At 44.0% G+C, this 69,868-nt stretch overlaps 1 protein-coding gene across 3 annotated transcripts; it reads left to right on the top strand.

The window, feature by feature from the left end:
- Positions 1-11,945: 11,945 nt before the first annotated feature.
- Positions 11,946-36,372, top strand: LOC127003501 (zinc finger protein 157-like). 3 transcript variants are annotated; one of them, XM_050870306.1, is made up of 4 exons: positions 11,946-12,109; positions 16,153-16,388; positions 23,258-23,402; positions 34,872-36,372. In XM_050870306.1, the coding sequence occupies exon 4, from the start codon at positions 35,295-35,297 to the stop codon at positions 36,228-36,230; it is 936 nt and encodes a 311-aa protein (XP_050726263.1). In that variant the 5' UTR covers positions 11,946-12,109; positions 16,153-16,388; positions 23,258-23,402; positions 34,872-35,294; the 3' UTR covers positions 36,231-36,372. The 3 variants fall into 3 exon arrangements, with proteins under 3 accessions (XP_050726263.1, XP_050726253.1, XP_050726267.1); XM_050870296.1 differs by lacking the exon at positions 11,946-12,109 and adding an exon at positions 15,036-15,408; XM_050870310.1 differs by lacking the exon at positions 11,946-12,109 and having other exon boundaries at positions 15,828-16,388; positions 35,097-36,372.
- The last annotated feature ends 33,496 nt before the right edge of the window (positions 36,373-69,868 follow it).

Genomic DNA, 69,868 nt, shown 5'->3' with positions numbered 1-69,868 from the left:
GGCTGGGATGCCGTCTTTAAGATGATGAAGTTTATTAGAATAATATGACTTTTTGGCCGCTGAAATCTCCCTGATTACATTGTTTCTCAATGAACGTAATGTTGAAAGGCAACATTACGTAACTGAATGAGACGTTTGATTCTGTTGGTAAGTCTTGGGCATCAGATGATTGAATTTTGAGAGATTTGTTGGGAAATGAGTGGTGATAGGCCTGTGTTAAGCTAGTGTGGTAATTAGTCAATTTCGTGTCAACATCCTGTACCGAGGTGACTTCTATCCAGGGGTAATGCACAATCCATCTCTCAAAATATCGTATTGCAGAGTCTGTTAATGGTCTGTAAGTCAATGTAGTTGGCTTGCGTTTGAGGGAAACAGTGGTTTTGGGAGAACAGATGATCGATGTATGGTTGCTGCGTCCGAAGGGTGTAAAAGGTTTGGGGGTTTATAAAATTCCGCCATATCGGTTAGAATTAGGTATAATGCGTTGTTACCATGTGTTAGGAAGTTCACCAGTTGTGTCAAATGTAGCTGTGCCTGGATATCTGAAGTGTTAATTTCATTGAAATCACCGCGTACTAAAAGTTTAAATGAATGATACCTGGTTCAAAATCTGTAGTTTGAGTAAGCTGCTGAAGGAATTAGGCACGCGTGGGTGCCCGTGGTGGGTGGTAAGGTACTCAGCAGGTGATGGAGGCCACATGTCGGGGATGAGAGGTAGGGGACAGCCGCACCCACCGCGCCTCTACGCCTTCCGAAACGTTGACTGTCACAGTAGGCGGGCGAAGCACATCCCGGCACGTAGACCGACTCTGCCGCCTCGTCTCTCGGTGAGCAGGTGACGGAGGAGGGTGTAATTTCTAATGTTGACTGTTTCGGGGAGAACTTACCAGGCTCCAGTGATGGCGATAATTCCAGGTGAAGTGGAGTTTATTGCTGCAATGACTTACAGTTCGCGCGGATAATCATTGCGCGCCTCCGAAAAAAATAGACATGCATGACGCACTATTTATATAACATAAATTAAAGAATATCAACACTTACATTTGTTGTTAGTACTTTGTTGGGTATCCTGTCTTCTTGATGACCATCTGAAGGCGACGTGGTACACTGTCAGCAAGATTTTGCAGCAGTTCAGGCTTAAAATCTTCCCAACACTTTCGCAGTTCCGCTTCAAGCTTGGGGAGTGTAGAGGTGTCATGTGAGCGTAGCTTTCCTTTAATGATGGCCCAAAGATTTTCTATGGGTGAGATGTCCGGAGAATTACCCGGCCAGTCATTAATCCACTCAATCCCGCAGTCATCAAGCCACTGTGTTACATCTCGAACTGTGTGGCAGGAGGCTCCATCCTGCTGGAAGATCTGAGCCTGTGTCTTGTGAAAGCTGTTCTCCAGATGGTCATTTAAAAGTTCAAAATAAAACACTTTGTTCAGTTGTATTCTTCGGTAACACTACCAAGTCCCCAACACCATGATAAGAAAAACAACCCCACACCATTAAGCTGGAAGGGTGTTTTGTGGTCTTCTGTGTGTAGCGCGGGTCGGTGGGGTCTGAGCCGGGGCGACGGTACACTTTTGCAAGGCCTCCTTCACTCACACAGATGGTCTCGTCACTCCACAGCACTTTCCGCCAATTGTCGAGAGGCCAATCTCTATACTTCTTGGCAAAAAGAAGCCTCCTCTTCCTCTGCCGATCATTTATGAGAGGCTTCTTCCGCCACGTAACTTTTGTTGTCAACAGGTTGCTAAGAGAAGATTTCTAAGTACTCTAGATGTAAGTGGTGCGAAGCAATGATGAGTGAACAACTGTGACAAGCTAAGTGACGACCAACAGGCTGGTCCAGGCTGTCCAAGGAGCGCCAGCAACCACGTCCGACTCCAACAGAAGTCAGCGTGTGTGTGTGTGTGTATTTCACTCGACCTGATCACGACATGGACTCACAATCACCAGCAATTACCCTCCCGATTATAGCAAGGCTCATTAGTCGATCTCTGAGTACAGCCAGGACCTCACACACCACACACCCCATCTCCCTTAGTCAAGGGGGTACAGTAACCACTCCAAGTCAGCGGAAAAAAAACTGCCTGAGCGGGGCTTCAACTTCTGCCTGCCAAGCCGCGAAGCCTGGCAGCGCAGCGCTTCAACCGACTTAGCTATCGGAATAGTGTGTGTGTGTGTGTGTGTGTGTGTGTGTGTGTGTGTGTGTGTGTGTGTGTGTGTGTTCAAATTCAAGTTAGAATATTTCATTACCATAATTTTCATACATATATACATACACACCCTGACACCCTGCCTGGTCAAACTCTTTCATTTCTGTCTGTCAACATCTACCTTTCGTTCCTGCTGAAATTACGTCTAAATACAGGCTGTGCCGAAGAAGGGTGACCGTTCCAATCCCTCAAACTGTCGCCCTATATCTTTACTTTATTGTTTATCTAAAACTTTTGAATCAATCCTTAACAGCAAGATTCTTCGGCATCTAACCACACTTTCAGAAATGGAAGGTATATAAAGTTTTTTTTTGCAATGCGAGGTGATATTTTTTATACAAAAACCCTTTTTCTGCCTTAGCCTTCTGAAAAAGGGTACAAGTGAGTGCAACATATCCTTTTTAGGGGTAGGGAAAGGGTTTATTCGTTCCCAATAAGAAACTTTTATAATCCAAATGGCAATTCAAGGAAAAACATTTCTTTATTTATTGTTCAGGGTATTTTTCTGAGTATAAAACAACTTTAAATAAGACAATAACACAATCTATGTTGATGTTATCGAATAAAAATGAACATTATTACTCAGCTGATATCTGGCAATGATTCACTTGCGAGTTGGCACTTCTCATGTTTTCCGCGTCCGTCGCAGCCTCTTCCTCGTTCTCCCACTTGTAAAATACGTCGCAGAGAGGTTTAACTAGCTGCCATTTTCAATATTTAATTCACCGCTGTCGTTTACTTATCCTGCTTCGGATCCGATACGTGTCACAAACGTTTTCTTGTTGTGCATTCGCCTGTGAACATGCTTAGTGTATAACACAGCGACTTATTCCTGCAAGGAGATCTTTCTCGCAAGCCCTTGGTCTTGGCCTTCGTCTCACTCCAGCCACAGCGCGCGGGCGCGGCTCCTCAGTGTCAGTGTTAGCTGTTGGCTCTCGCCGAGTATGGACGTGCTTTCCCTCTCTCCTTCCCTCCCTTCCTCACCCGTCCTAGCACAAAGATAAGTGAATCTACACATACATAACACTGTTTTTATCTACACACATTGTTTTAACTTGTTTTTAGGTTTTTAATATTCTTTATCTAGGTTTTATCCTTTATTTTACGTTATTTTTATTTTCATTGATTGAAATGGCAACTACTTTAAACTGCCGGACGAGGCTGTTCCAGCTCACGAAGCTGCCCAGTAACACTAGATGGCTGACAACACAACAACACCGTACACGCTCACGGAAGGTAAAACAAGAAAAACGTAATACTAGCATACACAGTGCCTTCCTTATCACCACAGACACACTCATAGCACTTATACATGCATTAACACATTCGAGGACACAAACAACACAACTTGCCTTCAGTTCATTGGGAAAGGGATTTGGTTTCATTTGGGTTATCATTCAGGGATCGCCAATTCTATGATTGTTTTAATATTCTTGGGCTTACTCAGTGGGTTACTGAGCTCACATTTCTCCCTTCTGGCAACACACTAGACCTTATTCTAACTAGTGAGAGCGACAGAGTTGGTGAAATACGGGTGCTTCCTCCCTTCCCTAATTGTAGTCACAGCCCAACACTTTGTAGTTACATTTTTCAGGATATTTCGGGATCCCAAATGTCATGTAGTCATAGACTTTGGCATAAGGGTAAATACCAACAGGTAAGTAGCCACTTGTCTGTTGTTGATTGGGACTTGGAATTTCTACACCTTAATGTCGAACAGATGTTTTCACGTTTCCTTAATATTTTGATGCCTTTAATTGATAGATACATTCCCTCCTCTGCCATCAAGGCAGGTGCTCATTCCCCTAAATGGCAGGTTCGCCCGCCTCAACCTTTGAAGAGGAGACGCCATATGCTGTGGATACAATACAAGACAATACGTTCTCGTTTAGGAAGGAATTCTAGTGAGGCCACTGATGCATTAAGTATTTTTCACGCGGCTAACCTCCAGTATCGGAATTTTACCTTAGCAAAGCAGGCGGAGTATGAAGCGTCAATTGTAGACAAATCTTTACACAACTCAAAGGTTTTTCATTCATATATACGCCAGAAGAAGGTGGGCAAATCTCGAGTTGGTCCACTAATGTCAGACAATGGTAATGTCATCAACCAGGCTGAGGGCATGGCTAATATTTTCGCTGCGGCATTTTCCTCAGTTTATGTGCAGGAAATTCCTGATCATCCTGAGCCTCACCAGGTCTTTGATGGGAGCATTGGACACACTGATATCTCATTGGATTCTGTCATTGCTGTACTTTCAGATCTCGATGTGTCATTGTCAATGGGACCAGACGAGCTCCATCCTTGTTTGCTTAACTCTTGTAAAGATGAACTTTCTTACCCTTTATGGCTCATTTTCAGATCTTCTCTGGACACATGCACTCTACCATCCATATGGAAGAGGTACTTGATTGTGCCAGTCTTTAAGAAGGGGATTAGACAAGATCCTTTAAATTATAGACCAGTATCGCTGACATCAGTCTGTGTGAAATCTCTTGAGCGTATATTATGTAAATTTATTTTTGATTATGCCACAAGTAAGAACATTTTGTGTAATGAGCAGTTTGGCTTTCGTCCAGGCAGATCCACAGAGGACCAGCTGCTGCGGACATACAATGATGTTACTTGTGTCATGGACCGGGGTAAAAATGTTGATCTCATTCGTTTTGACTTCTCTAAGGCCTTCGACACTGTATGTCATGACATTTTGTTAGATAAGCTTAGGAAATTGGGCATTACAGGCAAGCTTTTGGGCTGGATAAGGGAGTTTTTAAAATCTCGGGTTATGAATGTTGTAGTCGATCGTCAGTTGAGTCGTCCTTACGATGTGGTCAGTGGAGTGCCCCAGGGTTCAGTTCTTGGTCCACTTCTATTTCATCTATATATTAACTTTCTTACTCATGACATTAGTTCCCATACAAAAGTTTTTGCTGATGACCTTAAATTGTATATTTCAATGGAGACTAACTGTGTGCATACTGCTCACCAAAACATGGCTTCTTGTCAAAGAGATATTGATAATCTTTACAAAGTTGCATTGTCTTGGGGTTTATCCATGAACATTAATAAATGTGTAGTTGTCAAATTCCAGAGGCGGACCGTGGACTTGTCGGGTTTACCAGCCTCTGGTATGTATTATCTAAATGGCATTCCTATTCCAGTTAAAGATTCTGCAATGGACCTTGGGGTTAATGTCGATTCTTCCTTGAAATTTCACCAACACATACAGAACGTCGTCCAGAAAGCAGGTGGCATGGCTCAAAACCTACTTAAATCTACAGTTAATCGGGATGCTTCCTTTCTTGTCCCTATTCATGTGACGCACATTCGGCCTTTACTTGAATATTGTTCAGCTGTGTGGAATCTGGGATATATTACTGATCTCAACTCACTTGAGTCAGTGTAGAGACGTTGGACCAGGAACATTAGAGGTATGGAGCATCTAAGTTATTCCCAGAGACTGAAGGCTTTGGACTTGTACTCTGTCCATGGTCGGCTGCTACAAAATGACATGGTAAAGTATTGGCAAATATTTCACGGTTTTTGTGCTATTGCCCCCGAGGATAAGTTTGTCAGTCCACCTCTAGGCACCACAAGAGGCCATCAGTATAAGGTTGCACACATAAGAACTGAATTAGAGATCCGCAAGAGGTTCTTCAACGTCAGAGGTATTTCGCTGTGGAACTCTCTTCCCCAGCATGTTGTTTCAGCTAATTCACTCTCGGCATTCAAAGCATCCCTTGCTGCTCATCTCGGTGACAGACTTTTTACATTTTAGTTTGTTCATTTACATATTATTAATTGATTATTTACTTTGCTGCACATGATGCACAATTCCAGCTCTGTCTATAGCACATGTATTTGTATGTATGGAGGTTACTGAACTAGTCGGGCTGGCGCATCAGCAGAGTGCGGCTTCCTTTTGGGCCCTGTGTCTACCGGGTTCTGGGAAGCCCACCAGGTGAGAGACCACTTTTGAAACCGTTCGAAAGATAAATGCCTCCTACAGTGATTACAAATAGGTATTACTATCAGGCCTGTTAGGATTATCATTGTAACGCTGGGAGGTGCTTGTAGGGGAAAGCCCGGCACCCCTGCTGTATTAGTGGTAAGTGGTTTGTGTGTCTTTTTGTGGAGTTGTCCTGGTGTGGTTCAAGTGTCTTGCGAGAAACACAACCGTTGGGTACGGTAAATTCACTCTATCACAACAGTGGGTGGGTGTGTTAGTGTCCATCTATTACTGTGTGGGTGTGGGTGTTAGTGTCCATCTATTACTGTGTGAGTGTGTGTTAGTGTTCATCTCTTACTGTGTGGGTGGGTGTGTTAGTGTCCATCTATTAATGTGTGGGTGTGCGTGTTTGTGGCCATTTATTACTGTGTGGGTGTGGGTGTTAGTGTCCATCTATTACTGTGTGGATGTTGGTGTTAGTGTCCATCTATTATTGTGTGTGTGTGTTAGTGTTCATCTATTACTGTGTGATTTACCATCTATTACTGTTACTGATAGGTGCTACACTGCCACTCGCGGTAGGTAGACAGGGGCTGCCAAGTATAGGTCAGTGGACTTTTTGCAACCCATTACTTTCTTATGTTCTTACTAAACACCGCCCGGGGATGCCCGGGGTTAAATTACTCATATATTCATTGTTCTTATCAAATATATCTTGAAGTTTGATAATATATGTATATACCATAGCTGGGCACGATAACAGAAAACCTTATTCCCGATAACCGATAACTGATAATGGAAAACCTTATCAGTGATAACCGATATTCGTTAACTGGAAACACAAATATAGGCAATAACCGATAACCGATACCCGATATTAATCCACAATTCCGATACTAGCTAGCGATAAGTCCGATAGGCGAAAACAATACTATATTGATATTTCAAATAAAAAACATAGATGAACTAAAATTTTCATTATCTGTATTTTAGAAAACTTACAAATCCTGAAAACCACACGTTGACACGTACGTACATATGGATGGTAATACTAGAAACGCCTGAACCGGTGTTGTGTTATTTGGCGTCCCCACCGTCAGAAGCTGGCGCTTTTGTTTACAAACACTGGTCTCTCGTGAACTGCGCATGCTCAGACCAGCAAGCGTAGACCTGTACAGTCTCACAAAGCTTTTTAACCGTAATTAAGAGTTGCTGGAAGGCTGAATGAGACATACAGTACCAATTATCTCATCGCTGTTTCTAGACCGACACTCTGTACGAGTTGTATTTATATGTACAGAGTGTCGTTCTAGAAACAGCGAGGATGGTGGTACTGTATGTCTGATTCAGCCTTCCAGCAACTACTCTTAATGTGTTAAAAAGCTTTGTGAGACTGTACAAGGCTACGCTTACTGGTCTGAACATGCGTAGTCACGAGAGACCAGTGTTTGTAAACAAAAGCGCCAGCTTTTGACGATGGGACACCAAATAACACAACACCGGGTGCCTTCAATAACATGGCATGCTCACAAACGAATATGGAATATCAAATTTGAGGCAGTGAATAATTATTTTGGGGGCAAAGTTAAATTATTTTTCTCTTTGATATATTTGATATATTTGAGTCTAACAACAACAACAAAAAAATAACCTAGTGTTTTAATGTTGATGATCTAAGTATGAAATCTCTTCACCGAAGATATTTCATACCCCGAAGTTTTTTCATACAACACCGGGCGCCCGGGCCACGCATGCGCAATAGGGAGGAGACAACGTTTGTTTTCTGAGAGTCGGAAAAAAGTAGCGATTATCGCTAGTTTGGTTACAAAAGTAACGAAGATACCGATACATATTTAAATAAGTAGCGGATGGCCGATAACCCGATTTTGTAATCAGCGATAAAGTATCGCGATAACTTATCGCGATAACGTCCAGCTATGGTATATACTGTATGTCCATCATCATTTGGCAGCCTAATGGATAGTTATATAACGAAGCCTAGCCTCACTGTCCAGATTATTTGCATATTCTCTTAGATTGTGTCATGAAGACGGGAGGCACGGGCCAGCCATCATCAGGGGGCAGGGGCTCAGCTGATCGCTCTTTCTTCCCAAAATGGCCGACAGTTATTTTTCCTAAAACAAAAGCGAAGCGGTGTGACGTCAGTGCAACCCCACTATATGACTAGAATCCCTTTATAGAGAGAGTCCCGACATAGGCGGCCCTGTGTAAAAGGCTGCTGGGCGCCATTTTTGGCCCTTCGAGCACCGCGCCGACTTTGAACTGAGGTAATAAAAACATAATTTTACCTATTTTGGAAGCGGATTCGGCTGCTTTTTAATGTAACAATACCTTGCTGCCTAGCCTTCGGTTGTAGCAACATGCCACAGAGGGGATACAAAGTGTATAATTTAACTGCAAGGCCGCTGAGAAGAGGTGTGCTAACAGTCAGTCGTCTTGGGAGGAAACCATCGGTTATGACAGCAAGACACACACACTGCCATTGTGTGTGTCTTGCTGTTATAACCGCCCTCCCTTTGTACTGTCTATGGAAAATTGGAAATCATTGTGAGCGAGGCACAGCTACAAGGACTGAAACAATCGTTCACATCAGATCCAGCCATCGATCGAAGCTGATGAGGGAAGCTGTGGCCCTTATGACCAAAATTATTGGGTGTGATCTCTCCCACAGGGCTCTAGCTGTTATTATACAGACTCGCAATGGATATTTCACACTCATCAAGGCCACAGTCTAATAGACTGGACGTGTTACAAGAGTTTAATGAACAGAAGTTATAATTATATATAGCTTTTGGTGAGCCATACCTGTGTTGGTAAAACTCTAGAATCACACCCAACTCACTCTAAAAGTTAACACATTATTTGTTTATATTGTATTTGCTAATCATCACTCTGGTAACCGTTTCCATTATTATTACTCGTTTTTGAGATTTTAAAATGCGGGGATATATTACTATTTCAGCGGTGACAGGTTAGGTTACTATTTGCTCATGGGAAGGGTCTTCAGCTAGAAACTCCTCTAGGTTGGGTTATAAGTGCATCTTTATTCAATAGCCTAATATATAAGGCTGCACAGTCTTCATTTTCATGGGTACCAATGTCATTATAAAATGTTGAAGACATTTTCCTACAGTATTCTCTAAACCTAGCTATTTTGACCCTCAAGCAAAATGAAACTCGTTTACATGGCCTTAGTATTTTACTGTATTTTTTTTTTTAATTAACAGTAAGTATTTGAATTAAATTAAATGTTATTGAATTATAACAATTGATGACTTATCTTCACAATACCTTGGAATCGCACAGAACATTTATTGCAGCAATAGTGTGTGTGTGTGTGTGTGTGTGTGTGTTAACACAAAAAAGTGAGCAGCACGGCGAGTAATGGCATCAGGCCCCCTCCACCCGCAGATAATTAGTTTACACTAATTTTCTCTCCATATGCTAAAGTTTACCGCAAGCAGGTAATGGAAAGGAAGCAAAGTGCCTTTGCACTGATGGAGCTTGGGTAGTGTGTCAGCCACGTGACCCATGACAAGTATATCAAGGCTCATGACGTTCAGGAAGCAGCGTCCCTCCCTGCAGGCAAGGGTCAGGCGATGAAGGGATATGTAGGTAATAGAAAGACTTCCCCAACTGCTGCCGATAATGTTTTACAGCGATAAGCATTGTTAAATCCATCCATCACTGCAGCAACACTCAAAGAGAAGCACCCAGACTTGTGTTAAGTCTCTCAGTACCCTCTGAGCGCTGCCGCCTCTCCAGGTCGTCAGCAGCCCGCCGTGACACGCATATATCTCAGGCTACGTGGGTTACTGAGTGCCTATACTGAGACAGTGGCTGATCGTAAGGCTAATAATAATCTCCTGTCACCTTACGGCACATTACAACGGCTGGTGACCAAATTATGGTAAAGTATAAGGGCGTAATGGTGGGATGGCGATACCTGTTGATGTAGACATAAACTGTCTCTTATTTACTTTCCCAGAGCTCGTTGGCTGCTGGCTCCTTGCTGGCTGTTAGAGGAAGGTGTGCAGGTCTGACACAAGTGTGCTCAGTTTCAGTGGACGACCCGTATGGCTGTGAAACAGAAATACAAGAGAGAGCGTGTGCTAGCGTTTGAAAAGCGCGGCGAAAACAGGGCCAATAATGGCGTCCAAATCTTAGGGACTCTATATATGACTATACAGAGAGCATTGAAGTCAACGACTGTGATCTCATGTAGCCCAGTTATTTTAAAGATTGTGGAACGATCAGGCTGCCTTGCTGAAAATAACAGTCTGACGAAAATGTACGCGGCTTAAAAAATTTTTTTTTTTTTTTTTTTTTCGTTGGGGATATACCCCAGTGGAGGAAGGCGGTGCATGCCGCGCAACCCCCCAGACGGCTGGTAGAGAGATACCCAATTATTTCAAGGAGGAGGCCCAACAACGGGGCTGAGGGTGTCGGAAAGAGCCCACCTTTCCACCCCCATGGTAACTGATAGGTCTCGAACCCACGCCCTAACACCCCGCCGAAGCGCAAGGCAGAGACTCTACCACGGGACAGACCACCTTGTCTGGACCATGGGGTCTGTGTGGTCTGATTTTCTATGTAAATCTACGTAAATTTCTTTCTCTCTCTCTCTCTCTCTCTCTCTCTCTCTCTCTCTCTCTCTCTCTCTCTCTCTCTCTCTCTCTCTCTCTCTCTCTCTCTCTCTCTCTCTCTCTCTCTGAATGAAGTGAATATTTATTTTTTCGATAAAAAAAAATAGCATGTATAGTTATTATGGATGTACTCGATCATAGTCTAATAACAATAACAATATTTATTAGCAACCTAAAAAAGAAAAAGAATCGGACATGAAGAATTATCCAGTAACTCCAATAAATAAATAAAATAATAAAATAATTGAAACAGGGCTGTGATGGAAACGGAAAGCAGGACAAAATGGTGGGAACTTGGGAGACGGTCAGCGAGGCAGTGACTCAGCGTCTACACAGGGCCCATATCACATGGAGGCGGGCGAGCGCCGAGCGTCTCCCTAAGATCCTAACGGTCCCGCTTACCGGCAATACGCAGTGCCTGTTTCCATTATTTCATTAAGTGATCATTATTGAGTTACTGATAATTCTTCATGTCCGATTTTTTTCTTTAGGTTGCATAAATATTGTTATTGTTATTAGACTATGATCGAGTACATCCATAATAACTATACATGCTATTTTTTTATCGAAAAAATAAATATTCACTTCATTCAGAGAGAGAGAGAGAGAGAGAAATTTACGTAGATTTACATAGAAAATCAGACCACACAGACCCCATGGTCCAGACAAGGTGGTCTGTCCTTAAACCTAAGTGATTTTACATTAATGAGAAGGCTCCTAAACGTTGCATTTCTACTCTAGTTGATATTAAGTTCAAGGAGAGAGAGAGAGTTTTCTTTACAGGAAATTTATTTGGGAATTTCATCATAAGTCATTAAGAAAAAAAAAACTCCCCCCTGTTCCCCCCTCTACTGCGCATGCGCCGACCTGTGTTTATATGCGCTACTCGGCCCACTCCAAAACACTGGAAAAATCGGTCCCCCCGAGCAACATTGCCAGATTGTCGTACTGAGCCTTTTATGTTTGCTGATTTCCGACCCAATAATTAAACTGCTTTCATCACCCAAATAACTGCCTTCATATATGGATATCGTTTAAATGGTTAATTATTGGTGCTTGTTGGCAACAGTTATAGCCAGAAACCGGTAATTACGCGGCTCTGGAGTACGATAATCTGGCAACGGTGCCCTCGAGTCCCGAGCTCGCCTGCCTCACCTCAGCAGCCGCACCCTTTTTTTAGTATGGTATTTTACCTGTATACAATAGGTACAGGATGTAAGACGTGAAGTTGTGACCTCATCTTCCCAGCAGGAGCAGAAGGCTAGCAATCTTGCCCTCCTATATGTGTATGTGATCCTGCGGCAGTGAAAGGCCGACAGTCCTGCCCTCCTGAGTGTGTGTGTTTTGTCTTGCTAAAAGATCAGAAACGGTTTGAGCCATGCCATGAAAGGGAGGAGCATGCCGTCCCAACCCCCAGACAGTACAGAGTGTGATTATACAACTAAGGATACATGGGTAATTATAAGTAGCACCAGGAATAAAAAAAACATTATATCCTTGCATGTATCTATATTATATTTGGAAAAATATGCTTGTTGTATGTATCCCTGATAATAAAATTTATCTACATGTGCTTAAATTTAAGTGAATGAAAGCATAAGAGAGTAAAGTGAATGGAAGCATAGTGAGTTCCTCCCTTCTCCCTTGTTGTTTACCTGCAACAATAAACTATCAATCAATCAATCATAATCAAGTACTGGCAGATCTTTCGTAATAAATCTGCAATCGCTCCTTCAGACCTATTTGTTCTAACTCCTGATCTACCCACTAGAGTCCACCAGTACAAAATAGCCTCCCAGAATCCCTGGTCATCCTTCAGTCTCTATCTATTTAAATCAGCACTAGCTCATCATATAGGGGTAAAGCTTTTAGAATATCACTACATGGACTATAGCTCTTCATCTTTAATATTATGAATTTTATTACGTTGATTGCGCATCTGCAGAGTGCTGGCTTCCTAGAGCCCCCGCCTCATCATGTGGATTTTGGGGTTGGGAAGCCTATCCTAACGTAACCTGGTGGGCGCCTCCCAAAACATACTAACCTAAGGGAGTTGTTACAGTCTTCATAATATTAATCTAGAGCATATAAAGGTATTTTGTAAAGGATTGGTGACCATAATTATTAATGTGGCAGCAGTCTCGCCTAGGAAATAACCCCAACAAGTGATACAGAAAGAAGGGAAACCAATTTACTGAAGGCTTTTAGTTGTACGTTTTGATACCGTTGATGAGGTTTCAGGCCCCGGTCTGCCGCCGCAGCAGCGCTCCACAGGGCCGCTAACATTATAACAGTAATATTAGCACCTAAAGTTGTCTTCAATCCTCATATTTGTTAAGTCGTAGGACTTAATGAATAAGTAAGTCTTCAGTGCTTTCTTGAAGATTGCCAGACTGTCACTGTTCTTAACATCCCCGGATAACTCATTATATAGAGCCGCGGGGCACTCTTCTCAATTTTTTTTTTTTTTTTTTTACAGCAAAGGAGACAGTTCAAGGGCACAAAAAAAGTAAACATTAATAAAAAAAAAGCTCGCTACTCGCTGCTCCTAAAAAGAATCCAAAGAGGTGGCCGAAAGATAGGTCAGTTTCGGGAGGAGAGGTGTCCTGATACCCTCCTCTTGAAAGAGTTCAAGTCGTAGGCAGGAGGAAATACAGATGAAGGAAGATTGTTCCAGAGTTTACCAGCGTGAGGGATGAAAGAGTGAAGATGCTGGTTAACTCTTGCATAAGGGGTTTGGACAGTATAGGGATGAGCATGAGTAGAAAGTCGAGTGCAGCGGGGCCGCGGTTAGCAAGTTCAGAAGAGCAGTCAGCGTGGAAATATCGATAGAAGATAGAAAGAGAGGCAACATTGCGGCGGAATTTAAGAGGTAGAAGACTATCAGTATGAGGAGGAGAGCTGATGAGACGAAGAGCCTTAGCCTCCACTCTGTCCAGAAGAGCTGTGTGAGTGGAGCCCCCCCACACATGAGATGCATACTCCATACGAGGGCGGACAAGGCTCCTGTATATGGACAGCAACTGTGCAGGGGAGAAGAACTGGCGGAGACGGTACAGAACGCCCAGCCTCGAGGAAGCTGATTTAGTAAGAGATGAGATATGAAGTTTCCAGTTGAGATTTTGAGTTAAGGATTGACCGAGGATGTTTAGTGTTGAAGAAGGTGAAAGCTGGGTGTTGTCAAAGAATAGGGGATAGTTGTTTGGAAGATTGTGTCGAGTGGATAGGTGGAGAAACTGTGTTTTTGAGGCGTTGAAGGACACCAGGTTCTTCTTGCCCCAATCGGAAATAATAGTTAGGTCTGAGGCTAAGCGTTCTGCAGCCTCCAGCCTTGAGTCGTTAAGTTCCTGAAGGGTGGGTCTTCTATTAAAAGAAGTTGAATAATGCAGAGTGGAATCATCGGCGTAGGAATGGATAGGACAGTTCGTTTTGGAAAGATCATCAATGAACAACAGAAAAAGAGTGGGAGATAGGACAGAACCCTGTGGGACACCACTGTTAATAGATTTAGGGGAAGAACAGTGACCGTCTACCACGGCAGAAATAGAGCGGTCAGAAAGGAAACTGGAGATAAAGGTACAGAGAGAAGGATAGAAACCGTAGGAGGGTAGTTTAGAAAGCAAAGATTTGTGCCAGACCCTATCAAAAGCTTTTGATATGTCCAGCGCAATAGCAAAAGTTTCACCGAAACGGCTAAGAGAGGATGACCAAGAGTCAGTTAAGAAGGCTAGGAGATCACCAGTAGAACGCCCCTTGCGGAACCCATACTGGCGATCAGATAGAAGGTCAGAAGTGGAAGGGTGCTTTTGAATCTTCCGGTTAAGGATTGATTCAAAAGCTTTAGATAGACAAGAAAGTAAAGCAATAGGACGGTAGTTTGAGGGATTGGAGCGGTCACCCTTCTTAGGTACAGGCTGTATGAAGGCATACTTCCAGCAAGAAGGAAAGGTAGATGTTGACAGGCAGAGGCGAAAGAGTTTGACCAGGCAGGGTGACTCATATCTGACCACACTATCTGTAATATACAACAGGATATAACGGTATAGACTCAAAGAGCCCAGGGTCAACCTGGAACTGGGTGACTCTGGAAACTGGGTGCTCTGGAAACCCAGTTCCAGGTTGACCCTGGGCTCTTTGAGTCTATACCGTTATATCTTGTTGTATATTACAGATAGTGTGTTCAGATATGAGTAAAAAAAAATCGTTATACACAGTGGAAAATAACAGGCATGCAAATGACAGAATAAGGAGGGGGGACCGATGTCTCGTCGGGGGACCGATCAGTCTGCAGTAGATGCGGGCCAGCTGGTCCCCCCTTTAAATGGGGCGGGCCAACACGGGTCGGCGCATGCGCAGTAGAGGGGGGAACAGGGGGGAACGTTCAGTCCGCCACACCTGTACTAAGGGTACTTGAGTTTTCGGTACCGGTACTACCGGTACTCAAATTAACGGTACTTGCCCATCCCTATCAAACACTATGTCCTGCAATGTTCTGCTATTAGTGCCTACCGCCCACAGGGCCACTGGGAGTCTGGGACCTGCCTGGGCTGGTTCATTAACAATAATGTTCTTTCAGCTGTGCTTCGTGAGTATCCTGCATTTGCCTCTAGATTGTAAGTCCATATGTCCAGTCCCTTATGTCTGCTCCCTTGACTAAATCAAGGCCTTTATTTTTTTAGCACTTGTCCCCTACAATTGTATCTTTTTAGTTTCCTGGTGCTACTTACACATGTATCCTTAGTTGTATAATCACACTCTGTACTGCCTGGGGGTTGGGATGGCGCTGCTCCTCCCTTCTCCTTTGTTGTTTTTCCTTGCAACAATTAATAAACTATCAATCAATCAATCAAAGTTATTAATTTATTGAAATTTTCTATGCCCTATAGTTACTAGCTTTGTATTGGTTTATGGAAAAAAAAACACTCCTTACCCAGTCTCCATATTTGGCACAAAGCAATTATTTTTCGCGTGATTTGACTGTTACATCGGTCTATACAGCATGTATTATATGCGTTTCCTTGCAAACTACTTTTTCAGTGGATTGGGAAATAACAGATGTTAGTCATCATGAAATAAAACAGAAAAATGTAGGTTCTATTCATATATTTCTTTTTGTTACTCATTAAAAAATTCTGCATATTCTAAATCTAAGATTTGAAACAGAAAACAAATCAATCTGATGAGTAACTAAAGCGTATATGGGGATGGGGACGAAAAGGAAATGGAGAAAGAGTTTTTGGAGAGTATGTGGCGTGCAAGATAAAGGCAATGATATCTTGCCCCGAGTAGTTGAACACCATCTTTCTGTATATTTTGTTATCTTTCACAGGAGCCCCGATGGCTGGGGAGAAATTTCTAGCCGCCTGTGACATCAAGATCCAGATCAAGATCATAAAGTCCGAACGTGAAAATCAATCGATCAACACGTCTGGTGCCGAGGCCTGGACGCCGCCTATCATGGGCCCATTTGGGGGGTCCGAGGCCATAAATGGCGTGCTTCTTTGCCTTTGATAACCTGGAAACCCTCAGAACACGGAGGAGAGCGCCAGAACGTACTGACGTAAGGTAAAGAAAGGTCCAGAGTGTCAGAACAAGTATATGTGAGGGAATAACTGTATTTTTTTGTGATTTCTTTTTCGGTTAATGTACATGTTTGGGGGTGTATGTTGTTTGGGCCTGTGTAAATTATTATATATATTATGTGATTTCTTTTTACGTTGATGTAATGTTTAGGGGGCTAGGTTGTTTGGGCCTATGTAAATTATTTTTTTTATATATTTTCCTACTTTTAGGTTAATGTACATGTTTGGGGTGTGCATGTTCTTTGGACCTGTGTAAATGATTTATTTATTTATTCATTTATTGTTAGGTGAATTCATATGTTTGGAGTGTGTACGTTGTTTGGGCCTGTGTAAATTTCAAGGATTGTGTTAGTGGTCAACTTGCGTTACTGTAGGCTGTGTGTACATGTGTTCGAGCCTCCATGTACTTTTGAGATATTAATTTCTTAAACTATTGTCTGGGGGGATATACTGAGGAATTTCTTTCCGTTTATCGCATTTTAGCAGTGGAGCACAGGTCAGGTTAGATTTGTTAGGTCATGTCAGGTTAGGTAAGGCTTGATTTTGTTTGGTTAGATCCAATTGTTTCTGATAAATATGTGATGCTATATGCTCTGCACTGCACTGTTGTTTGTTGCCAATGGTGGTTAGCAGCCTGGTGGGGGTACTTCTGGAATTTTACCTATTTTTTTACTGTTTTTCTAGGCCTGCATGTTTAATGAAGATATTTTCTACTCTTTTTTTTCTATTACTCTCTCAGTCCCACATGTCCCCAGCGTGTATCGAAACACACGAGAAATTAATCACAACAAGGAGATATTTGCCGGCTGCCTGGGGTGGGACTGAACCCACGACCAGCGTGACGGGAGAGCCACTCCTCACCGAGTCGGCCAAAGAGGTACCCCATTCGCTGAATGGGTTATAGGAGGCTCGCTCATTAGGCCGTCGCCGCACTACACAGCTTTCCCCCCTATGTAGATTAATTTCTGTGTGTTGAGACCTTTAGACAGTGACCCATTTTGGTGCACAATTTCAAAATGTCCCCGTAGAGACATACCTCCAATACTTCCCATTTTCTATCAACCTCAGAGAGCATGGGCCATCCTCTACCTGTTACATCCCTTTGGGGAAACTCAACAGAAATGCAGGAGAGGATGCCCACTGTATGCCACCAGTTTAATGAAGATATTATCTACTCTCTTTTTCTATTACTCTCTCGGTCCCACATGTCCCCTGCGTGTATCGAAACACGAGAAATTAATCACAACAAGGAGATATTCGCCGGCTGCCAGGGCTGGGATTGAACCCACGACCAGCGTGACAGGAGAGCCACTCCTTACCGAGTCGGCCAAAGAGGTACCCCATTCGCTGAATGGGTTATGGGAGGCTCGCTCATCAGGCCGTCGCCGCACTACACATGAGTCATGCCCCGAGGGCATATTTTCTCTTTTTCTATTATCCAACATGATCTCTGCGTGTATCGAAACATGAGAAATTAATCAAGACAAGGAGAGGGTATTCGCCGGCTGCCTGGGCTGGGATTGAACTTGTGACCAGCGTGACGAGAGAGCCACTCTAGTCGGCCAAAGAGGTACCCCTCTGGCTAAGTGGGTTATGGGAGGCTCGTTCATCAGGCCGTCGCTACACTACACATGTATTTATCTTAGGCTGTGTGTACGTGTTGGAGTCTATGCATATATTTTTGAGCTTCCATGATCATATTTTAGCTTCCATGTGTACAGGTTCAGGGTTAATAAAATGCAATGTAATTCATCTCTTGGTCTGCTGCGGGTCTCTCTCGAGACAGCCAGCCATTCCCCTACGGAAGAGCACAGAGCTCGTAGTACTGATCTTTGGGTGGGACTGAGACCACTCACACAACACACCGCGACGACGAGGTCACAACTCCTTGCCTGACGTCATGTACCTACTCACTGCTAGGTGAACAGGGGCTACACGTGAAAGAAGATAAACCCAACTTATCTTCACCCAGCCGGGGAAACGAACCCCAGTCCTTCTGGTTGTGAGCCAGACGCTCTACCCCTGAGCTACCAGGCCGTGTGTGACATGGGACTGGTAGGGTGCAAGTGTGATTCTGAATTTTTTTCAGGTTATGATAAATTGCATATACTTAGAAATTGCATCTGACTCACACAGGTGGTTGATGAGTCCCTTTAATCAATCAATAGATAGGGGCATATGCTGGGGAAACAGCCTGGCCTCACTCCCGCATCTATGGGAAAGAAACCAGGCTCCCCGTCCCACACCCACTGAACAGGACTCTTAGTCCCGGAATACAGGCCAGTCCTTGCAAGAATCCTGCAGTCACAAATCCCAGAATGTCTTTGATTCACTGAATCAAATGCCTTCTTGAGATCGACCTAGGCTGTAGGCATCTCATCTGTAAGCGTTCTGTAAAAATTTGTGTCAGCACTTCACCAGTAGGCAAAGTGCTAGAATGTGGTCAGTTGTTGACTAACTAGGCATGAACCCAGAATGTTAAGGTCTCTGCAGCTTTAGCAGCTGGCTGTGAATTTGCATGAGCAATAGATGGGCAAGCACTTTACCTGGCACACTGAGCAGTGTAATACCACACTAGTTTTTTTTTTTTTACGTTGTTGCCTATTGCGCCGGTAGGCATCTTCCCGGAGGGGCCTGATGGTCGGCCCAAGGCTTCTTCCAGGTGAGGCCTGATGGTCGGCCCAGCCCGTTCTGGCGCAGGCGAGTGTTTTATAGTGGCGCCATCTTGCATTGGCTCATGCTGCCCCCCGGAACTCGTTCTTGATTCGCTTGGACGGCTTCCTCTAGAGTCCGGGTTGATGGGTGGTCTTCAGGACAGCATGTGGGTAGTTTTAAGCCACTCGGCGGTGACTGAAAAATCCGAGTGGTAGCGTGAGGATTCGAACCCGCGTCGTCCATCACGCGGCGAATGTGGGTCCAGTACGCTATCACTTCGGCCACCGCCTACCCGTCCTGACGGACCATCAGGACTATCCTGACTTTTCCCTTTCCAGATAGTGATGACTAGCCCGCTATTTCATTCAAGAGGAATGGTTCTAGACTGCCGTACAGTGGTTATGACCACATGGAACCCATGGATTATGGCCTCTTCTACAGCTTTGAGTAGCTCCATACTGATGTTTCAAATACCAAGTACCTACCTTTCCACCCCTCAAGCTTGCCACAGCTTCTAACTTCATCAAGAGAAGGTGGGCTTTCTTCATTGTGTGGATTGGCATCTGCCATTTGTAACTCAGCAGCTGGAAACTGCCTGCTCAGAGGGTCTGCCATGTACAACTGCATAAAATACTCAGCCCAACAAGTCCTCTGCTCATCCATGTCTGACATGAGACAACCATCTGCTATTTAAATAGCACTCTTCTGAAAGGGAAGCTCGCAACAGAGCTTCTTAAGGGCTCGGACATCAGGTTGGAGGTCCTTTGCATTGAGATGACCCTCAACATCTTCAGCAAGACTCCTGACAAACTCTCCTTGTCTCCTTAAGAGAGCTTTAGATCCAGTGTTTCCCTCAAAGAAAAAACAATCCTTGATCTTGGGTGCTCACCAGTGCACTCCTTTGCATTTGAAGATAACCCACAGTTTTACAGGGAGGGCCCTCTTAGGTGCTGACACTGCTGAGCACATTCAACTGATTTGAGACTGTCACTGCATACTCATGAGTACATGTCAAGCCTTTTAGTCTTTGAGATGAAATACAGTATATGGTTACATTTCGAGAATCTTCTTGACCCAACATGAAACTTGAGTGTTGCAACAACAAGCCCACGAACCAACTTGTTTGGCTCATGCTGTCCCACGGAGCTCATCTTTGATCCTCTCTTGGGGAGAGAATCTAGAGTTCGCGTTGATAGATGGTCGTCAGGACAGCATTTGGGTAGTCTTAGGCCACTCAGTGGTGACTGAAAAATTCCAGCTTGTGGCGGTGGGCAGGGCACAAACCTGCATCTTCTTGGACACAGTGCCCGCTTGCTAATTACTAAACAATCCTTGATAAATTAATAACTAAGCATTGATAAATTTGTATAACCAAGTGTTGATAAGTTGGAAACTCACTCTAGCACACTGCACCCTACACCACCACCATCACACTCCACCCCAGCACCACCACCACACTGCCCTCCACCCCACCTTCACCACACTGCACTCCACCCCACCTTCACCACACTGCCCTCCACCCCACCTTCACCACACTGCCCTCCACCCCACCTTCACCACACTGCCCTCCACCCCACCTTCACCACACTGCACTCCACACTGCCCTCCACCCCACCTTCACCACACTGCACTCCACCCCACCTTCACCACACTGCCCTCCACCCCACCTTCACCCCACCTTCACCACACTGCACTCCACCTCACCTTCACCACACTGCCCTCCACCCCACCTTCACCACACTGCCCTCCACCCCACCTTCACCACACTGCCCTCCACCCCACCTTCACCACACTGCCCTCCACCCCACCTTCACCACACTGCACTCCACCCCACCTTCACCACACTGCACTCCACCCCACCTACACCACACTGCACTCCACCCCACCTTCACCACACTGCCCTCCACCCCACCTTCACCACACTGCCCTCCACCCCACCTTCACCACACTGCACTCCACCCCACCTTCACCACACTGCACTCCACCCCACCTTCACCACACTGCACTCCACCCCACCTACACCACACTGCACTCCACCCCACCTACACCACACTGCACTCCACCCCACCTTCACCACACTGCACTCCACCCCACCTACACCACACTGCACTCCACCCCACCTTCACCACACTGCCCTCCACCCCACCTACACCACACTGCACCCACCCCACCTACACCACACTGCCCTCCACCCCACCTTCACCACACTGCACTCCACCCCACCTACTCAACACTGCTCTCCACCCCACCTACACCACACTGCACTCCACCCCACCTACACCACACTGCACTCCACCCCACCTTCACCACACTGCCCTCCACCCCACCTACACCACACTGCACTCCACCCCACCTTCACCACACTGCACTCCACCCCACCTACACCACACTGCACTCCACCCCACCTTCACCACACTGCACTACACCCCACCTTCACCACACTGCACTCCACCCCACCTTCACCACACTGCACTCCACCCCACCTTCACCATGCTGCACTCCACCCCACCTTCACCACACTGCCCTCCACCCCACCTTCACCACACTGCACTCCACCCCACCTTCACCACACTGCCCTCCACCCCACCTACACCACACTGCACTCCACCCCACCTTCACCACACTGCACTCCACCCCACCTTCACCACACTGCACTCCACCCCACCTTCACCACACTGCCCTCCACCCCACCTTCACCACACTGCACTCCACCCCACCTTCACCACACAGCACTTCACCCCACCATCACCACACAGCACTCCACCTTCACCACACTGCACCCACCCCACCTTCACCACACTGCACTCCACCCCACCTTCACCACACTGCCCTCCACCCCACCTTCACCACACTGCCCTCCACCCCACCTACACCACACTGCACTCCACCCCACCTACACCACACTGCACTCCACCCCACCTACACCACACTGCCCTCCACCCCACCTACACCACACTGCCCTCCACCCCACCTACACCACACTGCACTCCACCCCACCTTCACCACACTGCACTCCACCCCACCTACACCACACTGCCCTCCACCCCACCAAAACCAAACGGCCCACCACCCCACCTTCACCACACTGCACTCCACCCCACCTTCACCACACTGCACTCCACCCCACCTACACCACACTGCACTCCACCCCACCTACACCACACTGCCCTCCACCCCACCTTCACCACACTGCACTCCACCCCACCTTCACCACACTGCACTCCACCCCACCTTCACCACACTGCACTCCACCCCACCTACACCACACTGCACTCCAGATAAACATGGACCCTCTACACATACGCAGACAAGCACACAGATTTACACTATGTACAAGATCACAAACACTCACATTGACATTGACCCACAAACATACCTACACAACACAAACAGTCAACGTACTCGTAACACATACATCCATAAATACCAAATATATCACACTAACACTGACGCATACAAGCACTCATACTTTCCACGCACCATACATGACTGGAACAGCCTCCCTCAACAGATTTTAGACTGTGGTACAAGACTCATTTAAAAAACAAATACATACTCACTTGTCACCACAACACACCAACACTAACAATTACACTTGATTCACTTCCCTCCCCTGCACACTTGGCTCCCCCGTCCCCCCAACGTCCAACAAATATGCGTGTTATGCACCTGTATGGGTGCCCTGCGCATCATTAATCCAGATCCAGATCCAGAACTTAACCTACCCACATATCTTACAATCTCACACCCTAATCCCTGCATTTTGTATTTGTTTTTATTGTATTTATGTATTGATATTTTTAACTTAATTAAATTTTTGTATTTTTTGTTAATTTTTTTTTATGTAGTGTATTTTTTGAATAAAGGAATTTATATATTTGTTTATTTATGTATTAATTATATCTTCATATATATATATATATATATATATATATATATATATATATATATATATATATATATATATATATATATATATATATATATATATATATATATATATATATATATATATATATATATATATATATATATACTGTTATAGGTCGATATATTATTATTATTATTATTATTATTATTATTATGATTATGATTATGATTATGATTATGATTATTATGATTATCATCATCATCATCAATACATACACACTTAACCACCACCTCCACCACTCACCTCACCTTTCCCCACCACCACAGATGGAGACAGCAGACATGAATAAGGGAGCAAGACAGAAACTTTAAGAAGAAAGGAGAGAGAGAAGAATGACGTATGGAAGGATGAAGGCTATGCAGTGGACAGAGGAAACAGCTCGTCTGACCACATGGAGCTACAGAACATCAGGTTGTTGTTGGGAGGAAGAGGAGATGTGTGTGTGTGTGTGTGTGTGTGTGTGTGTGTGTGTGTTTACCTATTCATGGTTTACAAGGCCTGAGCTAAGCTCGGATAGTCTTGTCTCCTTGTCTATATTTGTCCAACCTTTCCATTTGATGGGCACTCCTCTTCAAAATCTCCTTTAGACCATTCCACTCATCTACACTTTTGTATGGGAAACTGTACGTATTTTTATTCTTCTGACATGTTCCCTTTTTCAGCTTTTTAGTGTGTCCTCTCAGCCCCTTCCTCCCCTCTGTCACAACCAGATCGCTTCTATCCAATTTGTCCAATCCACTAGTTAATTTATACAAAGCTATTAAGTCTCCTCTTAATCTCCTCTCCTCAAGCATCATCAGTTCCATTTCATCCAGTCTGTTCTCATATGGCAGACTCGATAACTCTGGCACCATTTTGGTTGCCATCCTCTGTATCCTTTCCATCTTCCTTATATCTTTTTTCTTGTGGGGGGACCAAACCAATGCTGCATATTCCAATCTTGGTCTCATCATTGCCATTATGATTTTCTTCATCATATCCCTATCCAAATAATTAAATGCCTTTCTAATATTTTGCACCAGACTACGTACATGTGTCTCCAAATATTCTATTTATGTGCTTATCAGGGGTCAGTGTATTTTGAACAATCACACCAAGGTCCCTTTTATTGTTTACTGCATCAATATCTATTTCACCCATTTTGTTTGTTGCCATGGCTCTTTTCTAGCTCTTTCCCATTCTTATTATATGGCATTTCTTTGTGTTGAATTCCATTTCCCACAGCCTACTCCATTCATGTATCTCATTTAAGTCATTTTGAAGCCTCTCACAATTTTCTTTTTTCTTTATCCTTCTCAGGAGCATCATCTGCAAACATACTCATATAACTTGCCACTTTTTCTGGCATATCATTAATGTATATTAAGAACATTATTGGCACCAGCACCGAGCCCTGTAACACTCCACTCGTCACTGTTCTCCACTCTGACTTTTTGTCCCTCACCACCGTTCTTATTTCTCTGTTCATCAAGTAATCCCTCATCCAGTTTCTTATAATTCCCCCCACTCCTCTTTGTTCCAATTTCCATAGTAATTTGAGGATGCATCTGCATGTGTCAAAATTACTGGAGAAACAAATGAACATTTTGAGATAAAAGTGGGCTTAAGACAAGAGTGTGTCATGTCACCATGGTTATTCAATATTTATATGGATGGTGTTATTAGAGAAATGAAGGGCAAAGTTGGAGAAGTTGGAGTAAGAATGTTCGATGAGGGAAGGAAGTGGATACTGAATTCGATACTGTTTACTGATGACACGGTGCTCATTGCAGAAAATGAAAGTGACCTACAAAATTTGGTCAGTGTTTTTGATTGTGTCTGTAACAGCGGAAAGCTGAAAGTAAATATTAATAAAAGTAAAGTGATGGTTTGTGAGCGAAGTAGAAGTGAGGTTGTAGATTTTGTATGCCCATATAGAGTGGGAACTGAATGTGAAAAAGAATGCAAAATAATTTTGAATGGTGAAGAAATGGAGGAAGTCAATGAGTTTCAGTACCTTGGATCAGTTATGTGTAAGCATGGTGGTACGGAGGGAGAGATAAGAGAAAGGGCATTGCAAGGAAGAAGGGTGGTAGGGTCTTTGGGACGAATCATGAATGGCAAAAGTGTAAGCATGGAGGTAAAGAAGGATTTGAGAAATACAATAATAGTACCAACCTTCATATATGCAAGTGAAACATGGACCTAGAAAAAGTCAGAGGTCTAGAGTGCAGGCAGTGGAAATGAGTTATTTGAGGAGTCCTTGTGGTGTGAGTAGAATGGATGAAATGAGTAATGAAAGTGTGTTCAAGCATTTTGGAATGTGTCACAGGGGTGAAGGGAAGAAGTGTGGAGTGGTGGAAGAAGTGAAGCGACAGACCTTAAAATGGTTTGGCCACACGGAGCGAATGGAGGAGAGTAAGATGACCAGAAGGGTGTATGTGAGTGAGATAGAGGGAGGGAATGCTAGAGGACGACTTCCAGTGAAATGGAGGGATAGGGTGCAAGAGTACGTTAGGGAGAGGGGGGAAAGATCTTAGAGAAACTTTGAGCAGGCAAGGAGGGAGTGTCTGGATAGAGAAAGTTGGAAGCTCTTCTGCCATGGCCATCCCCTGGTGTGAGCTCCTAGGAGCAGGCGTCAATGAAATGATGATGATGATGATCTGTTGTTTGGTACTTTGTCAAATGCTTTTTTTAGATCCAGACACACACAATCTGCCCATTCATCTCTCTCCTGTACTATGTCAGTTACTGGAGTAAAAACAGACCAAGTTTGTAACACATAATCTTCCTTGTTGAAAACCAAATTGGCTGTCATTATCTTTTCATATTCCAGGTGGTCAACCCATTTCTTTTTTATTATTCTTTCATATAATTTTCAAACAACACTTGTGAGTGAGACCAGTCTATAATTTAATGGTTATTCTCTGTCTCCATTTTTATGTATGGGAATCGCATTGGCCCTCTTCCATTCTCTTTATACTGCTCCAGTCCTAATTGTGCAATTTATTATGTCGTAAATTGGTTCTATCATTTCTTCACTACATTCCTTCTGTACTTGGCCTGATATATCATCTGGTCCCATTACCCTTTTGCCATCCAGTGACTTAATAAGATTTAATAAATAATTTCGTCCACCATGTTTTCCAATTAGTACTGTTGTTCCTCCTGTCGTTATGAGTTCAAATTCAGACTCCTTATTGAATACCTTTTGAAAACTTTTGTTTCACTTTGCTGATCTTTTTCTCCTCATCACATACCTGCTCATCACCCCTTATCCTTATTACATTCTCATTCTTTTTTAGTTTACTCTTACCGTATTTCTAGAATAATTTTGGTTTGTCCTTACATTTTTCCACTGTTCATTTCATAATTTTTTTCTTCCTCTCTTTTCACTTTTGTGTATTCATTTTCAGGACATTTATATCTTTCTTGGTGGTTTCATATTCTTTCTTCTTTTCCAAATTCTCTGTGGTCTATCTCTACTTTGTTTGGCCTTACATCATCTTGCATTAAACCATTCCTTGTCTCCTTTATTTTTTACTACATAGAATGGCACACATTCATTTACTCCTTCATTATGCACCTTTAGGAAATAGTCATACTACTCCTGTACACATTTTAACTGGTTCATCACCATTCACCATCCAGTCTCTACTGCTAAAAAAAGATTTTAATTTCTCCTCATATTTTTATGTTCTTCCTTAATGTAATCTTGACTTTTTTCATCCAGTTCAACTCCTGGATTTCATGGTCACTTTTTTCCAAATGGGCATTCATGTTTCACCTCTCCTGATATCTTAGTCCTTCTTGTAAATATTAAATTCAATCTTGCTGGTTCATCTCTGCCTCTGTCTAGTTTCCTCTTTAACCCATTGAGTCAAGAGGTTACTCTCCATCTGTTATAGTAACTTTTACCCCCATGTATTTTCATCTTGTGCTTCAAACAACTCCCAGTTCACTCCCTTGCATTTAAAATCTCTCATAAACATTACATTTCATATATTTCTTTATCTAGCATACACACTGTATTCTCTATCATCCTCATGTATCTTTCCATTGTCCAGTGTGCCACATGTGGGGTGACATAAGTTACTATTATTTTAACTACATTGCTGCTAAGTGGGACTTGTATACTGATGATTTCAGTGTTTTCTGGACCTATTTTGAATTCTAAAACTTTTAGCTCTGATTTAGTCAATAATTTTACGCCTCCTCCTTTTCCTTCTGTTCTTTCTTTCCTGTACACCTTGTATTTATATTTTTCCAGTTGTGTTTCTGTATTTTCCATTAATTTTGTTTCTGTTATACACATTATTTCTGGGTTTTCAAAAATTAAATAATCTCCCAACTCCAATTTTTTTTACATTAATCCATCAATGTTTGTATAGGTCAATCTCAGTTTGCATGTTCTCCCCTTCACTTTCTTTTTATGTTTTCTAATTGCTCCTCTCCTCACTCTTCCTAATCCACTACTTCATCATACGGTTGTTTCAAACTCTCCAAAAAAACACTTTCTTCCTCTGATTTTTCCTTATTTTTCTGCTTTGCTTCATTTAATAATATAATCAATTCAGCTGCTGTCTTTCTTCAATGCTCAGATTTCTTCTGATATGTGTAATTTTATATTGTTCTGTCTTTAACTCACTGGACCCCAGCGATGCACGTGATGCGTTGATAAAAAAAGTAATCGAGGGACCAGCAACGCACATGATGTGTCACCTATTATCAAGTGTTGTGATGCCATAATGGAGTGGCCTAGGAGGCAGATTTTTGGAGTGGACATGTAGGCGGCATGTAGGGATAATATCCCTACACTGCACATCTGAACATGCACCCCACGCCTCTCAGGTCATTGTCCTCAGTTACTGCCTTTCTGTGAACCCGTAAACATGTCCGGCTGTCATTCGTCATCTCGTTGCACCTTCGACCAGACATGCCACTTCAATGACGTAGCAACGGCTGGCAGCCCTCCACTGACAGCCCAGGCATACCAAGTTTGAAACACCAGGCCTGGCAGGGGACCTTCAAATGCTGTTGGAGCGTTTTCTGACGAATTTTACATAGACAGTAAGGGTTCTTATACCGTTTTTCCTGTATTTCTGAGCATTTGAACAGAAAAAACTTGGTAAAAATACCTGGGATTGGGGTTTAGTAATGTGCACTTATAGCTTGGGGTCCAGTGGGTTAAGTTTCCATCTTTTGCTCAAAACCTCTTCTGCTGCTGTCTATGATTTCAGTGTCAGTTTCAGTGGTCTATTGTTTCCCTCTTCATAACGACCTAGTCTCATTACATCATCATTTTCCTCAGACAGTCTTCCTGACTCTTCCAGTCTTGCCAAGATTTCCCTCACCACTCTAATTTTGTGGGTCTCCCTTTGGTTCCTTATTGGAAGTTTTCTTCCTTAAGGCCCATTATAACCACATTTTTTCTTTTCAGGCATTTCTCTAACTAAGTTTTCCTTTTTTTCTCAATACTTGCAGCACTTCTTTAATTTCTTCCTTGCAAACATGCTCCTGTTCCTTATGTTCACGTTCTTGTTCCTTCAAAATTTCTTTAAAATCACTTTTATCTTTGTCATTTTTCTTCTTCCATTTATCAAGTTTTACACCCATTGTAGACTTAAGGGAAGCATCGCACCATTTCTTAATTACTAGTGTATTGCCATGATCATATTTATGTGAAACACATACCCATGCTGAAATAATCTTCGCTCATTTTCAGATCCATAGCATGATTCATACTCAAAAAATAAATAAAATGTTTTTTGGTAAAAATATAGCTCATAACTACTTTCTTATCCAGTAACTTACAGCAATGAAAAAAATGACTAAATTTGTATTATAGAATACCTAAACAAATGATTGTTTGAGAACTTTGAATTCCATTCTTCTTTAGTTAGGAATTTTTTTCTCAGTTTTGGTTTTTGTGATTGTTTTTCTCAATTTGTGCAACTATTTATGCATGACTAAAAAATGTTGAAAGATCAAAAAATTGCACTTTTATTCCTCTTTCCAATGATATATTTCTCATTCAATTCGGTAAAATAGTCACAAATTAGTTGTAGAAAAACTGAAAAATACTCAGATTTGAGATATCGAGGTTTAAAGAGCGCACAGTTTTTAATGGCCCGGTGCGCTTGACTGGTTGCCAATTTGTTTGTTTTCTCTCACAGCCACACTCTCTGTATCAATTTTGAAATGTTATTTGACATTCACATTGCAAGGCATATTAGTCATTCAAAGGCAAGGGTATCAGAAGGCACCACCTACATTGCCTTTACACCACATGCAGGGGTACCTCAGCCCTGAAACCAATGCCTGGAGTTGGTGTTCTTAAATTATGTACGTCTTACTAAATGTTTTCTCATGTTTAGGTACAGCATCTTTCATCATCTTAATATGCTTTTGATGTGAGGTGCATTGTGCTGTGGTAGGTGTGCATGGAGGTATCCTTAATGGCTATGGCTCTTGTGAGCCAACACATTTGTGGAGAGCTATCACAGCCCTGTGAGGATTCAATAGTATCAGTGGAGATGGGGGTGGCAGACTCAATGATGTTTCTTCACGCGCCCCATGAAGACGTTGGACTACAGATAACGTTCTCTGTTTCCGAGCCTTATTGTGCCTTGACGCCTCCGGCATGGCAGTGTAACAATGTAGTGTGTAGTAAGCAGTGTGTGGTAGACAAAATGAGTGAGGTAAATGGTCTGAACGGAGCAGGAATGATCGAAGGATGAGAGGCGAGGAGTGACAACCAGCAATATCCACTGTTCATTTGCATCTAAGCATGTGAGAGGAGTGAGTAGTGAAGCTTTGAGTTTGATAGAGATACCAGTTTGCCTCTAGATGCCAGTGAATATCATATGAATTTTTATCTGTGTTTTTTTTCAGGGTAAAATGAATTGAAGACGTATATATCAACACGTTCCGTGCCGATGTGAGTGACAGGGGAGAAGGGAGGGTGGAGAAAATCAGCCAGAACTCTGTCATTTTTGTGTATTTTCTTTTAAAACTTCATAGCATGATAGCTGAAGTGTTCTAGAACACACAAGATTTTTTCAAATATTTTATTTATTTATTTATTTATTTTTTCTAATATACATGTGATGCTTCCCTTAATTATTTTTTCAATGTCCATATCTTCATTTTTTTCCTTCATTCTCTTTGCCATCTCTTCTTTAAATATCACTTTCATTCTATCTTCCAATTCCCCTTCACTGTCACGATTTCTTCAATTTCTCATTCTCCTCTCAACTTTTCGTTTTCCTGATTTTTATTCATAACTTCATTTCTTAGTTCCTCTTCACTGTAGAGGAACTTAGAAATGAAGTTATGGATAAAAAGCAACAACTCTCAAGGTTAATAACTACTGTAGAGTCTACAGTAGTTATTAACCTTAACAGTTGTTCTCTCATTGCTTTCATCTTGTGTCTGGATCATTCTGCCTCCTCTTCCAGTATTCTTAGTTTCATAAATGTCCATGGAACCTCTCTTCCTCCATCTTCCTCCAGGAGTAGAACCCCTAAAGCCATAGCCCTCGTGGTATTCCTCATCCTCAATGAGTACAACTGGCGCATTTCTCCCTCCATGTGCCATGCCAAAAAAATGTTAAATACCTTGTACTCAGTTTCTATTGTCCGATGTCGCCCATTACTCTTCCCGGTCTCTCTCCCATGTCTCTATTATCATTTCACCCCTCATCAGGGACAGGACACCATCACTATGGCTCAGGCCCCTGTTAAATCTGCCAAAATAGTTAAATAATCCTTGGACCTGGTCTGGGTGGTCTGAGCGCGGGGCAGCATGTCTTGTCCACACAGGTGTCGGTGTGTGTGTGTGTGTGTGTGTGTGTGTGTGTGTGTTTTGGGGTATATTCATTCTTAGCAGGTGTCACCACTTACGTCTTTGGGCCCACGAAGCTTGAACTATTCTTTCAGTTATCATAAATTACCTTTGTTTCTCTGGGACTTAAATACAATAAAAGATACTATTGTTAATAAAAATGTAGTTGATCATTCTCATTGTTTTGTTTACTGGTAAACGAGAGAAAAACATCATCGTTGCAAGGTTCTCATTAAAAAAAATTCTTGCATGAAAGCCCTACAAAATCAAGCAGAATTAGACTTTAAATAAATCTATTTCAATTTATATGACAATATTTGCTGAGTACCTGCTTATGGTGTATCAGTCTCGCCTTCGGGGAAATTTATCAAAAACATTAGGGCGTCAGGTAATTTGACTGAAACCGTAGCATCCATTGTTTCCAGTGTTTCCAGTGTTACACTCCGCTCTCAACTCCTGGCCTTAAACATCATCACCTTTGACCTGTCTACCCAAGGCATTGGTCCACCCCACACAAGCAGCAGTCAGTTGAAGGCAGAGTGTAATATGCTGTAAGCGGAAGCCCAGGACTTCACGGAGACCCAAACACCTGGCAGTCGTTGTGTTGCTTGGGTGGAGGGGGGTTGTCGAGTTACTTGACGCCCTAATGTTTTTGATAAATTTCGTCGAAGGTGGGACTGATCCACCCTAAGCAGATACTTATGCTGGGATCACACATCCGTGATTTCCCTCTGCGACAGTTGGCAATTTTGAAAATTTCCAAAATCGGCATATACGCTCTACATTGTAGCGATGTCCCTGTGATTAGTCGCAATAGTCGTGCGATGAAGTTCGCGCGACTTGTGGGTGCTGGCCCGTCACGCGAACATTTTGAAATGTTCAAAAAGTTCGCAGAAAGTCTGCGATATTGGCCAATTCGCACAATTATTTGCACGGTTAAGCAAGAGACCATCGCAGTATGTGCTCGCATACCCTCGTCAAACGCAAGGGGTCGCGGTGTATGCGCACGTATATGCGAGTAACTTTGAACATCGTGTGTATGGCAGTGACGCTGCTTCGGAAAGTGAGATGGCAGCAATTGAGCGGGAGGGTGTGAAAAACTGTTGGCGAGCGACCACTCTCTCGCACTCACACTGTCCTGCCACACGCCGCTACTCTGCCTGCCTGCAAAATAATAGCCTAGTATTCATGAATTTACAATAATAGCATATTATTCCTAACTGCTAAATAATAGCCTAGTGTTCATGAATGGAAAATAATAGAATAGTATTCGTAAATGCAAAATAATACCCTAGTGTTCATAAATGCATAATAATAGAATAGTATTCCTAACTGCTAAATAATAGTCTAGTGTTCATAAATACAAAATAATAGAATAGTATTCCTAAATGCAAAATAACAGCCTGGTTTAACAAAATGTAAAATTATAAGCTAGTGTACACAGTAAAATTACTAGCTAGAGTACACAGTAAAATTATAATGTATTTCTCTTGACTACTTCATTAGCATATTAGCAAGTTATTACAGATTGTAAAACTTTCCACTTACAATTTATTACAGAACATGCAGAAAACCTTACACCATACGAATAAAATCCAATATTCCTCAAAACAACTTACTTCGTTCCCAGGAGATCACGACCCCCAGGTTAAGAACTGCTGAATTAGAAGAAAGAAACAATAAAGCAATATCAGCAACAGCAAGAGAGGGTAGCACAGGCTACTACTTACTTGAAGCACTGAGTGTTTGTTACTAACTGACTATCAAATTTGAGTCGACACAAGCAACTGGCGTTGCGAGATGGGGATTATTTCACCATATTGAAATCCTATAAGGTTGATCAGCCGAAATAATAACCTTAGCGTTAGAGCGTTGGGATATGTAGAGTGCCAAGATTAATTTCTGGTTAGTTAGCGTATATATATATATACAGTGGAACCTCGGAATACGAGTAACTTAGTGTACGAGTAAATTAGAATACGAGCATTTCAACTCGTAAAAAATCGATTTAGAGTACGAGCGATAAACTAGAATACGAGCAAATGTGAGGAAATGGCAAGCATCCGCCTGTGACTGTTTTGAAAATCCCGCGCGGCGACTGCAATCTCGTGGCAGCCGCCCAAGTTATTGGTCGGCCGAGCACATGTACACAGTCAGTGTTTGTCTGAGGTTGGGAGGGTGAACTGACGTGCTTTCTGATCACTTCTTTGAGTATTTTCACCCACATAACACACAATGGCGCCCAAGAGGAAGACAGGTGCCACTGAAGGCAGTGAGAGAAGGAAAAAAGGATCAATAACAATAGAAGATAAGAAAGAGATCATTGAAAAGTCTGAAAGGGGTGTTCGTGTGTCTCAGCTTGCTATGCAGTACGGTCGTTCTACATACGAAGTTGTATTGTTTGTGTAATTCTAAAAAAATATACCTATATATTTAATTTTTTTCAAATTTTTTTGGGCCTGGAACGAATTAAGTGTAACTCCATTAATTTCAATAGGGAAAGTCGTTTTAGAATACGAGTAAATTGGTTTACGAGCTCGGTCTTGGAACGAATTAAACTCGTATTCCAAGGTACCACTGTATATATATATATATATATATATATATATATATATATATATATATATATATATATATATATATATATATATATATATATATATATATATATATATATACATATATACAGTCGTCCCTCAAATAGTATGGTTTCCAATAGTTCGGTTTTGGTTTTATGTGGATTTACCAAGAAGATTTTTTAGGATTTTTAAATTTTCTGACAAGCAGGAAATTTAAAAATCCTAAAAGATCTTCTATGACAATACGTATAAAACTGAAACCGAACTATTGAAAACTGTACTATTTGAGAGACGACTCTGTGTGTGTGTGTGTGTGTGTGTGTGTGTGTGTGTGTGAGAGAGAGAGAGAGAGAGAGAGAGAGAGAGAGAGAGAGAGAGAGAGAGAGATCAACTACATTTTTATTAACAAAAGTATCATTTATTTTATTGAAGTGTAATTGTTACAAGTCCCAGAGACACACAGGTAATTTATAATACTTGAAAGAATAGTTCAAGCTTCTTGGGTAGATTAATGTAGTTGATGGTGACCCCAGCTGGCTGACAACTCTGAATACATAAGAACATAAGAACTTAAGGAGTCTGCAAGAGGCTGGTTGGTCTATACAAGGCAGCTCCTATACCCCGTTCACCATGGCCTGATTATTAGTTGGACTCGTCATCACCAGGAAGTACCCTCCTGATTACAGCAAGCTCATTACAGTTGATCTCTAGGTACTGCTGGAACCTTCACACACCACACACCCATTCCCTCTCCTTGCTCAAGAGGAAAAACTATTCCTTGTCAGCAGAAAAATCTTGGTTTGAGGAGGGTTTGAGTCTTCTGAGCTATCAGAGCAGTGTGTGTGTGTATATGTGTGTGTGTGTGTGTGTGTGTCCATAAAGCATGCTATAAGCTGATAATTTTCAGTCATCACCAAGTGGCTTAAGACCACCCACATGTTGTCCTGAAGACCATTTACCAATCCAGACTCTAGATAAACTCTCTAAAGAAGATCATGGATGAACTCTGGGGAGCAGCAAGAGTCAAGAAAGATGGCACCATCATGAAATACTTGCTTGCGGCATTATGAGCTGGGGCCAACCAGCAGTTCCTATCAAGAAAACCTACTGACAGGGGTAATCTTTGGTAACCTGATGGCTGAGTAGAGCAGGCAACAATACTCTGATGTGGATGCCCACCTCCACCACTCCTGTGTGCTGACCACTTGACAACCACCTTAACCACTATTTGGGTGTTTGTATAATGTAGCAAGTGTTTACTTTCCCCCAGAAGCCTTAGTTTGGCCACTGGACTGGGCAGAGTTGCTGTGAATCAGGCAACCAGAGAGTTAAGGCTTTGCAGTATGATTCTTCTTTTATACTATAGCTATTTTATGTTGGTTCTTCAAATGAGGCCATTCCCCTAGTAGGTTGTTAGGCATCAAGGTAGCTAGATGGAACAGGGTGCAACATTAACACCTCATCTCTTACATGCCAGGAAGGGGTGTTAGCAATGCTGGAAGGAGCACAACACTAAGAGACAGCATAGGACTCATTGTGAGCTGACTGCCACCTCTTTTGCTAGTTCTGAAATGAAGGTCTGAGGCTGGTTTGTGTTCAGCACTCACTCTGTGCCCCCTGCCTCTGACTTAAGGACTCTTTGGTGCATTGCTCATCTTGGTTCCCTGAGGCTCTTGAAAGACCAACCAACTTCTCCCATCAGAAACAGTGTTGCAGTGGAGGCTGTAAGTCGAGCTGCAGCCTAAGTGGCCAGGACCAGTAGGACCAGACTGCAATTGGTGTGACGATCAGAGGTGATTGGAAAAAGAATCACCTTGCTGCTGGCAGCTCCAGCCATAAAGGAAGAAAAAGGTTGAGAGTTAGGAGTATAAGATTTGAGACAAGTTCACTAGACACACTCATGCACACACTAGTGAAAGAAATTATGAGTGCCGAGAGTGTTGGGAAAGATTCTTTGACAGCGTTAACTTCAACAAACACACACACACACACTGGTGAAAGAAATTTTGAATGCCATGAATGTGGTAAAAGGTTCAGAACAAAGATTCTCCTCAACAAACATACCCGTACACACACTGCTGAAAAAAATCATGAATGTCAATTTTGTGGAAAGAGATTCTCTCTGAAGAGTATCCTCAACACACACACCCTTACACATACTGGCGAAAAAAATCATGAATGTGACATATGTGGAAAACGGTTCAGTACAAAGGGTCACCTCAAGAGACACACCCTTATACACACTGGTGAAAAAAATTATGAATGTCATGTTTGTGGAAACAGATTCACTGCAAAGAGCACCCTCAACACACACATCCTTATACACACTATTGAAAAGCATCATGAATGTCAATTTTGTGGAAAGAAATTCACCCTAAAGAGGTCCCTCAATATACACATTCTTTCACACACTGGTGAAAAAAATCATGAATGTCAGGTTTGTGGAAAGAGATTCTACCGTAAGAGTAACCTCAGCACACACACTCTTACACATGATGGTGATAGAAAGTATGAATGTCAAGAATGTGGAAAGAGATTTACCCTGAAGAGTGGCTTGAACAGACACATCCTTACACACACTGATGAAAGAAATCATGAATGTGAAGTTTGTGGAAAGAGATTCACCCAGAAGAGTATCCTCAAAACACACATCCTCACACACACTGATGAAAAAAATCATTGGTGCCAAGAGTGTGGCAAAAGCTTTCGTTTGAAGAGTGATTTGAACAAGCACATCTTCAGACACACTGGCCTGAGAGAGTTTAAATGTGATGTTTGTGGGAAAAATTTTAAGACAAAGCCGGATATTGCCACCCACATGAAGACCCACTTCTGAGGTGCTGTGTTGTGCTGTAATGCTGCTGTTCTTGGGAGAACAATGGAACCCAAGCCTTGAAGCTTCCATCAAGATGATGTCATGTACCATCCCTCCAAATAAACTCTGCTTAAAATGCAACTTCCTGACCTAACTTCCAAGACACATGTCATTTATTTACCTATAACCTAGAAAAATGTTGAATATTCAAACATTTACTTTGGCATCATTAACAATCTTGATTATGATGAAATAATAAAAAGTTCAAAGTAGACAAGCATTACATTATTCTGGTAATGTGGATTAAGGTATTAAGATCCTCAAGGATTCTCAGAGGTGCTGTTTTGCATTTATTATTACTTAGTGTGTATTAAGTTTATTATTATTCCTTCAATTTTTTTTATATTCTTATTCTAGTTCCATTATTTGACTCTCTCTAAATAGATAAATAAATAAATAAAACTAAATAAATAAATAAAAAGTTATAAGCAAAAAACTAGGCCGTGTCCAAATCGCGGCAAAAGGGACGAAAAACAAGCTATTTTGTGGCGGCTCGACGACAAAATTGGAATCGAGCTATCAAAAAATCCTTCGAGCTGGTCAAACTACATTGCCAAGAGGGGCTACATGCTAAATTACAGCCTTCTAGAGGCAATAGCAATGCCACACTAGACAAAGACGGCAAAATGTCTGGAGTTCGTCAAAATCGCTCGCAAAAGGGTTTATGTTTCGAGCTCTAACGACGAAATTACTGGGAGTAGGGAAATGTTATGCATCATATTGGAAAGCGCATTGGTGGGGCTAAATTATTTGTTAAGTTTTTTTGAAATTCCCAAAAACTGAGTGGGTTTCAAGGTTGGGAACAAAAAAAAAAAATTTCTCCCTTTTTGCGAATTTATTCGATTTTTTTTACCCTTTCGAGTCGTTTTTTGAGCCCGGTCGCTTTATACAAAATATAGCCCTTTCATTTTGCCGTCGATTGATACCAAAAACATTTCTGTAGCCCTAGAAATAAGGGCGATTGATTTTCCAAAATTCGCGGCTTAATGACAAGGGCGCCGCAAAATCAAAAGAGTCCGCTGTCCACTACTTGAGATGTCACTGTCTATGTAAATCACACAAACACACACACACACACACACACACACACACACGGGCGCTCTGTAGTGCAGTGGTTAGCGCTCGCCTCACAACCAAGAGGTCCTGGGTTCGATCCCCGGGCGGAGCGGAGACAGATGGGTAGTCTCCTACCCATGGGTAGTCTTACACCCGTGCCCCTGTCCATCCAGCAGTGAGTGGGTACCGGGTGTCAGGCAGGTTTTGTGTTCCGCCTCCCGGGGTGGTGGTCTGGCTATTGCCGTGGCAGGTAACTCAAGGGTGCAAACCCACGGCCCCCAAACCTGGCTTCAACCTAAAGAAGCAGAAATGCCCACGGAACTATGAAGCGAAGCGCAAAAGCTAACACACACACACACACACACACACACACACCGACACGGGCACGGACTGACCGCTATAAGAACAGCACCGTGCCCGTGATGGTCAGATTTATAAACAATGCAAATTAAGAGCAGCACTATTTGCATATTTTGTAAATATTTTCGTTAGCACATTAATATTATTATTATAATTATTATTATTATTAATACTATTAAATATTATTACTATTATTGCTATTATTGTTATATTCATTTTCTTTTTATTATCCATCATATTATTTTGTTCATTTGTTTCATTCATTTCATTTGTTTCATCTTCCACTGATGTATACTTTCAGCTCTAGCGCTGCTTGGTTCTTCATACAATAAAGCGTTTATAATATTATTATTATTATTATTATTATTATTATTATTATTATTATTATTATTATTATTATTACACTCACTCACTCGCGCTTGGGCGCACACACACACACACACACACACACACACACACACACACACACACACAGAGACTCACATACACAGACATAGACAGGCAGACAGACACACAGACAGGCCCAGACAAATACAGATACGTAGTCAGACAAACACGCAGACGGACAGAGAAACACACACACACAAACACACACAGAGACTCATACACAGACAGAGACAGACAGACAGACACACAGACAGGCCCAGACAAACACACGCAGACGGACAGAAACACACACACACACACACATAGACAGGCCCAGACAAACACACGCAGACGGACAGAAACACACACACACACACACACACACACACACACACACACACACACACACACACACACACACACACACACACACTTTTTCTGTTATTTTTATTATTATTACTATTATTATAGTTACAGAAATCTTATTCTAGTTCCATTATTTTCTTTTTCTTTATTCTCTCTTTATCTGCAACCATGTTTTTTTTTTTATCTTTCCATTATTGTTACTGTTATTAATGTTACATAGAAAGCTGGTCAAAAAGGACGAGATAAAAAAAACTTCCTCGATAATATATTTTCTTTAACTAGTATTTATTTGTAAACCATAAGAATACTAATACCTTTATAAATACGAAGCATTATAGCAGAATAAAGCTGGAGAAAGTAAGCCCCAGCAGCCAGGATATCACATTGAGTCATGTTCCCCAGTTCTTTGTTCCTCACAGCTTCAAAGATTGAAGAGAAAGGGCTTCCATGTGTAAACACCCTTCGTATTAGTATGGTTTATCCTTAAGCGAATTTCTCTTATTTCCATAATTTTCAAAATGTAACTCCAAGCATCCTGAATAAAACGAGAACCACATGGTAAATAAGTGTTTATATACTTTTTTTTTTTTTTTCGTTGGGGATATACCCCAATGGAGGAAGGCGGTGCATGCCGTGCAACCACCCAGACTACTGGTAGAAAGATACCCAATTCCTTCAAGGAGGAGGCCCAACAACAGGGGGGCTGAGGGTGTCGGAAAGAGCCCACCTTTCCACTCCCATGGCACCGGACAGGTCTCGAAGCCATACGCCCCCAGCACCCCGCAAGGCGGAGACTCTACCACGGGACCACGGGAGCCCCCCTATACTAATTGTTATCCTCGGCAAATTTCATGTTTTTCTCCAACAATGGAAGCAGCTTAGGGAAAAAAAATCAACAGAAAAGCATGTTAAGTACTGCTCCTACAACAGATGTCCAAGTGGCCAAAAGAATGTCAATTTCAGTAGGAGAGGTGTCTTAACATTTCCCTCTTGAAAGAGTTCAAGTCATAGGCAAGACGAAATACAGATAGTCCTTGGGTTACAAAGAATGCAGCTTGCGACCGGGTCAATAATGCTAGTAATACTTGGATAAGTAATGAGTTGATATTTCAAAGATCACGCCACAAGTATAGCAGTACTGTAGTTGGTTTATGCAGCACTCCCGCACTGTAAAGAGTTCAATTTTCGTCCGCGAAAGGCATATAAAAAACCTGTCACCTGCCCTGTACCTGGCAGTTGGGAAAACCCATTGCCCATCACTTAGGGGCTAATACTGTTTGTGGGCCCCTCAGTGTTCAGGACTACGCCATAATGTAGTTGGCATTCGGCCCCGCCCTCCACACACGAGATGTATACTCCATGCGAGGGTAGACAAGGCCCTTGTAAATGGGTAGCATTTGGAAGGGGAAAAAACTGGTGGAGGCGATACAGAAAGCCTAACCTTAAGAGATGATATATGAAGTTTCTAGTTGAGACTTTGAGTTAAGGACAGACCGAGAATGTTTGATGTAGAAGGGGATAGCTGGGTGTTATTGAAGAATGGGGGATAGATGTTTAGAGGATTGTGTTTAGTAGTCAGGTGGAGATAAGCTTTTGAGGCATTGAAGGGCACCAATTTCCTTCTGCCCCATTCAGAAATGATAGCAAGATCAGAGGTTAAGTGTTATGAAGCTTCCAGCCTTGAAATTCCCTTTTATATTGGGGGGGCTGTTAAAAGATGTTGAGTTATGCAGAATAGTCATCAGCTTAGGAGTGGATAGAACAGTTTGTTTTGGAAAGATTATAAATGGACACTAGATAAAGCAGGAGACTGAACAGAGCCCTGCAAAACATCTTTGTTGATAAGTTTAGGGGTAGAACAGTGTCTACTTCAGCAGAAACAGACTGGCTTGAAAGGAAACTAGAGGTAATTGTACAGAGAGAGAATATCTGTAGGAAGGTTGTTTTAGAAAACAAAGATTTGTTGCAGATTCTTAAAAGCTTTCAAAATGTCCAAGGCAACAGCAAAAGTTTCACCGAAATGGCTGAGAGAGGATGATCAAGAATCAGTTGGGAAAGCAAGATTAGGCAACCAGTAGAATGCCTCTTGCAAAATCCGTACTGGTGATCAGTGAGGTCTAAAGTTGATAGATACTCAAGAAGTTTCCCATTAAAAATTGTTATAAAAGCTTTAGAAAGACGAGAAAGCAAAGCTATAGGGCAGTAGTTTGAAGGATTAGAGCGGTCACCCTTTTTAGGCTCAGGCTGCATGTAGGCCGGGAAGATATATGCTGAAAGGCAGTGACGACCTGGCAAGGGGTCAGCACAGAAGTACAGTTTTTAAGGACAATAGGAGGCATTCCTTCGGATCTATAAGCCTTCTGAAGATTCAGGCCAGAGGGCATACCAAACAATATTCTTCAGAATTTTAATAACGGAAATAGTGAAGTCAGAAGGGAGAGGAATATGCCTTGATTTACCCTGAGTGGAATTTTCAGTGAGAGTTTGAGTAAAGAGATCAGCTTTAGAGACACAATTTTAAGCTGTAGAGCATGCAGCATGAGGAGTAGAGAAAGTCTGTGGAATGTGAGCCTCCTTCCCAGGGGCCGGATTCACAAAACGTTTAGTTCGTAGTTTTGGGCCTCAACAACAAAGTACGATTCACAAAGCTCCGTGGCAGCAACTATATGTTGTTTAGCCGCCATGAAGACGTCACGAGGCGCGCTAGCTACTACATGTTGTCCACCGCGCTAGGAACCATTAGGCTTCCGTGATACGCTGAGCACACACAGAGGGTCTCTGACCCAAAAGCAGTAATCACTGAAAAGACAAGAGATCAGACAGACGGCAACTCCTAAAAATGGATTGTTCACTAATTTCCCTTTCCATCCATAAATATATCTAACCTCAATTTCAGGCTTTCGATCATGTTTGCTTCAACTAGGTATACATTATATATTTTTTCCCGATAATTTTTAGAAACTATCTAGTGTTATACATATGTATAAATAGTATAAGGTGTGTCTAATTTTGTTTCTTTATTCTATGCTGGAGAAAATTGGGGATGATAAACTTTGGTAACCTGGATGTTAGACTAGCCCTGTACGGGTCCACAGGCTCAAAGAGCCAATTCATCGGAAATGAGCACCGCAGCCACGCGCAGCTATACCGTACACCAGTCCAGTCCGATATATCCGTGATTCATGAGAGAGAGAGAGAGAGAGAGAGAGAGAGAGAGAGAGAGAGAGAGAGAGAGGATAAATACAGTAAATTTGCAGTATTGTGTATCATATATATCGAAGTTTAAAATCGGGTTGAAGAGCGAGGCGCAAATACCGTTCTCTTTCGGTACAGAGAGTTGCGAGTACATTCATATCATATTAATATTTCAGGCACGAATAATTTCTGTATCGGACCAGCAGTCGCCGTACATTTAAATATGCAGCAGCCTTGACGGGTTGCAAAACGCCGTATATACTGATCTGAAGCTTGCCTTCGTCCGAGAGCTATATATATATATATATATATATATATATATATATATATATATATATATATATATATATATATATATATATATATATATATATATATATATATATTTATTTATTTATTTATTTATTCCCGTCTCCCCGTCACACATGCACACTGTCAGCATTGTGGGGTGTTAGCTGTCTCTCATCGAAACATGGCCAGGCGTTTCAGCCAACGGCCTCTAGTACTGGGCAACGAAGGAGTGCCTGGTTACGGTGGCGATCAGTGTCACTACGGAGCAAGAAGTGCCAAGAATATCCGGGGAAATGGACTCGGCCACCATTGGTTACGGAACCTTTGCTTTACGTTCGGCCTGTTGCGCCAGTTTGGTATCTCGATGGGGCCTGCTAATCGGCCCCAGCCCGTTCGTGGTGCAGACAAGTATTTATAGAGGCGCCATTTTGTTTGGCTTATGCTGCCTCCCGGAACTCATTTTTGCTCTGCTGTAGATAGTTTCTCTTGAGTCTGGGTTGATAGTGGTCTTCAGGACAGCATGTAAGTAGTTTTAAATCACTCGGCGATGATTGAAAATTATTGTCAGCTTGCAGCGGCGGGCGGAATACGGCACCCGCACACTGACCCCTCAGACACCGCCTCCCTTGTAATGCACGGATATTGAGAACGGAAGCTGATTTGTCAATACTCATGGAGGAATTGTCGTATATCAAAAGGGATGTTGTAAGACTCGGTGAGGTGAGAAGGCTTGGCGAGGAGCAAAAAGTGCTGAGCGGGCATACATTTTGCAGGAGAGGCAAGCCCGAGGATAACAAGCAAGAAAACTGAGTAAAAATTTTAGTTCACGAAAAGCCTAAAACTTGGTCGAATTCTTTAGTATAAATGAGCATGAAGAATCAGTTACACTTATATCCAACGGAAGATATAAACTGAACATAATTCAGGTGTATACCTAGCATCTAGCCATAACGCTGAGGATGTTAAGTTTAACGAAATTATTCCATCAATTATGAACAGGGGCCTTTGTCATTTAGCGTGGTCATGGGAATTTCTCTGCTAAAGTTGGGGGAAAATGTCTCCAGTGAAACCGTGGGGGAATCATGGCATAGATCCACGAAATGAGAAAAGACAGACCTTGGTAGACTTTGCTGAAAATCTTTCCCTAAAAATAATAAATACTTTACTTGAAAAAAAAAAAAAGGGTGCCGAAAGTGGACGTTGAAATTCCTCACGAACCAACCGGACTTAATAAAAAAAAATGTAAGTTCTCAGCAACAACAACAACAACAACAACAACAATACCAATACCAATACCAATAACAACAATAACAACAACAACAACAACAACAACAAAAACAACAACAAAATGTTGATGTCGACTACAGATGCGAAATCAAGATAATCCTGATAATCTAGAAAAGAGAGATAAAAAAATTCACAAATAAAAAATACAGTCTTATGAACTTCCGTAACAGAAACCTCCAAAAGGTACCAGAGCAGTGATATCTCAAGTAATGGACGGCGGACTCTTTTGATTTTGCGGTGCCCTTGTCATTAGCCGCGAATTTTGGAAAATCAACCGCTTTGGTGTGAATCGCCACAACTCCTTTATTTTTGGGGCTGCAGAAATATTTTTGGTATCAATCGACGGCAAAATGAAAGGGCTATATTTTTTTAGTAGGAGACCTGGCTCAAAAACCGACTCAAAAAGGTAAAAAAAAATCGAATAAATTCGCAAAAAACGGCTCTGAAAAAAAACTTTTTGAGTTCCCAACCTTGAAACCCACTCATGTTTTGAGAATTTCAAAAAACGTATTTAACAAATACTTTAGCCCCACCAATGTGCTTTCCAATATGATGCATAACATTTCCCTACTCCCATTAGTTTCGTCGCTAGAGTTCGAAACGTAAACCCTTTTGAGAGGGATTTTGACGAACTCCAAACACTTTGCCGTTTTTGTCTAGTGTGGCACTGCTATTGCCTCTAGAAGGCTGTAATTTGGCAATGTAGTTTGACCAGCTCGAAGGATATTTTGATAGCTCGATTCCAAGTTTGTCGTCGAGCCGTCACAAAATAGCCTGTTTCTCGGCCCTTTTGCCGCTATTTGGACACGTCCTAGTTTTTTCCTTTTAACTTTTTTATTTATTTAGTGCTTTCCAATTTTTTTCTGATTATTAATCTGTATTAACCCGTCCACTGCGATAGGCACGGATTTGGCCTTCACTGGTAGCCTGGTAACATATGGTCCCAGGTCTTCCTCTGCCTCTGTGGTGGATAGTGGAGCGTTTCCCATGTGGTATTGGTATGGTGGGTATCCCCTCCCAAGGTGCATGACTTTACATTTTTCTTCACTGCATTGTAGCAGCCACTTTTTGTTCCAATTCTGTTGCTTGGTGATGTCTTCTTGTAGGAAATCCGCAGTCAAGGGGTTAATTAATAGACCTTTCATTTGCCACCAAGCACGCCTTCCTAGCTTCAGTAGTTTTTGCTCGAGCTTGACCAGAAATCGCGACGAAAATTCGCCGAATCTGACTCATTTCACGCGCCGCGACGAAAAACCTTCCTAACGCCACAAAAATTAATATATCTGCATAAACATTCATATATGAACACTTCAATATGTTGACTATCTTGTATTGAAATCATTTTAAGATATCTATATAAAAAGTTACTATTTTTATATAATCATTTCACACTGCGGTAGGCGGTGTCTGAACGGATAGCAAGACGGCCCCGCGTTCAGGAGGACGCGAGTTCAATCCCCGACCGGTGCCACCAAGCTGGGATTTTTCAGCCGCCACTGAGTGGCTTAAAACTACCCATATGCTGTCCAGAAGACCACCTATCAACCCGGACTCTAGATTCTAGAATTAAAGATAAGCTTCGGGAGGGCAGCATGAGCCAATGCAAGATGGCACCACTATAAACACTTGCCTGCGCCAGAACGGGCTGGGCCGACCATCAGGACCCACCGGGAAGAAGCCTTGGACCGACCATCAGGATCCACCGGGAAGAAGCCTTGGACCGACCATCAGGATCCACCGGGAAGAAGCCTTGGACCGACCATCAGGATCCACCGGGAAGAAGCCTACCGGCGCAATAGGCCACGACGTAAAAAAACCCGCCTTATTATACGTTATTTTCTATTTTATTTAGTATTCAACCCTATTTCTTCCCATTTATGAATGATACGTTTAATTTGCTTTCTTTTGATATCATATATATATATATATATATATATATATATATATATATATATAGATAGATAGATAGATAGATAGATAGATAGATAGATAGATAGATAGATAGATAGATAGATAGATATTTGGTATCAAAAGAAAGCAAATTAAATGTATTATTCATAAATAGGAATAAATAGGGTTGAATACTAAATAAAAAAAATAAATAACATGTATAATAAGGCGCGTAATATAGGTTGATTTATATAAAGAAATGATTATATAAAAATAGTAACTTTTATATAGATATCTTAAAATGCTTTTAATACAAGATAGTCAACATATTGAAGTGTTCATATTTGAATGTTTATGCAGATATATTAAGTTTTTGTGGCGTCAGAAAGGTTTTTCGTCGCTGCGCGTGAAAAGAGTCAGATTCGGCGAATTTTCGTCGCGACTTCTGGTCAAGCTCGAGCAAAAACTACTGAAGCTAGGAGGGCGTGCTTGATGGCAAATGAAAGCTCTATTAATACAAATTAATAATCAGAAAAAAATGGAAAGCATTAAACAAATAAAAAAAAAGTTATAAGCAAAAAACTAGGACGTGTCCAAATCGCGGCAAATGGGCTGAAAAACAGTCTATTTTGTGACGGCTCGACGACAAACTTGGAATCGAGCTGGCGATCTTCTTGCTCTTTTAACTGACTCTTGGTCATCCTCTCTTTGCTGTTTCGGTGAAATTTTCTCAGTTGCGCTAGACATATCGAAAGCTTTCGATAGAGTCTGGCACAAGTCTTTGCTTTCTAAACTGCCCTCTTTCGGATTCTATCCCTATCTCTGTTCCTTTATCTCCAGTTTCCTTTCCGGCCGTTCTATCTCTGCTGTGGTAGACGGTCACTATTCTTCCTCTAAACCTATCAACAGAGGTGTTCCACAGGGCTCTGTTCTATCAACCACTCTCTTCCTGTTATTCATCATCGATCTTCTCTCAAAAACAAACTGTCCTATCCACTCATACGCTGACGACTCCACTCTGCATTATTCAACTTCTTTCAACAGGAATTACATGACTCCAGACTGGTGGCTGCAGAACGCTTAACCTCAGACCTTGCTATCATTTCCGATTGGGGTAAAAGGAACCTTGTGTCCTTCAATGCCTCAAAAACCCAATTTCTCCACCTATCAACTCGACACAATCTTCCAAACACCTATCCCCTATTCTTCAACAACACTCAGCTGTCACCTTCTTCAACACTAAATATCCTTGGTCTATTATTAGCTCAAAATCTCAACTGGAAACTTCACATCTCTTCTCTCACTAAATCAGCTTCCTCGAGGTTGGGTGTTCTGTATCGTCTCCGCCAGTTCTTCTCTCCCGCACAGATGCTTGCCATTTATAAGACCCTTGTCCGCCCTCGTATGGAGTATGCATCTCATGTGTGGGGGGCTCCACTCACACACCTCTCCTGGACAGAGTGGAGTCTAAGGCTCTTCGTCTTATCAGCTCTCCTCCTCTTATTGATAGTCTTCTACCTTTTAAATTCCGCCGCCATGTTGCCTCTCTTTCTATCTTCTATCGATATTTTCATGCTGACTGCTCTTCTGAACTTGCTAACTGCATGCCTCCCCCCCTCCCGCGGCCCCGCTGCACTCGACTGTCCACTTTAGCCCATCCCTATACTATTGAAACCCCTTATACACGAGCCAACCAGCATCTTCACTTTTATATCCCTTACACTGGTAAACTCTGGAACTGCCTTCCTTCGTCTGTATTTCCTCCTGCCTATGACTTGTCCTCTCTCAAGAAGAGTGTATATATCAAGACACCTCTCCATCCAATATTGACCTCTCTTTTGGCTACTCTTATCTATTTTATGTTGTATATATATATATATATATATATATATATATATATATATATATATATATATATATATATATATATATATATATATATATATATATATATATATATATATATATATATATATATATATATATATATATATATATATATATATATATATATATATATATATATATATATATATATATATATATATATATATATATATCTGGTGCGTTCCGCGGTACTGCGGTACTGCGGTACTCCGGTACCTGGTTTCTAAAGCAGCACTTAAAAAGAAAAAAAAAAGCTCTGCGACACCAATTACCAAAAACACCTATATGTAAAAGAAAGAAAAATAAAAAAAAATAAAATAAACGCCAAAAATCACATTTTAATAGAAGTACTTACAATTGAAAAGACTGTACAAAAATGTACTTCGTCCTCCTACTCTTTCCTTTATTTCATTAAATTATCTCTATTTATCTCCTTTAACGTATGAGAGAGAGAGAGAGAGAGAGAGAGAGAGAGAGAGAGAGAGAGAGAGAGAGAGAGAGAGAGAGGACGAAAATCAGCTGAGTGGACTTCTTCCTCCTCCTCCTCTTACTTTCCTTTATTTCATTAAATCATATATTTATCTCCCTTAACGTATGAGAGAGAGAGAGAGAGAGAGAGAGAGAGAGAGAGAGAGAGAGAGAGAGAGAGAGAGAGAGGTGTATTGGGGGGGGGGGGGGGTCGCAAATCAGCTGATGGGAGATCGTCGATGGGTGGAGCTGGATACGAGACGAGCCGGAGGGACGGGTATATTGCCTATATTTCTTCACTTATTGTAATCATAAATTTGTTTTGATATACTAGGTAATACACATGTAGTGTACATGAGATTAGGTGGAAGCTATCCAGTAAGAAAAATGTGCCCGGAATATGTAACATAATAATATTGTAGATAACAATAATATATACAGGTAATTATTTAATAGATTATTTCCCAGGAGCAAGTAGTGAAGTTGAGCCCGGACTTAGAACGTTACATGTTCTAAGTCCGTCTACGTTAGCACGGTACACGTTAGTAACGTGTCTCTCTCCCCCTTCTTTCTCTGTTGCCATTTACAGCGAGATAATCGGCGCGCACGCAACTAAAGATGAATTGATTTAACGTACTGTTGTGCTGGAAGCTTCCCTCGGCGTCCATAGGCCTCTAGAAGGCTCCGGGAGAATCGAGCAGGGGGGCGGGGAGCAAGGCGAGCCGTCCTCGCCCCGTGGCCCGTGGGGCGCGGCCAGACGCCAGGCGAGAAGTGTTGCCAACTCGCACATATTTTTGCTACTTGTTCTTGTATGATCTAAAATATACTGTAACATTCTAGACTGTACTGTTCTGGATATATATAAAAGAAGAGGGCGAGAGAGTGCTAGTCCCAGTCATAGTAAGCTAGTGATAAGTGAAGAGTCAGAGTGAAGTGTACTACTGAGGAAGAATATTAAACTACAGAAGCTGTGCAAAGTGTTTACATATCTCCCTCCCACGGAGTCTCCTGACGGCGACACGGAACCCAAGTAACACGTCCGGCATAACAGTACTATAGGAGTTAGGAGGTGTTGATTTATCAGCTCGCCCGTACTCACCTACCCAGACCCCTCTAAGCCTTTTATACTGGATTGTGATGCCAGTGATGAGGGGATTGGTGGAGTGCTGTCCCAGGAATGTGCCGAGATGGAACGGGTTGTGGCCTACTTCAGCAAGAAGCTCACCCCAGCCGAGAAAAACTATTGCGTGACCCGGAAAGAACTCCTGGCAGTAGTCAAGAGCCTTGACTTTTTCCATGCTTACCTGTACGGTGCAACTTTCACCATCCGCAAGGATCACGCTGCATTGCGGTGGCTGAAGTCACTGAAAAACCCTGAGGGCCAGCTTGCTCGCTGGATTGGTAAACTAGAGCAGCATCACTACACTACTGTGCACCGATCTGGGCTAACACACGGTAACGCAGACAGCTTGAGCCGGCGCCCCTGCCTACCTGAGTGTCAACATTGCCTCCAGAGGGAAAGCGTCCAGAATATGTGCCGCCGCATTACAGTGGAACAGACAGCGGAGGTGCCATGGGAAGACTTGGGAAAACTGCAGCAGGAGGACCGAGATCTGAGACCAATTATGGAGTGGCTGAGTCAATCGTCAACGCGACCTGGGTGGGAAGTAATCTCGAGAGAAAGCCCTACCACCAAGAATTACTGGACTCAGTGGGACACTCTTCGGATGGACGACGGGGTGTTGCAGCGACGCTGGGTCTCTCATGATGGTCTTGACCACTACTGGTCCACGGTGCTACCTGTGAAGTCCCGGGAAGGCGTCTTGAAAGAAATGCACGACAGCATCACCAGCGGACACCTTGGGGTAAAGAAGACACTGAGTCGCCTGCGCCAAAGGTTCTACTGGGTTGGCATGAGGAAGGACGTGGAAGAATGGTATCACGCGTGTGAGGTGTGCTGTGCAAAGAAGGGCCCCAAGAAGCGTCACCGTGCCCCATTGCAACTATACCAAGTTGGAGCCCCCATGGAACGGGTGGCAGTGGATATAGCAGGACCCTTGCCTCTGACGACGAACGGAAATAGGTACATCTGCGTCACAATGGATTACTTCACCAAGCGGCCGGAAGCCTACGCCATCCCTGACCAGGAAGCCACTACCATCGCCAAGGTTTTGGTGGAGGAGTTCTTCTGTCGCTTCGGTGTGCCTAACGAGCTCCATTCCGACCAGGGAAGGAATTTTGAGTCAACAGTCCTTGCTGAGTGCTGCAAGCTTCTGGGTATCAAGAAGACCCGGACCACCCCTCTGCACCCACAGTCAGATGGAATGGTGGAGAGGTTTAATTGGACGCTGGGACAGGAGTTGGCCAAGCAGTGCAACAATGATCAGTCTTCATGGGATCAGAAGCTGCCTGCGCTTCTCATGGCCTACAGGTCTGCCGCCCACGAGACTACGGGGTATTCACCGGCAAAGCTGATGTTTGGACGTGAGCTGCGATTGCCGGTGGACCTACTGACAGGAAGGCCTCCTGGGGAAAGCCTTCCAAGGACGCCTCAGTTTTGCCCGTCAACTAGAGGAACGGCTGGAAGAGGTGCACCATCAAGTCCGAGGTGCCTTGAAGTTCTCCGGGGAGGCCATGAAGTGCGGTTACAATATGAGGGCAAGCCACGTTGACTTCAAGGAAGGAGACCAAGTCTGGCTTTACAACCCGCAGAGGAAGAAAGGACAGTCTCCGAAGTTACAGAGCCCCTGGGAAGGCCCTTACACTGTGCTAGAACGCCTCTCCGACTTGACTTACCGAATCCGGAGAACGGAAAGGACCAAGCCGAAAGTTGTCCACGTCAACCGCCTATGGACGTACCACAGTCCGGGAAACTACACCTGGAACAACTACAGACACCCAGCAGCCGACGAAAACGCAAGGGACGTCCAGGACCGAGAGGAGGTCGACGACGACATAGGCCATCTGGACCTTTCAGCCGAGGGAGATAACCTCCCGGTTTCGGCAGATGTTCCAGGGACACCCCAAGAAGCGGACGACGACGAGGCGCACCAGGAGACAGACGCGCAGGAGGCACCGAGCAGAAGGCAGAGACAACGCAGGCGTCCACAGCGATACGACGATTATTGTTTTTGATTAATTCTCTTATGTTTGTATATAGCTAAGTGTGTGATCGGGACGATCACAATTAAGAGGGGGGGATAGTGTTGTGCTGGAAGCTTCCCCCGGCGTCCATAGGCCTCTAGAAGGCTCCGGGAGAAGCGAGCAGGGGGGCGGGGAGCAAGGCAAGCCGTCCGCGCCCCGTGGAGCGCGGCCAGACGCCAGGCGGGAAGTGTTGCCAACTCGCATATATTTTTGCTACATGTTCTTGTATGATCTAAAATATACTGTAACATTCTAGACTGTACTGTTCTGGATATATATAGGAAAAGAGGGCGAGAGAGTGCTAGTCCCAGTCATAGTAAGCTAGTGGTAAGTGAAGAGTCAGAGTGAAGTGTACTACTGAGGAAGAATATTAAACTACAGAAGCTGTGCAAAGTGTTTACATATCTCCCTCCCACGGAGTCTCCTGACGGCGACACGGAACCCAAGTAACACGTCCGGGATAACATTGGCGTCAGGAGTGTAGGCATTTGTTTTTTCGCCATGGAGACTAGTTCCCAAGCTGCCCAGAGGGATGACGTGTTGACTGAACTCTTGGAAGTTTTGAGACTACAGGGGGAGAAACAAGAAAGAGCACACCAAGAACTCAAAGAACAACAAGAAAGAGCACAGCAACAACAAGAAAGAGCACAGCAACAACAAGAAAGAACACTCCAAGAACTCAAAGAACAACAAGAAAGAGCACAGCAACAACAAGAAGGAACACTCCAAGAACTCAAAGAACAACAAGAAAGAGCACAGCAACAACAAGAAGGAACACTCCAAGAACTCAATGAACAGCTAGAAGATCGCTTCACGGGATTACAGCAACTGCTACAAGCAGTACAAGATGGAAGTGAGTCAGTACGAAGAGAAATGACTGATGTGACCACGAAGTTAGGACAACGCCTGATAGAAGTGGAGAAAGAATACACAAATCTTCAACAAGAGATGGAGGTGGTACGGGAGACGACACACAAAGAAATATTAGAAGTGCAGGGAAAGGTGAACCGTACTGAACAGGCAGTTTGTGACGTAAGTGACAGAGTGAAGGCCCTTGAAGACTGCTTGGCTGGAAACGGACAGCCAGTGCCTGCAGGGGCTAGTTGTAGCCAAGATGCTTCTCCTACGCAAGTCCGGGGTAGTTTGAGCCCTGTTTCGCCTGAGTTTATCCCCGCAAGAAGTTTCACCAGCCCCATGAGTCTGCTGGGTTCGCCTGTTAGAAAGAAGCCTCAGGAGTTTGATGGCAAGGTCTCCTGGGAGGCTTACCGCGCTCAGTTTGAGCTGTTGGCAGCCCGGAACGGATGTGATGACCAAGAGTGCGCGGTACAGCTGGCCACTAGCCTGAAAGGGGCGGCGCTGGAGGTCCTTGCTCAACTCGATAATGCAACAAAAGGCAGCTACAGCGGGCTGGCACAGGCGCTGGAGCAACTATATGGGACCAAGCACCAGAACGAGCTCTTCAGGGTTAGGTTCAGAACCCGCAACAGGAGGCGCGGCGAGTCTCTTCAGGAACTCGCTCAGGACCTTGAGAGCATGGCGCACAAGGCATACCCAGGTGCCACCCCTGACCTGCTGACGGTTTTGCTGCGTGATCAATTCATCGATGCCCTGGACAGCCCTCAGCTGAAGATACAAGTGAACCAAGCTAAGCCAACATCAATGCAGGAAGCTCTGGCACGTGCCATGGAGTTTGAGTCCTTTGTTAGGTCTAGCTTGTCAAGTTTCAGGGACGACTCGACTTCTGGCCTTAGGGCACGAAAGGGCGCTGTCAGCGACACAGACAGGTTCCAAGGAACGTGCTGGTACTGCGAGAAGGTTGGTGACAAGGAGAACGAATGCTATAAGAGGAAGAAGGAATATGAAGGTGGTGCTATGAAGAAGCCCAGAGAAGGACCCAAGTGCTGGACCTGTGGAGAAAAGGGGCACTTGAAGAATGAGTGTCGGAAAAATGTGCCCCCGGCGAGGGACCACCACTCGGGAAACTAAGGAGGACTGGTTCACGGGGGCAACGACCAGTCTGTCCTGTACATGCCCCGAAGATATCAATGTGCAGGAGAACCACCATGTCGAGCTGCCAAGTTGAGGGCAAGGTTGACGGAGTGTTGTGGCCTGTGGTCGTCGACACAGGCTCGGAACGCACATTTGTGCGGCCTGACGTGGTGAGTCATCGTCGGCTTCCCAAGACGTCGCATCGACTGTGCGGAGTCACTAGACACTATGCAGAGCTCAGAGGCCCAGTGGACGTGAAGTTTGAGCTCGGAGGAAAGGAAGAGTTTCTCTCTGTGTACGTGGCTGACATGGATGAGCCCTGCATCCTAGGTATGGATTATCTTGTCTCCCACAGGTGCGAGCTGGACTTTCTCGCTAAGCAGCTGACTGTAGGAGGAAGGAGGGTGCCACTGACGACTGTGCACAAGGAAGGCCTGCCAGTGACAGTCAAGCGCACCACCATTATTCCTCCGAGGTCAGAGATGCTGTTACCCTGTCAAATTACGGGTGCCCCCCCGGCTAGTCTGTGTGTGGTAGAGAGTGGAAGGCGATGTCCGGTAGAAAACGAGGTGATTGTAGGCAGTACTTTGGCAGACCCTACTGCAGCGGAAGTGCCTGTCGTCGTGGCCAATGTCTCCTTCAGCCCAAAGAAAATAAAACAAGGGACCATGGTGGGGTTGTGCCAAGAGATCGACCAGAAACCAAGAACCTGTGTCTGCAGGAGAACCCTAACGAAGCACCAGGAGGAGCTGCCCGACTACCTGCGCGACCTGTTTGACAGGAGCTCCAAGTGTCTAGAGGAGCCCCAAGTGGAACAGCTCAGGGAGCTTCTCGTGAGGAATGCAGATGTGTTTTCCACAGGAGACCTGGACTTGGGGTGTACGGACCTGGTAGAGCACCACATCGACACAGGTAGCCACCGCCCAGTGAAGCAAGCTCCTCGAAGGATGGCACCAGCCCGTCGCAAGGAGATGGATGAGGTGATGGATGATCTCAGGCAACAGGGGTTAATCGAGTGGTCCAGCAGCCCGTGGGCGTCTGCTGTAGTGCTCGTCAGGAAAAAGGACGGTTCCCTCAGGTGCTGCGTGGACTACCGAGCCCTCAACGATCTCACCATCAAGGATTCATACCCATTCCCACGGATCGACGACACGCTCGACGCTTTGGTGGGCTCCAAGTGGTTTTCAACACTGGATATGAAGTCTGGGTATCACCAAGTCAAAATTTCGGAGCAGGACAAAGAGAAAACAGCCTTCTCCTACGGTCAAGGCCTGTGGCAGTTTAAGGTCATGCCCTTTGGCCTCTGCAACGCGCCGGCCACGTTCGAGCGGCTGATGGAGAGGGTGCTGGAGGGACTTCACTGGAAGACGGCACTCATCTACCTCGACGACGTGATTGTCTTTGGCCAGACCTTCGAGCAGGAGATGGAAAGGCTATCAGAGGTTTTCGCCCGGTTCAGAGCTGCACACCTTAAGCTCAGCCCGAAGAAATGCTGTCTGTTCCAAAAGGAGGTCCAATACTTGGGACACATCGTGAGCGAGGCTGGAGTACGCACTGATCCTGAGAAGGTGGCTGAGGTAAGGGACTGGGCGACACCCACCAACGTGAAGGAGCTGCGGAGCTTCCTCGGGTTGTGCTCATACTACCGCAGGTTTGTGAAAGGCTTCGCTACGATTGCTGCACCACTGCACCTCCTGACGAAGAAGGGGCGCAAGTTTGAGTGGACAGCGGAAACTCAGGTTGCCTTTGAGAAGCTCAAGGAGGCCCTTATCAGCTCGCCCGTACTCACCTACCCAGACCCCTCTAAGCCTTTTATACTGGATTGTGATGCCAGTGATGAGGGGATTGGTGGAGTGCTGTCCCAGGAATGTGCCGAGATGGAACGGGTTGTGGCCTACTTCAGCAAGAAGCTCACCCCAGCCGAGAAAAACTATTGCGTGACCCGGAAAGAACTCCTGGCAGTAGTCAAGAGCCTTGACTTTTTCCATGCTTACCTGTACGGTGCAACTTTCACCATCCGCAAGGATCACGCTGTATTGCGGTGGCTGAAGTCACTGAAAAACCCTGAGGGCCAGCTTGCTCGCTGGATTGGTAAACTAGAGCAGCATCACTACACTACTGTGCACCGATCTGGGCTAACACACGGTAACGCAGACAGCTTGAGCCGGCGCCCCTGCCTACCTGAGTGTCAACATTGCCTCCAGAGGGAAAGCGTCAAGAATATGTGCCGCCGCATTACAGTGGAACAGACAGCGGAGGTGCCATGGGAAGACTTGGGAAAACTGCAGCAGGAGGACCGAGATCTGAGACCAATTATGGAGTGGCTGAGTCAATCGTCAACGCGACCTGGGTGGGAAGTAATCTCGAGAGAAAGCCCTACCACCAAGAATTACTGGACTCAGTGGGACACTCTTCGGATGGACGACGGGGTGTTGCAGCGACGCTGGGTCTCTCATGATGGTCTTGACCACTACTGGTCCACGGTGCTACCTGTGAAGTCCCGGGAAGGCGTCTTGAAAGAAATGCACGACAGCATCACCAGCGGTCACCTAGGGTAAAGAAGACACTGAGTCGCCTGCGCCAAAGGTTCTACTGGGTTGGCATGAGGAAGGACGTGGAAGAATGGTATCACGCGTGTGAGGTGTGCTGTGCAAAGAAGGGCCCCAAGAAGCGTCACCGTGCCCCATTGCAACTATACCAAGTTGGAGCCCCCATGGAACGGGTGGCAGTGGATAGCAGGACCCTTGCCTCTGACGACGAACGGAAATAGGTACATCTGCGTCACAATGGATTACTTCACCAAGCGGCCGGAAGCCTACGCCATCCCTGACCAGGAAGCCACTACCATCGCCAAGGTTTTGGTGGAGGAGTTCTTCTGTCGCTTCGGTGTGCCTAACGAGCTCCATTCCGACCAGGGAAGGAATTTTGAGTCAACAGTCCTTGCTGAGTGCTGCAAGCTTCTGGGTATCAAGAAGACCCGGACCACCCCTCTGCACCCACAGTCAGATGGAATGGTGGAGAGGTTTAATTGGACGCTGGGACAGGAGTTGGCCAAGCAGTGCAACAATGATCAGTCTTCATGGGATCAGAAGCTGCCTGCGCTTCTCATGGCCTACAGGTCTGCCGCCCACGAGACTACGGGGTATTCACCGGCAAAGCTGATGTTTGGACGTGAGCTGCGATTGCCGGTGGACCTACTGACAGGAAGGCCTCCTGGGGAAAGCCTTCCAAGGGACGCCTCCAGTTTTGCCCGTCAACTAGAGGAACGGCTGGAAGAGGTGCACCATCAAGTCCGAGGTGCCTTGAAGTTCTCCGGGGAGGCCATGAAGTGCGGTTACAATATGAGGGCAAGCCACGTTGACTTCAAGGAAGGAGACCAAGTCTGGCTTTACAACCCGCAGAGGAAGAAAGGACAGTCTCCGAAGTTACAGAGCCCCTGGGAAGGCCCTTACACTGTGCTAGAACGCCTCTCCGACTTGACTTACCGAATCCGGAGAACGGAAAGGACCAAGCCGAAAGTTGTCCACGTCAACCGCCTATGGACGTACCACAGTTCGGGAAACTACACCTGGAACAACTACAGACACCCAGCAGCCGACGAAAACGCAAGGGACGTCCAGGACCGAGAGGAGGTCGACGACGACATAGGCCTTCTGGACCTTTCAGCCGAGGGAGATAACCTCCCGGTTTCGGCAGATGTTCCAGGGACACCCCAAGAAGCGGACGACGACGAGGCGCACCAGGAGACAGACGCGCAGGAGGCACCGAGCAGAAGGCAGAGACAACGCAGGCGTCCACAGCGATACGACGATTATTGTTTTTGATTAATTCTCTTATGTTTGTATATAGTTAAGTGTGTGATCGGGACGATCACAATTAAGAGGGGGGGATAGTGTTGTGCTGGAAGCTTCCCCCGGCGTCCATAGGCCTCTAGAAGGCTCCGGGAGAAGCGAGCAGGGGGGCGGGGAGCAAGGCAAGCCGTCCGCGCCCCGTGGAGCGCGGCCAGACGCCAGGCGGGAAGTGTTGCCAACTCGCATATATTTTTGCTACATGTTCTTGTATGATCTAAAATATACTGTAACATTCTAGACTGTACTGTTCTGGATATATATAGGAAAAGAGGGCGAGAGAGTGCTAGTCCCAGTCATAGTAAGCTAGTGGTAAGTGAAGAGTCAGAGTGAAGTGTACTACTGAGGAAGAATATTAAACTACAGAAGCTGTGCAAAGTGTTTACATATCTCCCTCCCACGGAGTCTCCTGACGGCGACACGGAACCCAAGTAACACGTCCGGCATAACAGTACTATAGGAGTTAGGAGGTGTTGATTAATTTTAGAAGCAAGTATGGTTCCTCCTAGAAAAGCATAGGTGAAAAAATCCAGGTTCCAACCTCCCTCCGATGAAAAATCACATCCTTTTAATTAACAATAGGTACCTATCCTTTTCAGTGAAAGTGCCTCCCCTCTTTCCCACGGAGTCTGTGCGTATGTCCGAATGTCTGTCTGTCTGTCTGTCTGGTGGGCCAGGTCCCCCCCCCCCTCGGCCCCCTCAAACAGTGGTATTATTTATTTTCATTTACATATTTATTTATTCATTAATTATTATCATCACTATTTTTCTTTAAAGTGTTTGCCGGTACCGCGAAAAGTACCGCAGAAAATTTGAACGCAGTACCGGTACTCCGGTACTTTCAGCAATCATCTGTGGTACTGCGGTACCGGTTTGGTAGTGTGGTAGTACCGCAGTACCTCAGTACCGCAAAAAGTACCGCAAGTGCCCAGCACTGATATATATATATATATATATATATATATATATATATATATATATATATATATATATATATAGATATATATATATATATATATATATATATATATATATATATATATATATATATATATATATATATATATATATATATATATTTTCCCTTGAGCCGGCTCTTTTGTCGTAAAAAAAAGAAAATCAGAGTGAGTATCCAAAACAGAAGTGCAAATTTTAACAACAAAGAAAATCTTGACATTGAAAAAAATAACGAAAACTTTACTGAAATTCTGAGAAAAAAATGTACAAGTCCACGTAAACTCTTCAGAAAGTAAACCAGCAACGTAGAAGCACAAGCATATAAAAGTACAACCAGCCAGAGACAAAATAGAAGCAATAGAACTTCCAAAAATTCTATGTATATGAAAAAACAGGAGGATGCGTGAAAGTTCAACATTGTGAAAATCAATAAAACGCTAATTTCCGGTTCTGATGTAAAAACAGTCAAGTGGAAGCTTTGTTTAGGAAAAATACATGTATGCCATAATAAAATCAGTAATACTTGCGGAGTCACTGGAGGTTTTGGTGATGGCTCTCGAGAAACTGCACGAGGAGACAAAGCTCTAGGCCTAGGGACTTTAGATCTCTTGGGCCAAAACAAGGTAAAGGTGTTTGAGGGTTTAGATGAAACAATGCAGTTTGTTCATGCGTGTGGCAAGGATATAGAACTTTTAGAAAATTTCACATACCTTGGTAGCGTATGACAGGACAACGGCGGGTCTCGTCAAGAAGTCTTGCAGAGTACTGTCTCGGGCTACGGTGTTATGGATTCGATCAGCACGAGTATATGACGTTGTCGATGTCCGTGCAGAAGGGCAAAGATCCGGATCTTCGACTCGTTAGTGCTACTTGTCTTGCTCTATGGCTGTGAGATATGGACACTGAATAGTGACTTGAAGAGGCGTATTGAGGCCATTGGTAATGTAAGTGTCTGCGCAAAATCATGGGATATCACTGTTCGATATCTACGAATTATTCACAAAAAATAAATCACAAACAGAATTTCAGACACTAGATTCTAGTCAGCCCAGGGAACAAGCTGGTTTTCGAGGTGGGCTCTCAACCAAGGGTCACATCCAGACAATAAATCAAGTAAAATAGAAAACAAACGAGTACAGAAAACAGCTTTGTTTAGCATTCGTCGAGTATGAAAAGTGGAAAATGTAGCATTGCAATTTTTTTTTTACAACAAAGGAGGCAGCTCAAGGGCACAAAAAAAGGAAACGATAATAAAAAAGCCCGCTACTCGCTGCTCCCAAAAAAGAATCAAAAGAGGTGGCCGAAAGAGAGGTCAATTTCAGGAAGAGAGGTGTCCTGATACCCTTCTCTTGAAAGAGTTCAAGTCGTAGGCAGGAGGAAATACAGATGAAGGAAGATTGTTCCAGAGTTTACCAGCGTGAGGGATGAAAGAGTAAAGATGCTGGTTAACTCTTGCATAAGGGGTTTGGACAGTATAGGGATGAGCATGAGTAGAAAGTCGTGTGCAGCGGGGCCGCGGGAGGGGGGGAGGCATGCAGTTAGCAAGTTCAGAAGAGCAGTCAGCGTGGAAATATCGCTAGAAGATAGAAAGAGAGGCAACATCGCGACGGAATTTAAGAGGTAGAAGACTATCAGTATGAGGAGGAGAGCTGATGAGACGAAGAGCCTCAGACTCCACTCTGTCCAGAAGAGCTGTGTGAGTGGAGCCCCCCCACACGTGAGATGCATACTCCATACGAGGGCGGACAAGGCCCCTGTATATGGAGACGATACAGAACGCCCAACCTCGAAGAAGCTGATTTAGCGAGAGAGATGTGGTTTCAAGTTGAGATTTTGAGTAAAGGATAGACCGAGGATGTTTAGTGTTGAAGATGGTGATAGTTGAGTGTTGTCGAAGAATAGGGGATAGGTGTTTGGAAGATTGTGTCGAGTTGATAGGTGGAGAAATTGAGTTTTTGAGGCATTGAAGGACACAAGGTTCCTTCTGCCCCAATCGGAAATGATAGCAAGGTCTGAGGTTAAACGTTCTGCAGCCTCCAGTCTGGAGTCGTGTACTTCCTGTTGAGAGGGTCTTCTATTGAAAGAAGTTGAATAATGCAGAGTGGAGTCGTCGGCGTATGAATGGACAGGACAGTTTGTTATGGAAAGAAGATCATTGATGAATAACAGGAAGAGGGTGGGTGATAGGACAGAGCCCTGTGGAACACCACTGTTGATAGGTTTAGGGGAAGAACAGTGACCGTCTACCACCGCAGAGATAGAACGGCCGGAAAGGAAACTGGAGATAAAGGAATAGAGATAGGGATAGAATCCGAAAGAGGGCAGTTTAGAAAGCAAAGACTTGTGCCAGACTCTATCGAAGGATTTCGATATGTCTAGCGCAACAAAGAAAGTTTCACCGAAACGGCCAAGAGAGGATGACCAAGAGTCAGTTAAGAGAGCAAGAAGATCGCCAGTAGAACGCCCCTTGCGGAACCCATACTGGCGATCAGATAGAAGGTTAGAAGTGGAAAGGCGCTTTTGAATCTTCCGGTTAAGGATTGATTCAAAAGCTTTAGATAGACAGGAAAGTAAAGCTATAGAGCGGTAGTTTGAGGGATTGGAACGGTCACCCTTCTTAGGCACAGGCTGAACAAAGGCATACTTCCAGCAGGAAGGAAAGGTAGATGTTGATAGGCAGAGACGAAAGAGTCTGACCAGGCAGGGTGTCAGCACGGAAGCACAGTTTTTAAGGACAATAGGAGGCACTCCATCAGGTCCATAAGCCTTCTGAGAGTTGAGGCCAGAGAGGGCATAGAAAACATCATTTGGAAGAATCTTAATAACAGGCATAAAGGAGTCAGAGGGGGGATGAGTAGGAGGAATATGCCCATAATCGTCCAAGGTGGAGTTCTTATAGAAAGTTTGAGCGAAAAGTTCAGCATTAGAGACAGATGAGACGGCAGTGCTGCCGTCAGGGTTAAGGAGAGGAGGGAAAGAGGAAGAAGTAAAATTGGAGGAGATATTTTTGGCTAGATGCCAAAAGTCACGGGAAGAATTAGAAGAAGAAAGGTGTTGACATTTTCTATCGATAAAAGAAGTTTTGGTAAGTCGGAGAATAGATTTGGCACGATTCCGGGCTGAAATGTAAAGGTCATAGTTAGCGGGAGTTCGAAGGCTCTGGAACCTTTTTTGAGCTGCCTCTCTATCTTTTATAGCACGAGAACAAGCATGATTAAACCAAGGCTTTTTAGCATGAGGAGTAGAGAAAGAACGTGGAATGTATGCCTCCATTCCAGAGACAATTACCTCTGAGATGCGCTGGGCACACACAGAGGGGTCTCTCTCCCGGAAGCTAATCATTCAACGGGAAATAGGAAAAGTACATCCTCAGGTCGTCCCACCGACCTGAAGCAAAATGCCAGGAGCATCGCCTCTTCGGTGGGTCCAGAGGATGTACAAGAGCGATAGGACAGGAAACAGAAATAAGGCTTTGATTGGAGGAGCCCAACGGAGAGAACAGTTTGACAGAGTAAGCAGAAGAATTAGAGGTAAGGAAGAGGTCTAGAATGTTGGGGCTGTTTCCAAGACGGTCGGGAATACGTGTAGGGTGCTGAACCAACTGCTCTAGGTCGTTGAGGAGAGCAAAGTTGTAGGCTTGTTCACCAGGCTGGTCAGTGAAAGAGGATGAAAGCCAAAGCTGGTGGTGAACATTGAAATCTCCCAAGACGGAGATTTCAGCGAAGGGAGAGTGAGTCAAGATCAGGGGCGTCATTTCAGATTTTTCTTGGGGGGGGCAGAGACAGTTTGGTGAGCAAAGAGCTTCATCAGCTTTCTCTCTCTCTCTCTCTCTCTCTCTCTCTCTCTCTCTCTCTCTCTCTCTCTCTCTCTCTCTCTCTCTCTCTCTCTTTATATATATATAAGACGAAGGACAGAGGACAGAGGCAAGCAAACACTGGTGGTCTGTCCGTCGGTGGCTCACCATTTTTTCACCACACTCTTACGCTGGTGCAACACACAGACACCCGCAAACACTCATGCAAAGCTCCACACTCACATACCGGTACACTGTATACACGATGTCCACCGCTCACACAACAAATCACGCACACTCATCTAGCTTACACCCTCACTGTAGATCCACACACACAGCACACAGTGACACAGGGGCGAGATAGAGATGGGGAAAGCACTAGGCTTGGCACTCTCACAGGCCCCCACCGCGACGTCACCAGTTCTGAGGCCCACCTCCTAAACAGGCTACAGCACGTCTGTCTTTGCTGCTCCCGGAACCCTAACTGCCGCTCAGTGTTGACTGTTCACACACACACACACACACACACACACACACACCACCACCAACAACAACAACAAAATAAAAATAAAAATAAATAAAAAAAAAAAAAAAAAAAATATATATATATATATATATATATATATATATATATATATATATATATATATATATATATATAACTAAATCCAGCTGCTGTGACTTCTTGAGGCTTCGCTGGTAGGGGGGGCAAACTGAGGCTTGGGGGGGGCAACTTGAGTCTTGGGGGGGGCAACTGCCCCCAAGACCCCCAAATGACGCCCCTGGTCAAGATGTGCTCCACTTTAGAATTCAAATAGTCAAAGAATTTTACATAGTTAGTAGAGTTAGGGGAGAGATAAACAGCACAGATGTATTTAGTAATAGAATGACAATGAAGTCTTAGCCAGATGGTGGAAAATTCAGAAGAGTCAAGGTCGTGGGCACGAGAGCAAGTGATGTCGTTGCGCACGTAGGCGCAACATCCAGCTTTGGATTGAAATTTAGGATAGAGATAGAAGGAGGGAACAGAGTAGAGATTGCAGTCAGTAACCTCAGAAACCTGTGTTTCGGTGAGGAAGATGAGGTTTAGAGGAGGAGAGATGGTGTTCCACAGAATGAAAATTAGAACGAAGACCACGAATGTTGCAGAAATTGATAAGGAGGAGGCTCGAGGAGTTATCAGGACACCTCGTAAGTCGGCAGCCAGAAGGGGAGTCCTCCCTGGGGGAATTTATGGTCCCCCCCAGGTGGGGACTCCGAGGCAGTGTTGTTCTTCGCCATGTTGAATTTTGAATTTTGGGAAAAGGTGTGTGTGTTGTGTGAATGTAGTGTGGTGTAGAATTGCGATCTACTCTTACGCCGATACCTCTACTCTGCATTACTCACTTTTTCTTAACAAACGACCTTTCCAACAGGAGTTCTGGAACTAGTCAAGGAGTTCTGAGAGTTGTATAGTGCTGCGTGTGTGTTCTAGAATCTAGATAACTACCCAGCCGTGTTATGTTGCCAGAAACCAGTGAGAGACGAAGGGTCTTTTTGAAATTTTCGCTCTCGAAGAGGGGGTGGGGTGGGGGCATAGCTGGGCGTTATCGCGATAAGTTATCGCGATACATTATCGCTGATAACAAAATCGGGTTATCGGCCATCCGCTACTTATTCAAATATATATCGGTATCTTCGATACTTTTGTAACCAAACTAGCGATAATCGCTACTTTTTTTCCGCCTCTCAGAAAAAAAAACCGATGTCTCCTCCCTACTTCCAATGCGTGGCCCGGGCGCCCGGTGTTGCTTGAAAAAAACTTCGGGGTATGAAATATCTTCGGTGAAGAGATTTCGTACTTAGATCATCAACATTAAAACACTAGGTTATTTTTTTATGTTAGACTAAAATATCAATATATCAAAGAGAAAAATCAGTTAACTTTGCCCCCAAAATGATCATTCACTACCTCAAATTTGATATTCCATATTCGTTTGTGAGCATGCCATGGTATTGAAGGCACCCGGGGTTGTGTTATTTGGTGTCCCATCGTCAAAAGCTGGCGCTTTTGTTTACAAACATTGGTCTCTCGCGAACTGTGCATGTTCAGACCAGTAAGCGTAGCCCTGTACAGTCTCACAAAGCTTTTTAACACATTAAGATTTGCTGGAAGGCTGAATCAGACAGGCAGTACCACTATCCTCGCTGTTTCTAGAACGACACTCTGTACATATAAATACAACTCGTACAGAGCGTCGTTCTAGAAACAGCGGGGATGGTGGTAGTGGTACTGTATGTCTGATTCAGCCTTCCAGCAACTCTTAATTACGGTTATGAATCTTTGTGAGACTGTACAGGTGTACGCTTGCTGGTCTGAGCATGCGCAGTTCAGCAGTTCACGAGAGACCAGTGTTTCGATGGTGGGGACGCCAAATAACACAACACCGGTTCAGACCTTTCTAGTATTACCGTCCATAGGTACGTGTCAACGTGTGGTTTTCAGGTTTTGTAAGTTTTCTAAAATACAGATAATGAAAATTTGAATTCATCTATGTCTCTTTTTTTTACTTGAAATATCAATATAGTATCGTTTTTGCCTATCGGACTTATCGCTAGCTAGTATCGGAATTGTGGATTTATATCGGGTATCGGTTATCGGTTATCGCCTATATATGTGTCTCCAGTTAACGAATATCGGTTATCACCGATAAGGTTTTTCATTATCAGTTATCGGTTCTCGGGAATAAGGTTTTCTGTTATCGTGCCCAGCTATGGGTGGGGGGGGGGGCTGTGTGCTTTGTACAACTGCCGCGAGGGGTCTCTAACCCTGGAGAAGTCGCGCTTCGCCGGCCACCCTACTCTCTCGGTCCTTCTGGGCCGTGACCCCCTGCTGGACGGTCACGGAGCCGTCGCTCCTACTTTTTCTCCTGCCAGCCTATTACTCACATGATGGGCGGTCGTGTTTCCCTGCGGTCATCAGGGACGAGTGACCTAGGTTCCTGCTGTGTCCTGCAGAAGGGAGGAGCGGTAGTCCCATTTGCTTCGTGGCTGAACGTGGCTTCCGTTGTGTGTGCCGTAGCGGACGGAAGCTCACCACGTGGGTCCACGACGGAGCCAGGTACGTGCTATGACGAGCAAGGCACAACGGCGTACAGTGGCGACACATCTGCACTTCTCTCCCACACCCAGCTAAGTAGCCTCTACCTTTTTCTAGGTAGTTGGTAGCCAGGCTAGAGTAGGGTTCTGTGTGCTAGTGTGTACTATAGGGTTCCAGGTGTGTGGCGTGAGTGTTTCGTCTTTCTGTAATAAAGTGTATATAAGTTTGTGCACCTCTCTGCCTTTCCTGTGTGTGCGCGTCTCTGTGTCCTCTAATCATACTCTCGAGTAGCTTACCTACTACTGAAGTTAGACTAATGGGCCTGTAACTACCCGGTACTTTTTTGTCACATTTCTTAAAAATCGGGGTTACGGTAGCCATTTTCCAACACAAGGGGACTATGCTTTGTCGCAAGGACATATTGAATACGGGTGTGAGAGAGGGGAGTATTTCGCTCTTTATTTCTTTAAGTAGTATAGGATATACATTGTCTGGTTCTTGCTTTAAGGGATTGGTGAGCATGAGGGACTTCGTGAGAATTGAGAGAGAGAGAGAGAGAGAGAGAATGAGGGGGGGGGATCTCCTTGACCTTCCCACTCACTTCACAGTTAATTGCCGGTGCTGTCGTCCTGCAATGCCCTCCCTCCCTCACTCCTCGTCCTTCTTCAGCGCTTGTTCTCTAGTGTATGCCTCTAGAGTCTTGGCCTCCAATCCATCCCCTCCCTTTCCTCGTCCTAGTCAACCCTTCAAGTCTTCAACCGGCTCACGCTGGAGAAGGCGTCGCTTCGCCCACCTTGCAGAGGCCTCACAGAGCAACTCTACATGCAGGCCCCCTTCCCATTTTAAGCACCTCTTAGCAGGATCCATCTACTTGCTCAAGCCACGAGCTTTGTTAAAGTCTCTTTGGCCTCCTCTAATCGAGGCTGTCTTTTACAGAAACAACCCCTTGAGCAGGGGCGACTTTTGAGTACTAGTGTGTCACGTTCATGGGCGTCCGGAAGGGGCGGCAATGGGGGCGGTTTGCCCCTCTTGGAAATTATTATATTCCCGTTCACACTGGTTTGCAAATTATAACAGAAATATTTGCAAAACCTCAGAGGGACATTTGGTGCGATATTTATTGGTAACCGTATATGCCATTGCCTTGTGGATAACCATTTAAAATATCAAATTTGAGGTATATAGGTATAGGAGCTTTTAAACATATTGGCTTTGCCCCCCTTTGAAGAGGAAATTTCTGCGGACGCCCCTGACAACATGCCACAGTCAGCCGCGGTGTTGTTTCCCTTAACATTTTGTATATTTATTTTCATGTTCCCTGCTTTTCTGAGTTTTCTAGCTTTACGTCTTCACCCCTCCCACCCTCCGATGAACAATACTTTCTACTCAAGGTAATAAATATGCTGTTAAACTTCCTAATGCAAGAGTTACCCAGTGTCAGTGTGTTTCGGGGGTAAACTATGGAACAGCTCTTCCTCTTCCGTACTTCCTCTCAGCCTCCTCTATTAATTAAACTCCTTCAAGAGAATATCAAGACACTTTGAAACTAAATTCAATCATCCCTTTTGACATCTTTCTTTAATCTCTTTATTCGAGCAGCATTTTTGCAGGCATTTTTATGAAGCCTTTGGTCGATCTCCTTTACCGTAGAAAACAATTCCTATAGGCTATGTGTACTGAACATTTAAGACAGAGATGAAATGATCCAATATAGACTGCATCCATTAGGCCCAGCCAGTGCCGTCTCGAGTCTCTCAATCTGCAATGCTAAGGAGACAATAAGAATTCAGCGACGAGGCACTAACGCAGTCGTGGGATGGAAAACTTGTTACCGAATGTCCTCAAGTGATGGCCTTGTCCCAGAGGCGTGAGCGTCATGCATGCCCAAGAAGAGGAGAGGAGCGAAAAGTAAAAGTAAAGGATGAGGAGAGGAAAAGAAAGTGGAAAGAAGAAAGGAGAGGTGAGGTGGGATGAGTCATGCCGTCAGTTCTCTCTCCTCTTCTCTCTCTCTCTCTCTCTCTCTCTCTCTCTCTCTCTCTCTCTCTCTCCCCCCCAACACACAAAACGGCTTGGCAACGAACAGGGTTTGAATAATAAAAAAAGATGGAGTACGAGCGATACTATAAAAATATCAATAAAACAGAAGAAACAGAAAATAAGCAAACATAAAACGAGAGGAAATGATAAAAGTAGAACCATAAAAAACGAAGCAAAAATCAAACAGGAACGCAGAATCATTAAAGGCATGAAACGAAGTTCGCAGAAAGAAGCACGCGGCGAGGTTTAGCTCCTTTTTCATCTTCCGTCATTGGAATGTAAACATCACTGAGCTCTCTTGAGCACGAATTTAGCGATCGCAGCCTCAGGACGTTTGGAAGGGGTGATAGAAAGAGGGTGGGATGGGAGGGAAAGTGAACGGGATACAGGCACATGGGTTTAGTATAGGCCAATTTTCTTACTACAGTCCAATTATGTCTTAAGCATAAAAATACAAAAACCAGGAGGCCTGTTGGTCTGTAGCGAGGGTACCTGTTGGGCTACTGCTACTGCTGATAGACTACGTGTGGTAAAACATGATAGAATATAAGAAGGCTCCTCCCTACTCACCTCTCCCTCCGGCAATGTGCTGGCAGGAAATTGACAGAAGGCAAACACTATGTCCTTTATAGAAAATGTGACATGGAAATTTTACAGGAAAGAAATAAAGAAGCGAAGACTGTCCAAAACTACAAACACTACAGATGGCCAAATTTATGGGGGAAATACATACGTAAATTGAGCCGGTGCTCCTGTTCAGCTTCCTCCTCTGAAAGATAGGGAAAAACTGCAAGTATAAACCAATTTACCCTAAGTACTCATCTAATGATGACTTGAGACTGTCCACACTTTGCACTAACTAGTGAGGGAGGGAGTCTGTTTCAGTGGTCGACAATTCGAATATTAAAGTAGCTTTTACGTGCTAATGTGTTACATTTCTGCCCTTTTAGTTTCATTCCGTTACCGCGCGTGTTACTGTTGAGGGATGTATTTCGAATAGAATAGGGCCTCTGGATTTATATTGTCAAATCTATTCATTATTTTAAGGATTTCGATTAAGTCCCCCCTAGTCTTTCCTTTGCTTATTGAGAGAACAAATCTAACTGACTTAATTTTTCATCATATGATAAATTCAGCAACGCCGAGATTTGCTAAGTCGCTCGCAGTTGTACTCTCCAGTAAGTTATTGAATGGCATATTCTAGGCGTGGCCTTACAAATGCCATCCATGTATAACCTTTGCATTAAGTTTTGGGACTCGTGATCAAAGTTTCTTAAAATGAAGCCTAACATCAAGTTAGCTTTCTTTTTTTTACTTGTTGCTGTACATTGAGCCCTAATTTTTAGACTGCTACTTATGATAACGCCGAGATCTTCCTGGTTAACATTCACGGGCTCCAGATCGTTCATTTTGTGTTATAGTTAAAATTTTCTCTCCTATATGCATGACCTTACATTTTCATTCTCTCCTATGTGCATGACCTTACATTTTCAATGTTAAAACACATTTACCACTTGTCGCTCCAGTCTGTGAGTTTAGTACATTTAAGTGTAGCTGGATTTTGTAGAAATCCGCAGAATATGTTGCTGTACCACCTAATTTGGTGTCATCTGTGACTTTGACACCAAACAGGGAGGTAAAGTTCCATGTGCTGCAGATTAGTGAGAGCAGAATCACGTGAGTACATGAAGGATAAGGGTGAAGTTTAGGAAGGATCGGCAGTAAGAGGAAGGAGGGCTATGTGGGATGTGAAGAAGGGAACAATAATTATATATTGAAAGGCTGATGAGTAAGATGAAAAAAAAAAGGAAATAGAGGTGAGCAATATTGGGGGCCAAATTAGAAATTTCGTCGCCCAATCTCACACATTTAACAAGGCTTTGTAGGAGTTGTGGGCCTTTCCATTTTTTTTTTTTTTACCTTGGTGGGAGTTTGACAAGGCTTTTGTGCCGTGAACTTTAAAGAAAACTCATGAGTACGCATTTTACCTCTTTTTTGGCCTTTAGAAATAACTGATGTGAGAGTCGGTAGCGCCAGACGGCTATTGCATTTGTAGAGTGAGTGTGTGGGCGTGCAGCATGATGGCCTGGTCATGCTTACGTTGTATTTTCATATCATCCAAGATCTTCACAAAAGCAGGCAGCCCCCGGATTGGTTCAATGACCCATTTCTACGATTACTAATCTGTACGAGGGGCGTTCATTAAAGATTTCCCCTTACGCAGTTCTGATTGTCGTAGGAGGCTGAAACTTTACATGTATAACGATGATCATCTGTATATGTCATGTGGTGAGTTGCAGCCCTGAACTCACAACGGTTTCTCTTTTCCATGTGCAAAGTTGCAGTTAGGCGGAAAAATGGAGCCAGTAGAGTACCGAGCAGAGTATTTGAAAGGCCGCACACCGCAGGAGACCTTCGATGAAATGAAAGCAATTTATAGGGAGGATGCCCCATCATATGACGTTGTTAAACACTGGCACCGCTAGTTCATGTGTGGTCGGACATCTGTGGCAACGGCTCCTATTCCTGGACGACCCCAGTCTGCCATTGATGAGGACACCATTCGTCAATTCGAGGCTGCCCTTCTGGAAGATCGCCGTATAACTTTTCGCCATCTAGCCCAAGATGTCAAGATCAGTGTGGGGTCTGTGGAGAAAATCATTCATGACCAATTGCACATGCAAAGATGTGTTCACGATGGATTCCAAGGTTGCTCACACCTTTCCAGAAGCAGGAACGAGTCAATTGCTCTTGTGCCAAGAAAGCCAGGCAGACTTTTTTGACAGACTAATCACACAGGATGAAACATGGGTCCATCACCATAATCCAGAGACTATAGTCCAGTCGAAGCAATGGAAGCACTTTGACTCACCCCCTCAAAAAAAGGCATGTGTCCAACCGTCAGTAGGCAAGGTCATGCTCACGGTCTTTTGGGACCAGCACGGAGTAGTGATGACGGATTTCCTGGCAAAGGGTACTACAATCACAGGGGCTTACTATACTTCACTGCTGAAGAAATTGCGGGAGGCTATAAAAAAAGAGAGGCGCGGGATGATGACGAAAGGTGTTTGCCTCCTGCAGCATAACGCCCCGGTTCACAGCTCTCAAATTGCCCAGACGGAAGCGCGGTCCTGTGACTATGAAATCCTTCCCCATCCTCCTTATTCGCCTGACCTCGCACCGTCTGGCTTTCACCTCTTTCCGACCATGAAGTCATTTTTGAAGGGTAAACGTTTCCCAGATGATGAAACACTGATTTCAGAAGTCAAGTCGTGGCTTCTGACGCAACATGAGGACTCTTACAAGCGAAATCTCCACAGCTGCATAAAACGATGGGAGAAGTGTGTAACTCTTGGTGGTACCTATGTAGAGAATGACTAAGAACTGCACCAAGTTTCGTTTTTCTAAGTCCTTGGGAAATGGGTCAGGGGAAATCTTTAATGAACGCCCCTCGTAACTTTGGAGTCGTAAGTTATCTCTCAGTCATTGCAGGTTAGGCTAGATTGTAATAGGTTTGGCCAGGTTGTGGTAAGTTTTGTCTAGAGAAGGCAGGAAGAAAGGGAGTTACTCGGACCTAATATGCCTT

The sequence above is a fragment of the Eriocheir sinensis genome, chromosome 3 (assembly GCF_024679095.1).
Source record: "Eriocheir sinensis breed Jianghai 21 chromosome 3, ASM2467909v1, whole genome shotgun sequence".
NCBI lineage: Eukaryota > Metazoa > Arthropoda > Malacostraca > Decapoda > Varunidae > Eriocheir > Eriocheir sinensis.
Note: the sequence above shows the minus strand (reverse complement) of the source record. Positions and strands in the feature narration are given on the sequence as shown.

Bases quoted from the DNA above. Each gene is read 5' to 3' on its own strand.
- LOC127003501 (XM_050870306.1), top strand. From the start codon at position 35,295: ATGCACACACTAGTGAAAGAAATTATGAGTGCCGAGAGTGTTGGGAAA.